General features: G+C 43.5%; 1 protein-coding gene across 1 annotated transcript; it reads right to left on the bottom strand.

Annotated features, from left to right (window-relative positions):
- Positions 1 to 11,794: 11,794 nt before the first annotated feature.
- QSOX1 (quiescin sulfhydryl oxidase 1) lies at positions 11,795 to 69,846 on the bottom strand. The gene is made up of 13 exons (XM_044677058.1): positions 69,546 to 69,846; positions 54,413 to 54,513; positions 42,901 to 42,949; positions 40,639 to 40,744; positions 35,814 to 35,904; positions 33,452 to 33,597; positions 30,527 to 30,661; positions 26,532 to 26,661; positions 21,549 to 21,671; positions 20,906 to 21,053; positions 20,172 to 20,348; positions 15,972 to 16,780; positions 11,795 to 12,127 (listed from the first exon to the last, which is right to left on the bottom strand). The coding sequence occupies exons 1-13, from the start codon at positions 69,844 to 69,846 to the stop codon at positions 12,101 to 12,103; spliced, it is 2,343 nt and encodes a 780-aa protein (XP_044532993.1). The 3' UTR covers positions 11,795 to 12,100.
- Positions 69,847 to 72,089: the final 2,243 nt, after the last annotated feature.

The raw sequence follows: 72,089 nt of genomic DNA, 5'->3' as shown, positions 1-72,089 counted from the left end.
AGCTGTGAGAGTCATCCAAACTTACCTGCAGTTTTCATTTACAAAGCACAGGTACGTGTGTGATCTCTTTGGACCTTTGCGACAACTCTCAGAAGTAGGCAGTTTTGTTGTTGGTTTAGATTTGTGATTTTACATAGTTTGAGGAAAACATCTTCCATCAATGCAAATCAGTAACTTATCCTCAATTTACTAGTCTTAGAAAGTTGCTCAGAGCCCTCAGAAATTAAGTGACTTAACCTATGGTCACACAGCACCCACCACTAACTCCTGCAAGTGTTATAGCTCCCCGTCAGTAGTTATTAGAGGCAATTATTGAACTTATTTCTTTCTGATTCCAAATATGGACTTCTGTGCGCTGTCCAATGCTGCCTCTCAACAAATGTCATCCTCATTTTACTAATAGGAAACTGAGATGAACTCCAAGAGGTTAATAGACTTGGCCAAAGTCATGTGATTGATAAATGGATTAATCCAAAGCCAGGTATTCCAACCCTAAGCCCAGCACTCTCTCCAGCACACCAGGCTGCTTCCTGGGGTGTCAATGAGGGGGAAAGCGAGACTTTAGGGACAAGTTAAAAGTGGATATTAATTAGTGGCAAATAATACTGCTTTTCCCCTAATCCCAGAAAATTTCTGGCCTTGTCACAGGCCACCAGACTTTCCTTCCTCCCTCACCCTCTTTCTTTCTTTCTTTCTTTCTTTCTTTCTTTCTTTCTTTCTTTCTTTCTTTCTTTCTTTCTTTCTTTCTTTCTTTCTTTCTTTCTTTCTTTCTTTCTTTCTCTCTTTCCTTCTTTCTCTCTTTTATACTTTCTTCTTTCTTTCCTTCTCTCTTTTTATACTTTCTTTCTCTTTTTCTCTCTTCCTCTCTCTTCTTCCCTTCATTCCTCTTCCCTCCGTCTCTTTTTTTCTCTCTCTTTTTTATACTTTCTTTCTTTCCTTCTTTCTCTCTTTTTTGTACTTTCTCTCTTTTTCTCTCTCTTCCTCCCTCTTCTTCCCTTTCTTCCTCCCTTCCTCTCTCTCTCTCTCTCTTTCTTCTTTCTTCCTTCTCTTCTTTCTTCTTCCTTTCTTTCACCACCAGATTTTCCAATGGGAGTAAAGTGACTCAGACCAAGAACAGAAAGAGATGTATGTCAGTTTCTATGTGTCTTTTTCTCTGCCAAGTCTATCCCTTGCCTGCTAAGGAGGCTAATTCAAATGAATCTGCCTGACAGAGCTGATCTCAGGTTTTCTCTAGGTTTCCTCAGCTTGGCATTAAGGCCCTCTTCAATCTGACTGCAACCTACCTTTTCAGCCTTATTTCATATTACTGCTTTTCCTGCTCTCTTTCTTCCAGCCAAACTGGATTACAAGCTGTTTCCTCTGACTCAGCATGCTGTCTCTTGCCTTTGCATTCCTTCTAGCCATCCACCATCCCTGGAATTCACTTCCTGATCTTCCCTCAGGGCTTAGATCATGGTTAGTTTCTTCTGGAAAGTCTTCCCCATTCCTCTTAATTAAAAATGTTTTCTCCCGCCCCCACTCCTCCAATTTTCCTAGAATACTTTATTTGGATGTTGTCTTTGCCCTCATCACACCCTACCTTGTTGTCCATGTCCATATGGTCATCCCTCCCACATAATAGAATATATGCTTCTTGAGGGCAGGGTCTGTTTATCATTTTTTTCTCTTTTCAACCTTTGTCTCTTACTAGGGTCTTGCATACATAATAGTATCCTCATTCACTTTCTGTTGTGTCCAACTTTTCATGGCCCCATTTTGGTTTTCTTGATAAAGATACAGGAGTCATTGGGCATTTCCTTCTCCAGTTCATTTAACAGATGAGGAAACAGAGGCAAAAAAAGGGCTAAGTGATTTGGCCAGGATCACACAGCTAATGTGTTTGAAGTCAGATTTGAACTCATGAAGAAGAGTTTCCTCTTCTTCATGAGGAGGAAGACTCCTCATGAATCTTCATGAAGAGTTTCCTTCAATTCTGAGGGACTTAAGAGAAAGAATGTCATTCACATCCAGAGAAAGAACTGTGGGAGCAGAAACACAGAAGAAAAACAACTGCTTGATCACATGGGTCGATGGGGATATGATTGGGGACATATACCAAGTGATCACCCTAGTGCAAATATTAATAATATGGAAATAGATCTTGATCAATGACACATTTAAAACCCAGAAGAATTGCTTGTTGGCTATGGGAGGGGGGTGGGAGGAGGGGAGGGAAAGAACATGAATCATATAACCATGGGGAAATATTCTAAATTAATTAATTAAATAAAATTTTTCAGATTAAAAAAAAAGAAGAGTCTCCTTGATTCTAAACCAAGTACACTAGCCACTGCACCACCTAGCTGCCCTTCCTAACTATTCATTAGAATCCATCATGGTAAATGCCCTCTACCTCTACCTCTGACCCCTATTCATTTATTTTTTGGTTGCTCGGTTGTCTTTTGTCCCCAGGACCTAGAAGCAGTGTAGGTTAGTGGCTGGAGAACTTTTCCTAAAATCAGGAAGATCTAGACTAGTGACCTTGAGCAAATCACCTAACCTCCAGGTTACAAAATGCAGGGAAGATATGGGTCTTGATTGAGGGAGCCTTATCATTAGCTTCTCCTACCAGTAAAATCTCCACTTCCAACCTCACCCACCTACATATGATAGAGCTAGAAGGGAAAAGTCATCTAGTTCAATTCCCTTTTTTAAGAGAAGAGGAAGCCGACAGAGTTTAATGGACTTAACCAAGGTCATAGAGAAAGGAAGTAGCAGAACTGGGACTTGAACTCCTATCCCATGACTTCGAGTTCAATGAATTCCCCACTACATGGTCCTGCCTCACTTTGAACATAGTTCCTGAATAATCACTGTTTGTTGGATCCAGTTAGATTGTTTGTTTCATTTTTGCCGAGATGCCAGAACGATTCCTCTCTCATATCCCAACCCTGGCTATGGTCCCAATCTAATCTTTACCACTGCCTTGCTGATGAGGCTGGGTGGGATGGAGAAGGAGACCTGGGTCTTTTTTCCTTTTCCCTTGGAAACAGCGGCCATGGTGCCCTATGCCACCTTGGCACGGCCTGCCATGCGTCTCCAGATTTCCTGAAGGCAGAGCTCAGGGCCCTAAATGGAAATGTGTTCCTCAGAGCCAAAAGACTTAAGGCTTTGGGGAACTGGGGAAAGGAGGAGATGAGGAGGAATTGGCTTCTCTTCCCTCCATTTCCAAGGATCGGTTGGGGGGGGGGGAGAGAGGAGGAAGGGAGGAAGGGAGGAAGCCTAGGTTAGAAGGGACAGGACTGAAGAGGAGAGAAGGGCAGGTGGAGCTGGGCTCTAGTGGGTGTGGACGATGACAGGAATGTCCCCCAGGGAGAAGGGAGGTTGGAGAGGGAGCAGGTGTCTGAGATGGAGGATATTTTATCTCAGACATAAAACAATCTCAGACATAAAGGAAGAAAGCCAGTGTGCCTTGCACCTGGTGGAAGCCACAGGGGTAGGTTGGGGGAGGGCAGACCAGAGCCAGGGAGTCATCTCCTCAGGCAAGGAGGGGATGGGACGTGTGAAAATTAGATTTTTCAGGCTTGACAAGATCCCTGTCTAAGTCTAAGTGACTGACGCCTGCCGTTACTAAGGCGTCCATCCATCCATCCGTCCATCCAGGGCTCATTCTGGTCCAGCCCCAAATGACCTAGGAAGAAGATCTGGAATGTCCCCTGGGAGGAGAGGCCACCATGCTCTATGGAAGGCCTCCGTCCTGGTAGAAGGAGAAAGAGAGCAGTCTCGAAGGTGTCACTTAGAGTAGCATTTATTTTTAGGATGCTTGTGTAAGATTAAAAATTAACATCCAAATACTCCAAGTATCATATTAAATAAATTTATTAATAATAACTTGAATCAAAAAGGAAAGTAAAAAACTAGAGCAAAGAGGGAGCCAATCCAGCCAGGGTCCAGAGAGGAGAGAGAGGCGGAGTTACACACAACTATATACAATACGCAAGGATGCTACTTGGATGAAGGAGAAAGGATTCTGGGAGATGAAGTCCAAGGGTTCAAGATTTTTTAATTACACACTTGAAAGTTTCCAAAGTGCTTTAATTTGTTGTTTCATTTGATCCTAACAGCCACCCTGGGAAGGAGGTATTGTGATCATCATCATTCTCCTCGCAAAATGGGGGGTTACAAAGATGACATAAACTGCAGCAGGTTAGGTGACTTGCTCAGGGTCACTCAACCAATTAAGGGCCTGACACGGAATTATGAATTTAGGTCTTCTTGACTCCATATGCAGCCCTCCATCTACTCTACCACCTAGCTGTCTCTACAGGTCATGATGTTCACAATGTTTGGGTACAGGGCTCAAGCTTCTTACTTGGCCTTGGGGAATGAGAACCCCCAAATGGATACAAGACACTAGAAAGTGGTTCAGGGAGTCAGTGAGGTAGCAAAGGGGTGAGGCCTTGCCTTCAGATGCTTTAAAAAAAAAAGAAGCAAGACTCATAGATAATAATAGCTAACATTTATATAAGGTTTACAGTGTGCCAGGTACCATTGTGCTAAGATCATAATTTATAATTATTATCTCATTTTATCCTCACAAGAACCCTGAGAGGTAGGTGCTGTTATGATCCCCATTTTACAGATGAGGAAACTGAGGCAGGCAGAAGTAAGGAGATGTGCCCAGGATCTCACAGCTAGTAAATTCTGAATTCAGGTCTGTCCAGACTCCTGGCCAGTGGTTTATCCCCTAGACCAGTGATGGGCAAACTTTTTAAAGAGGAGGTCAAAGGAAAGGAAATGTTCATCTGTCAGTCTCTTTCTAAGGTAACTCTTTCAAAGTTTCATTGTATTGTATCCTACTCACTGTATTCATCAGATTAGGAATAATGTCACAGGGCTCAATAGAACATTTCAGGGGGCCACATCTGGCCTGCGGGCTGTCTTTTGCCCATCGCTGCCCTAGACCACCTCATTGCTCTTATCAATACATACGATCAGCCTCCAAGTTTCATCTGGTTCATGAAGATTTCACACAACCCAGAAGACTGCAAATGCCCTTTTCTTCCTATAGAAGGGATTTTGTTTTGCTCCCCACCACAGCCTTATGAAGGAAGCAGTGCAAATATGACTCCCATATTACAGATTAAGATACTAACGTTCAGATCTTCTTTGAAATCATCTTTGAAAGAACTGGACATTGAAAGGTTGTCCATCAATTGAGGAATGGCTGAAGAAACTGTGGTATATGATGGTGATGGAATACTATTGTGCTATAAAGAATGATGAACTGGATGAATTCAGAGAGAGCCAGGAAGACCTCCATGAACTGATGCAGAGCAAAATAAGCAGAACATTGTACACAGTAACTAGAATATTGTGGAATGATCAAATGTGATAGACTTTGCTACCAACAGCAATACGATGATCCAGGACAATTCTGAGGGACTTGGGACAAAAAATGCTATTCACTTCCAGAGAAAGAACTGTTGGTGTTGGAATGCAGATGAAAGCATGTGATTTTTCACTTGCTTATTTGGGTTTATGTGTTGTGGTTTGGGTTTTATAAGATTACTCACACAAATGAACAATATGGAAAAAAATTAAATGAATAAAATTAAATTGAAATCATCCTTGATCTCATCCACATAAAAGGGATGGGCACTATTTTAGGGATAGCTCTTATTCCAGAATGACAAGAGAAGAAAAGAAACAAGTGAAGGGGAAGCTCAGATTCTCCCTTCTCCGTTTCATAATTTAAGAATGAAACATCCTCTATAGCTCCCTTAGAGGCTCTTCTACCCACCCTACCCCCCAGCAGGTAGAGTCAGGACCAGAGATAGGCCAATTAGATAACTGTCTAGGGAACAACGTGTTGGAAGGAGAGATGAAAAGAACACTTTTCAATATGACTTTTTTATGAATGTGCATAAGTTTAATACTAGAAAATTCTGCTGGTAGGTATGTAAATAGGTTTTTACTTCATAATGTCAAGTCAAATATGTTACTGTGAAAGCAACCATACCTTTGAAGGCAACTGTAGACAGCAACTGGAGAGTAAGGAGGGACTAATAAAATTTATCAACCTTTCCTAGAATAGTTTGATGATTTCTCCTGGCTGGGCTATTGGAGTTGCACTGCAGTCCAGTGGTTTGCACTTCAGACTCCAATCTCATTGGAGTATATTCTGCTGAGTATATTCACCTGGCTAAAACTTTAACTTCCCTAAGTTCAAAATCTTGGAAACCCAAAGGGCCCAGATGAAGGGACTTTTAATAAGCACTGCCCTAGGTTTGTAGTACACAGGGAAAGGTAGATAAGGTGGAATCTTAAAAGACAGGATTAATTTGCATTTTTTTAAATGGTTCAAGCATAGATTTGCCTGGGAAATGGGGACTGGACTATCTTGGAAACACAAAATCAGAATCGTAGAAATCTTCACTATGACATATCTGTGAAGTTTGTTGTCTGGTCATTTTTCAGTTGTGTCCAACTCTTCATGACTGCATTTGGGGTTTTCTTGGCAAAGATACCAAAGTGGTCTGCCATTTTTCCCCCGGAATCATTTTTACAGATGAGAAACTGAGGCAAACAAGGAAGTAGCCATCTAATCTTTCCTTAAAGATGTCCAAGGAAGGGGAAACCCATCAGCTCGACAGGTAACTCATCCCTTTTTTGGACAAACCACTGGGATATATTTCCTGATCTCAAACCTAAATTTGCCTCTTTGCCATTTCCATTCATCACTCCTCATTCTGCCATCTGGATAGATAGGTTATAAGCATTTATTAAGCACTCACTATGTGCTGGGCACCATGTTAAGCACTGAGGATAAGCCCTGGGTCTAATCCCTCCTCCACATGACAGTTCTCCAGATACAAAGATAGCTCTTCATCTCTTGGGTCCTCTTTTCTCTAGGCTAAATATATCTAGTTCCTTCCATTGACCCTTAGATGTCATGGGCTCTAGATCCTTCACCATCCTAGTTATCCTCCTCTGGACACAATCCAGTTCGCCTTCTTAAACTGTGGTGCCCAGAACTGAACAGATGAGGTCGGACAGAGTATTGCAGGATTATCTCCACCCTATCCTGGATGCCCAAGCCAAGATTGGATTAACTGGTTTTTTTTGGCTGCTACATCACACTGCTGACTCATCGGGCTTGTAGTCTACCAGAGCCCCCAGATATATATATACTTTTAGTTGTTCTAAGGCAGAAGAGTGATAAGGGCTAGGCAATGGGGGTTAAGACACTTGCCAAGAGTCACACCACTAGGAAGTGTCTGAGGCCAAATTTGAACCCAGGACCTCCTGTCTCTAGGACTCTCAGATCATTTTCACAAGATCTAGCTTACTTCCTAGCGCCCTCCAAAGTCTAAGAATTCTTTGCTTTACTCATCTCTCCGGGCATCCTTTTAGTCACAAAGTCACCTTTTCCTCCCATCTTTCTCTACCTTCCATTGTCATTCTTAGGGACATGCCCTGATGAGAATATAAGGTCCTTTTAAACAAGAAGCATTGCCTTTGTTTGCCTTCCTCCACCCAATGCCTAGCACAGTGCCTGGTGCTTATTGAATGCTGAATGATAGACTGGTCTTCTTGCTGTTCCTCACACATGCTATCCTCTACCCCTTGGCACAACCTGTCCCCCACATCTAGAATGCATTTCCTCTTCCTCTCTGCCTCTTCAAATCCCTGATTTCCTTCAGAGCTAAGTGCAAGCACTGCCTTCTACTTGATGCCTCCCAGCTGCGCTGCCTTCCCCTCAAATTAACTTCACATTCATTTTGCACACTTATATAGGGTGCAATTTTAAGCCATAACTTTAGTCCATGCACTCTCCCCTGGTGAAATTTAAGTCTGTCAGAATGAAGGAAGGAGGGGCAGTGAGGTAGCACTGTAGACAGAACACCAGGCATAAGAATCAAACACTTCCTGGATGTGTGACACTGGAGGAGTCATTTAACCCTGACTACCTAGCCCTGGCTGTTCTTCTGTCTTAGAACTGATACTAAGAAGGTAAAGGTTTAAAAAAGAAAAAAAAGAAGAATGAATGAATGAATGAATGATTCACTGAAATGTGGACACCCAAGCAGTGGATAGAATACTGGGTGTGGAGTCAGGAAGATCCGAGTTCTAATCCAGCCTCAGATACAATAGCTACATGACTGAGCAAGTCACTTAAGCTCAGTTTCCTCACCTGTAAAATGGAGATGATGATAGTACCTCCCATCCAAGGCAGTTGTGAGGATCAAATGATATAATGGTAATGCCCATAGCACAGTGCCTGGCACATAGCAAGTCAGCTCTTGTTGTTAGGAAAAGGTTTTATGAGAGAGCTCTTGCTGGAGAGTGGAGTCACCTTTTCCGACCCTCTGGCTCAAACCCAGACTCACCAAATGGCGTGTAGATCTTGCAGATGAAAAGCCTCCCTCTTCTGGCCTTGCCCTCCCCCTCTGCCCCACTTCCCCTGACCCAGAAGCTTCTTAATGGCTGGGGAGGCTCCCCTCTCCCTCCTCAGAGCCTCTTGTCCGCATTCTAACCAGTCAGGCAAGCTCCGAAGCCAAGGGAAGGTTCCTCTCCCCAGCTCCACCCCAGAGGCACCCAAACCCAACTCCTCCCAGAGGCCGGCGCTCCCGCGGCTCCCGCAGCCGAAGGACAATGAGACAAAGCCTGGAGGCGCCGGCAGACGCGTGCCTGCCCGACCACCTGGGAACTGCTTCCAGCCCACCCCCGCAGCATTTTCCCTGCCAACCCCGGCAGCCCCCGGCTCCCCGGCCTAGCAGACTGTGTGGGGGAAGGGAACAGCTGGTGGGGGCGAAGCCTAGTGTTTATTGATATTGTTCAAAAGAGCCCTGGGGAAATCAAGGTGAAAGGCAGCGGCCCCGCTAACAAGAAGAACCCACCCCCTGTTTAGCAATCCGAGGGCCGAGAGAGCAGAGAGAGATGCTGGGGGAGACACACTGGGGGCGGGGGCGGGGGGGTCACACGCACGGCCGCAGCCAGCGCGCTGCCTCACACTCCGCTCTGGCCAGCCACCCATTCATTGAACCTTAAAGCCCCTCTTCTCTGCGGGCGCTCCGGAGAATAACGGCAATGTGCGCGCGCTCAAGGTTTGCGAAGTGCTTTACACACACTGGCTCAGTCTCTAACTGATACCTGTGGAAAGCGGCCGGGCGAACCCAGCGTCCCCAGGGACAGCTCCTGCCCCCTCCGAGAGGGGAGGGCGACGGGGCAGACCCCGGCGGGAACACGGGCAAGCCCGCCCCGCAGCCCTGCGGCCGCCTGGGCAAGCCCCCGCCCCTTCTCTGAGGCACGCGGAAAATGCAGTCCGTGGGTTGTGCCGTCTAGTAAACTACAGCTGTCCGCTACGTGTGTGCTTAGAATGTAATGTTTTCTGTGGGCGTATGTGCAGAAATAATGGGATAGAGTGTAACGTTTTCTGTATGTGCGAATTAATATGTGTGGCTATAACCTAACGGTGTGTATATATGTGCGTCAATACATGTGTGTGTTTTAGATAGGCATGTGTAGAAACATGTGCATTGTAGTTATTATGTAGCATGCACATGCGTGTGCATCTGCACATGTGTGGCTATAACGTTAGCTGTATGTGTGTATAAATGTGTTGCCTATGTGGTGGATGGCTATGTGAACACATATGTATTGTTTTATACATGGTTTTGCATTAATATACACATGTAATTATACTGTAGTGTGTCGTGTCTTGTGTGAATATATTACATGTGTGTATGCTACATGTATTGTATGAATACATTGTATGGTCATAATGTAATGTTGTATATGTATAGGTGTAATTATAATGTAATGTAAGTATATTGTGTGTTTACATATGTATGTGTATAAATATATTTGTGTGGTTATAAACTAATGCCATATATGTGTGCATATACATGCGATTATAATATATTTTGAGCATAAATATATGTGCATGTTTTAGATATGCATGTGTAATTGTAATGTATTGTGTGTATAACATGTTACATGTGTTGCGTGAATATGCACCTGTATATATTATGTGTGGTTATAATGTAATGTTTTATGGGTGTATGTGTATAATTATACACATGTAGTTGTAATGCAATGTTTTGTGTGTGCATATGTATGTTATATGTATATATAATGTGTAATATGATGTAATGTTTTGTGTATGCATGTATAAATGTATGATCATACTGTAATGTTTCATGTATATAAATATGTGTGCATAATGTGATGTTTTACATATATGTATATATATAATGTAATGTTGTATATGTGTGAGTGTGTGTATGCATGTATAAGATGACAAATCTTAGGTTAAAAACCCGACTGGGAAGGGGTTGAGTTCCAGAAGAGAACCAAAATGCTCTAGAACAGTAATGGCGAACCTATGGCACAGGTGCTGTTAAAAGGATTTTCTTAATCTCTCCCTCTGTCTCTTCAAGAGAATTAACCATATTAACCCTTACAGTGCCAAATATGGTACACAGAGCACTTTTTGTGGACACATGGCCATCCTCCCCACCCCCACCCCCACCCCCAGAGTCTGTTACTAGAAAGGCAGAGGGACTCAGGCGGGGCTGCTCCCTCCCCCTCTCCACCATGCCTGATGACATTTTTTCACATCACTCACCGGTCTGCCCAGCAGCCCAGTGGGAGCACACAGCAGCTAAAGCGAGCCACTCACAGGCAGCAGAGCTGGAGGGGAGCAGAGGGCTCAGGGCACTCCCTGCCCCTCTGTATTCATGCTGAGGATATTCCTCACTTCACCAGCCCCTCCACACAGCAGCCCAATGGGAGTACTTCCTCCCTCCCCTGTGTGGGGTAAGGGGAGGCAGGGTCAGAACATGCCTGGCACTAGATTGGGGGGGAGGGGCATGGTGCTTGGTCTGGGGGTGAGGCCCAGCACTCCATCTCTAAAAGATTTGCCATCACTGCTCTAGAACAAATGTGAACTGGGAGAGAACCCTTTGGGGCTAGCCAAGAAACATATCCTCTCCAAAAGTTAGCTGATGGAAATCTGGGGCAATCAATAGGCTATACCTCATGGGGGAAGTCCAACCCAGATGCCTTTGGGGGTATAATATGCATCCTCTCTCCTTTTCTCCCAGTTTTCACCACCTTGGGAAGATTTTCCCCATTAAGAATGGGGTACAGATGATACCAATTGTCATTACCAAGTCCCTTATAGTGAATACAACTTTCTGGATTTGCCATTGTCATAGTCAGCTCTGGGGAGAATTGTCCCAGGATTTGGGGGAGCCTCATGCTGGGCAGTGACTCTGGGATATGAGGAGCCAAATGGAGAGGTAGGTTCACTAGCTAGTGTTGAAAAGCTCTGAGGGGAAACCATATATACCACTACAGTACAAATAAAACAGATAAAATTAAACCATGGAAATAACATGACCAGTCTTGGTCCAGAGAAGGAAAGATCTTCTTTTGTATGAGACACGGGGTGTCTGGAGGTATAGAATGTTGTAATGTCCATTGTTTTATCTGCTGGTTTTGCATATTTTATTTTGTTTGTTTTTATTTTTTACAAGGTAAAACTCACTATTAGAGGTATATCTGGAAACAGTATGGTCTCACCCTTTATGTCTAAATCTTGTACCCATTTTGGTCTTATGTTGGTATGTGATATGAGATGTTTTATACCTAGTTTTGACCATACTGTTTTCCAGTTTTCCAAGTAGTTCTTTTTTAACCCTTATTTTCTATCTTAGTAACAACTCTAAGTCAGAGGGGCCACGGCTAGGCAAATAGGGTTAAGTGACTTGCCCAGGGTCACACAACTAGGAAGTTTTCAGCAGTGTTCATCAAATAGTGAATTTTTGTCCTTGGGTTTGTCAAACACTAAATTACTATGATCATTTACTACTATGTATTGTACTATATTGAGGGTACCCAATGGGCCACAAGTCCATTGGGAGTTAGGAGGATGTCCATCCCAAGCAACTGAAGACTTCTCCCCTGTGGAGAGGGCAGATGAGAACAATTTCTTCCATGGTCATGAAGGTGGCTGAAGCAGACTTTGTGGAGTGCTTAGATCTTGGTCAGGTATTGAAGACACCAAGGTCATCCACTGCGTCTTGGGCCATCGTCAGTCGTTTTCTGACTTTTATCTTGCCACCAGACTTCGATGACTCTGGAAGAGAAAATGAGGCTGACGACTTCGTGCGACTATCTTTCTTAAATCCAATTCATGCACAAGTTAAGACATCACTCTGTGATGTCATTGGTCCTCTTCAAAAAAAAAAAAAAAAAAAAAAGGATATACAACTGTGTCTGGAAATTACCGTGATATAAAGATAAAAGACATCAATGTGGTGTGTGTGTGTGTGTGTGTGTGTGTGTGTGTGTGTGTGTGTGCGTAAAAGAGACATAGAGAGAGGCAGAAACAGAGAAAAGAGAGGAGAATAAGAGACAGAATAGGGAAGTAGAGACAGAGAAGTGTTAGTAGGGGGCAAAACTGAGGACGTCACCCTGGAGAAAGAGGGAAGAGGCTGGGATAAGGAATGAAAACCAAAAAAATGAGTGATGCTAACAGAGCTTTTCCACACAGACACAGTCAGTCCTCTTCACCTCTCAGGACTCCCCAGCTTCCTTTAGCCTCAACACTACTGATTACTGAAGCCACTAGTGTGCCTCTCCTAATTACGTTAGGTTTTGTTATTTGTGTGGCCATCAGCCTCCTTAGAATATCAAGCCAGGGAGTGTTTTTCTTTGGTATTTTTTAGACTATAACCCCTTGGAAGGTTTTCCCTTTGTCTCTTTCCTCAGTGCTCAGAACAAGGGCAGCCCTTAATGAAGGCTTCTTGATAGAGGAACTTATATATATATATATGGTGTTTCTCCGGAGGGAAGTTCCTTGAAGGCAGGAGGGATTATTTCCTTCTCATCTTTGGAGCCTCCAATGCCCAGCACAGAGTTTACCACATAAAGGGGACTTCATTCAAAGGCAATATGGATTTCAAGCTGGGAGTTTTAGTTCTTGGACTCCAGCCCTGTTTTCCCCTTTCCTAGGGTCAGATATGTGGGAAAAGACTCTCATTTCCCTGAGCTTCACAACTTCATCTAGAATAATCCTAATTGCTCTACTGGATGGTTTGTGAGGAAAGGCACCATAGAAAGAAAGGTGAGCCACTATGGCAGCCTTCGAACCCTATCCCTCCTTCCCTAGGAGGTAGGAGCTGAGAGTCCTTGCCCATCTCCACCCTCACCCCTTGGTCCCCGGATCTCTCAGGACAATGGTACTCAGTCTTCCCCTGGACCTGGCTGTCACCCCCCCACCCCCACCCCGAGGGCCATCTGAGCCAAGTGAAGATGTCAAGAAAAAAGGGTCCAAATCCGATTGACAGCCTCTACCTCCCCCCTTAATAAAGTTTATTATCTGTCAGCCTCTGATCCCTGTAAATCCTCTCCAGGCAGGAGGAGGGCTGGATTAGAGGAAGGCTGCTTAGTCCCAAAGAATCTGTTCCAGGCCGATTCATCCCGGGCTACAGCAGATGGCTCAGGACCCATCTCCAAAACACCGCCTTTCCCTAATGATCTGCAAGGAGGCTGAAAAAGCTGGGGGGTGGGGAAGAGAGGGGAGATGAGAAAAGGAAGACAAGGGGGTGGGGTTAAAAAAAAAGGCTGAAGGGGCAGCCCTTGCTCAAGTAGAAATGAAATAAGAGGCAAGAGATGCAAGGGCAATAGAGAAAAATGGGTTGAAAGGCAAGAAAGTATGAAATCCAGAGGCCATTTGTTAACAGGAATGAAATGGACTGGAAACCACAACCTTGGCTTCCTATGACGCTTTTGGATTTGGAATCAGAGGAACTGAGTTCAAGTCCTGGACTGGCCACTGAACAAGCCAGTAGACTCAGTCCGTCCCAGTTTCCTAATCTGTGAAATGAAGGAATTTGGACAATATGACTTTTAAGGTCACTTCCAGCTCTTAATCTATGATTTTATGACCCTTTAGGGGTGAATAAGATAGTCGTTTTGGCAGCCAGCATGGGTTAGAGGGTGTTAGCACCCAGGGGTGACCCAACTCTCTCCCACAGTGGCCAGGCAATTTTCTTTCCTAAATGGACCTGTAGATTCTGCAGGATGGCATCCGGCTATTGCAGAGGACCCAAGTTTTACTGAGGTTGGTCATTTCTAATTCGGAAGTCCAGATGAGTTTTATACTCTCTCTTTTTCTCATTAGCAAGGGCAAATAATGCACAGACACTTACCTTAGCAAAAAAAAATTTATTCTGCAAATCACTAGCCAAGATAGGCATTTCATTGACTCAGGCTGCATCTTCCTTCCTGCCCTCATCCTTCCCCTTGACCAATATAGAACCTGGTGTCTGCAGGGAGAGGAAACCCTGAAAGCCAATCCCAATACCACTATAGTCAACCAATGCCCCATGCTATTATCAGAGGAAAAACAGAAAAGTGAGAACAGAAGGGTACAGATCAAAATATGAGGCTCTAACTCAGCAGAAGGAAGAACGAGCCAAATGACCCTCTCCCCAAGTCTTTTCCCTTCCTGCTAAAGTACTCATCTCTTGTTTAAAGCTTCCCTCTCCCATGATCACAGTTATGTGCCAAGCCACCCAGAACTCACCACAAATAGATTCAAATACACTTTCCAATAACCTGCAGCCCCTGCCATGCTCCCTTCCTCCATAAGCAAATAATTCTTCCCACAACCCTCAAGCAACTTTGGACTTCCCACCCTTACCACCAGTTGAGCAAACAGGTGAATTCTCAGGGGTACCCAAGTTGATGGTGCTTTGGAGAAGAAAGTTAGAAGCAACTGTAGCTCTAGCAGGCTCTCACAAGAAATGCCAATCCACTAAGGCAAAGATTCTACTCCATTCTAACCTCCTGACCCCTCCCCAACACACACACATCCAAATCCGCACCCAAAAAAGCTGAATAACCCCAGAAACTGCCAGATTCCAACCTCTGACCAAACCCTGTGGTAGTGAAGCAAGGTACTAGACCTCTTAACTAAGAGCCAGGACTTGGGAATTATGTCTATTTTCTTCTTCCTTCTTTTATTAATGCAAGAGTGATCAGGATTCTAAGTTTTGTTTTGTTTTGTTTTTTAAGACAAAATCTTTACCTTCCATCTTAGAATCAATACTATATATTGGTTCTAAGGCAGAAGAGCAGTAAGGGCTAGGCGATGGGGCTTAAGTGATTTGCCCAGGGTCACACAACTAGGACGTGTCTGAGGTCAGATTTGAAACCAGGACCTCCCATCTCTAGGCCTGGTTCTCAATCCACTGAACCAACCAGGATTCTAAGTTTTTGATGGGGCACTTGGGGCTAAAGAGGAGGGGCAAAGGCTCAGAGCCACACTGCAGAGACTCCTTATTTTCTAGCCCTTTCCTATCAGTGGAGCAGGAGAACCCAACCTGCCTCAGAGTAGAGGATTTGGGAATATTTAGTGCCCAGGACTTAGATCTGAGTGAGCCTAACAATTAATTGGTGGCAGGAAGTCAGGAGCTGATGGGATTCCCTTCAATGCTCATCTATGGCCCATGGTCCAGCTCTGATAGGGATAAGGAGTCCTCAACCTTTTTCTCCATCTCACTTGCCAACATTAGAGCCAGATTCAAGTTGGCCCAGCATCACCTTCAAGTGGCATTTCTTTCCAGCAGACCTCCTTCTCTTTGACCCATAGAGGGTCAAATGGTGCTGTCTTTCTCATTCCCCACCCTCCACTCCCCAACCATCTGAAAGCTCTTAAACCATGGAAGGAGGTAGAGAAGAGATGCCCCCCCATCCTATTCCCACTCCCCCAAGGTGACCTCAGCAGCTCATGCTGAGCAGTGGCTGATTCGACCTTTTCGAGACCTCATTCTCTCCTGGAAATAGGTACACATGCCCACCAGGCACATGATAGACAGGGAATAGAGCCCAATGCAAAGGCTGACATCCAGGTAAGAAAAGTTCCCCCCAAGCATCCACCACCATTGACCATCTGGCTGGGCCCTATCCCCCACCTTCTTCTGGTTGAAACTGGCCAGGTACTGGAAGCTGCCACCAGGGTGCTTCTGTAGGACTCCTTCTGCACCTTCTTCCAGCTGCAGGGACAGTGTGTCCCGCTTGCTCAGTTTCCGAGAAACCTTTGGTCTGGGAAATAGCTCATGGACTCCATCTTCTAGAATCAGGGATTCAGTTCCATCATCCAGGTCCAGGAACTTGGCTCCATCATCCAAGAGTAGAGACTTGTCTTTGTGATCTGAAATTGGGGACTCGGTTTCAACATTCAGGATTTCAACTTCATCATCCTCATGGGCATCCAGGTCTGGTACTGCCTGTTTTTCCTGGAGTTCCTTAGTCTTCATCTTCCCAACACTTAACTCCAAGCTACGGTAGTATTCTGGCCACTCTGTTGGTAAGAATTCATTCCCCGTTATCAAGCCATCGCTCTCTTTTAAGGTAACTTCACTCCCCCTAATCTGGATTGCCAAATTACCTGGAGTCTCCTCATTTGGATGTCCTTCCTCTTTTCTCAAATCTTCTTCAAAACCATCCCTTGGTTTCTCTTCAAATAGCTCTGTGGGGTTTGGTTCCTCGACAGGAGGAAAGGAAGTAGAATTGTCCAATTCTCGGTACCATCTTCCCAAGGCTTCCACAGACAGGCTGTGGTTATAGACAATATTTCGGGCAGAAAAGTGGGACTTTAAAAATGCAAGGATGGCACCTAGATTCCACACAGGGTCCCCTTCAACTTCATTGTGGCATGAGTTACATAGATCCCTTGGTGGCCACTGGATCTTGGGAAATCGAGGGTCCTCACTGGCTGTACCTGGAGAGGGAAGGACACAGGAGGATGAGTTGTGTGTAACCCTCTGAGCTCTGGGAAGAAGAACAAATCAATTCTAGAAGATCTCTAGTCATGGGAGTCCAAACACCTGAATGTCCTAATTCTGACAGCCTGGCAACCTTTCTGAAACCTCAGTTTCCACACATATTGTGTGCTTTTCTCGCAAGGCCGTTGTGAGGGCACTGTCTTGCAAATTATTTAACTATAAACTTTATCATCATTTTGGATCCATTCTAGTTTCAACACTTCCTTTTAGTGAGATGAAAAAACATAAAGCATTCCCATGTACCCTGTCGCTGCCTCCTAAGGTCCCCCAGAACTTACCACCCCCCATTACTTCCAGAACCCCAACATAATCATCTGACTTCCCAATGAAACTGAAGCTCCCACAGATTTGCCCTTACAGCTTCTGGACCTTTCTAACTACCTTGTTCCTGTTTTTTTTTTAATGTGTTATCTCCCTCAATTAGAGTGGGAACCCCCAAGAACAGGCACTGTCTCCTTTTTTCCACTTGTATTCCCCATCCCTTAGCACAGTGCTTGCCACATAAATCTCCATCTAAGTCTTCATCAGGATTTTCTAATTGTCCATCCATTCCTATTTGTTTTTCTGCTAACACTGTCCTCATATTCTTAGAGAAATTTCAAGTATATACTATGGCTTTAAAGTACAGAGGGATCATGATATCCTGGAAAAAAGGATCATGATGTCCAGAATCCTGAGTTTTGGTCTTGTCTCTGTCACTGACTAGCTGACTTTGACCAAGTCACTGTGTTTCTCCAGGCCTCAGTTTCCTCAACTATAAAGGGAAGAGGGACTAGATTAGATGATATTTTATGATTCCTTCCTGCTAAAAAATTCTACTGGGTTATACATGTAACACTGACCAAAACCTATTTCCATATTATTAATATTTGCACTAGGGTGAATGATTAGAGTCTACATCCCCGATCATATCCCCATCGACCCATCCTTCTGTCTTGGAACCAAGACACAATACTAATTCTACGATGGAAGATAAGGGTTTAAAATGAGTAATAAAAATAATAAATGTTTGTGTGAATAAGGAATAAAGGAACCAACCAGCAAACAAACTTCAAAGCTGTGGAAAGAAGGGATGAAGAAGGCTTGGGCAGATTTCTCTTCTCTAGGGAATGGGCAAGGTGATGGAATAAGTGCCAGGCACTGGGCTAAGTGCTTTCCCAAATACCGTCCCATTTGATCCTCTAACAATGCTGGGAGGCAGGTTCTATGGTAGAGGAGATGGGAGCACAGAGGTCAAGGGACTTGCCCAGGGTCCCATAGCTAGTCTGAGGCTATTTTGGAATGAATGGTCTCTTGATTCTAAGCCCAGAGCTCCAGGGACAGAATTCAGCAGTGGCCCATTAGTCTTTGCCAGCCCACTGAAGGGACACTGCTCTGCCCCTCTAGTGGCAATCATAAGCATCTCATGTCTGCCGCTGCTCATCCCTTTCATGGAGGAAGCACAGTGATTTCAGGGGCAGAGGCAGTCTGTGGAGTTCACAGTGGGTGGAGATGGTTAAATGGAGCATTTGGTGGCAAGTGAAGAGGGAGGAGGAAGGCGGAGCACCCGGAGAAGCCCGGCATGTGTCAGCTTTTCAAGCCCCACCAGATTTAGCCTGAAGCTTTGACTCCTACACCACCTGCTGCCCAGCTCCAGGGGCCTCCAGCCTCCCAGATCCCTGAGCACAACAGCCCATGCCTGTATCTCTCCACCCTCACCCCCACCCTTGCCCAGAGCTCTCTACTGCCCATCACTTGCCCCAGAAGGAAAGCCAAGACCCTCCATCTGGCACATGACAGGAGTTCTTACCCAGGGTTCACTAACCCTTGGATTTTAGAGGTCTCTGAACTCGGTTGGAAAAAATCATTACAATTTTATCTTGCCTCATGCCTCATTGAAATTTAACATTTTCTTAAATTAGGAATTAAAAAAGAATTATCTAGAGAGAGGGCTCACAGGCTCCACCGGGTTACCCAACAGGTCTATGACATAAAAAAGGTAAAAATAATTTTGTAAAACCCTTCATCTATTGCCTCTGCTCTCCAAAGCTCACCCACCTGATACGGGAAAGGTGACAAGGCAAAGAGATGGCAAATGACTGGCCCAATGTAAATCCCTGGTGGCACAACAAAGAACCCTCCCCTTTTCCTCCATACTAACACTATCTCTAAAAACGTTCAGTGTAAATGCTAAACGGGGGGGTAGAAAAACACCTGACTTAGGGACTGCTTTCAATAGTGTCCCATTCTTTTTTCCCCTCAACCTGGGAGGAAGAGGTCAAAAGCCTTCAGATCTTCTTTTTTTAAAAGTTATGCTAAGCCACAGCTCACACACATATTATATTACCTTTTTATGTATCTGAATTCATTTCCATATGACTTTAAGGTTCACAGGGTGCTTTGTATAAATGGTTTCATCTTTAGGATAATCCTGTGAGGCAGCTATTCTGCCCACCTTACAGATAGGAAGACTGAGGCTCTTAGTTCAAATGACTTTTCAGAAGGATTCAAGCTTATATTTTTCCTGACACAGTGTCCAACGTTCTTTCCACTATACTAAATTTTCTCTTGCCCTAAGGTCTATAAACCTGTTCTGAATATATTTTTACATCTATATTACAATATAATTGGTTTCCTTTGTAATCTTATGCCCTTTATTTTGTGCATTTAAAAACATGATTCTTGTGAAAAGGAATTGTGGTTCCTCTTGATGTTTAGGATGCCTATATTATGAGGTTTTTTTCAGAATTGTGACCTTGTGTAATAGCATGATAGGAGATATTGTTGGATTTCTGTTTATACATTTAAATTCCTATATGTAATGTTTGTTTTAATGATTACAACCTGAATTTCTAAGAAGCATGTTGACTTTTACAATAAAGATACAATATGGAATAGTTCAAAATTGGAGGGAAAAAAAGGCTTAAAAAATGACTATGAATCACACACAAAAAAAACCAAACCATGATTCTGAGAAGCCACAGAGGGCCATGACCCCCAAAAGGTCGAGAGCCCCTGCTCTAAAGCAAGGCAGTATTCCTTCCCCCAAAAGTGTTGCATATGCTGCTAGCCTTGGTTGCTGTGTTGGTGAATTATGATTAGCTGGTTTACTTTGTTATAAGGGTTGGTTCCATTTGTGGGATTATCGGATATCGGACTTTCATATTTAAAAAAGGTATCAATAAAACTAAAAAAGAATAAAGCAATGGGCTATCAAAGGTAGGAGTACACATACACAGCATCTGGCCTCGTGTTGGACAAGCCTGTCCTCTATCCAGGGAGCTGCTGCTTCTACACTTTTTCTATTCTCTCATGGGGATCTAATCTTTCTTCAAACCTGACCCTTACCTGCTAGTCGAGCATTGACTCGGTTGTGACGATTCCAGAACCAGAGAATGGCATCATCCATGCTCTTCACTTTGTCCATGGAGGCAGCCGCCATTTGCTCAAAGTGGTTAGCACAATCGCGACAGCCAAAGAAGTATTTCACGTAGCCTCGGATGGCTTGGAGGATTTCCTGAGGGTCTTTTGGGAGAAACAACATGTCCTTACTCAATAGAATACCCTTCACTTTTTCCTTTATTTCCTCCCTCCCACCCACCCCCATACACCCAACTTCCCTTCCCTCCACAGAATCCCGCATCCTACTCCATTTCTCCACTTGTCCCTCTGAGTCAAGAATCCTGGTACCCTAACAGTGGCTCCCCTTCCCCTTCCCCCTCACACTGCTACCTACCACTGACCTAGGCTAACTACCTCCCATGTTATCAAGGAACCCATGGAAACTCCATCCCTTCAGGTCTTAGAAAGTATAACAAATGCTGTCTCATTGGCATTGTTTAGACTTGAGCTGCCTCCTCATGGAGCCTCAGGTCTTTGTGATTCTTCCTCTTTTAAGGTATGCCCGTGCCATTTATTCCTAATTCTCTAGAAGCACCAGAGGATACTTGTATGTAGGAGGGGTCTTCCCTGATGCAGGGGAACTCCAAGGAACCACTCCGATGCCCACCCTCTCTCCCCAGCTCCGGTTCTTCTTGTTCCTTCTCTCTTAGAGAGAGAAGAAGGCACAGCTAAGCATTTACCTCCTTTCTGCTGAAGGTACTCATTGCGCTGAGCTGCCTGAACCGTCAGTGAGTGGAAAAGGATCCAGAGAGAACAAGGAAATCCACGGAAATGAGGCTCACTTCCCTGACAGCCCACCCAGGTCAATTTCTTGGGCAAAACAGCACCCTGAGGCATGGGAGCATTAGAAGCAATTGGTCAAGAAACAAAAGCCATTACAAGGAAGGATTCAGTCAGGAAAGGTAAGCCTTAACACATAGTCAGAGAGAAAAGCTTCCCCTCCTTGCCAGACCCCAGAAACTGGGCATTTCCCTACCCGACCTCAACATCTCAGTCACCAAATGGAATTATTGGGACTGGATTAAAGGTCCAGCAGGATCCTTTATTTCACCCACCTGCAAATGGTAGCAGGAAAACAAGGGACAGGAGTATCGAGAAATCTAGTGCCATGGAAGAGGGAAGGGGAAGTTTAGATGAGATTCAGAGCTACATGATGATGATGGGAGAAGGAAAACCCATTTCCAAGCTCCCTCAGTCCCATTTGAGTGCATACACCAGACCAGGGATGGGGAGATAAATCATTTCCTTTCCTACTAAATGGAGAGGACAGGAGGGAAAAAAAAAAAGATACAACCCGATGGCCAGGGAAATTCATTCCTTCACCTCTCTCCTGTTGTTCAGGGCTGCTTCCAAGGAGCTGTAGGGTATACTCTTCCTCTGTTGCCATTGTAACCACACATCCATGGAATGAAGGAAATTCCGGACCAGGGGCTGGCCAGGATAGTACTGCAGCAAATAAGCAGAGATGGGGGGAGGAAGGGGAGAGGGAACATGAAAACCAGAACCTTAGATTCCTGAGGCCCAAGAAAAGAGGCAGAGTCAGTGCTGAGAGCAGGGAGCAGCAGGACCCAGGCAGGATATGTTTCCTCCAAAGCTGCAGTGATTCAAAACTAAGTATTATGCATAAAGGAACAAAACTCAGATTGACCATCTTGAGAAAAGTTGTTTTGTTGGGACATGGACTAAGAAAGGGGGAAGGGGAAGAATGAAACTAAGCAATGAGGAACTCTGGGAGCCAGACACTCTGGCCTCACCTTTAGGGGCCAGTAGGCTGCCCCAAGGCTTCAGTAGATCTATTCCTTCTCCTCCCCAGCCCCCAGGTTTGCTGCAAGGCAAGTCTGAAAGTTTCTGATTCCTAGACAGGGCATTCACAGGTTGACTGTCCATCTGTGGAAAAGGACTTTCTGCATAGTTATCTGACTTGTTGACTGCCTGGTTAGGAGGAAGGGCCCTTTCATTTGTATTCCAGTGACTGCCATCCGGAGGGCCTGTAGCCAATCTCCAAATCTTGATCTGAACTCCAAAGAGTCTCTGAGGAACATGAAAAGCTACTATGACAATAAGTCAACTCAAATCTGATTAGTATCAGCACTCTGAAACCACAAGCCCTCTGGGGAGAGGGAGAGAGAAAGAGGGAGAGGAAGAGGGGGAGAGAGGGAGAAGGAAAGAAAGAGGGGGGAGGGAGAGAAAGAGGAAGAGGGGAGTGAGGGAGAAGGAAAGAAAGAGGGGGAGGGGGAGAGAGGGAGAGAGAAGGGGTAGGGAGAGAGAGAGGGAGGGAGGGAGGGGAAAAGGGAGGGTACATGACTGAGCCAAAACTCAGTCACAAAAAGAGAGAATGGGAGAGACACTATGGGAATAAAGAAGCTGAGGAAAAGAGGCAGGCAGGCAAGATGGATCAAAGTACTTATGGTGACATAGGGAGAGTTGGGGAAAGAAAACACAAGAGAGAGGTAGCTAGGTGGCACAGTGGATAGAGCACCAGGTCTGCAATCAGGAAGACCTGGGTTCAAATCTGACCTGGGTTCAGGCATTTCTTAGCTGAATGACCCTGGGGTCACTTAACACTGATTGCGTAGCTCTTCTGCCACTCTTCTTAGAATTGATACTTAGAAAGTAAATGTTTAATAAAAAATAAAAAAAAAAACACAAGAGAGAAAAACATAAAGACCGGATCTCTAGATGGGAATGAAAAAGCTGTTAAACAAATGCTTGTAGCAGTAGATGCAGCTTCCCTGAGTGTCTGGAAGATCTGGATTCAAAATCTGTTTTGAAATAAAGTTGGCTATATGACCCCAGGCAAGGTACTTAACCTCTTCAGGGTCCAGAGAACTCCAGAGAAGCAGGTACTGGTTTGCTCTGGTAAAGGGGGAGTCTATACAGATTTGCACTGGTACAGGAGTCCTCATACTGATGAAATCAAAGGTCCAGTCTAAAATAAACATCTTTCAAAAACAGATCCTGTAAATATAGCAGGCAAACCTTAAGTTGGAGAGCAACTCCAAGAGTTGGGGGTCTGGGGATGCTAGAAACTGCTTTCCTCTGACAATCATTCCCTGATAACCAACACTGGGGCTCCCAGGGGGCTCACAAATCTAAATTAATGGATAGACCATTGCTCAGAGGTCAATGATTCTTTCCGACCTTCCCTCTATCTTAACATCGACTTGGAACTCCAGCCCTTTCTCAAGGAACAAATCTCCTAGAGGAAGAGTGAAATCCTGATGACAGCCTGCGACCTGGTGGTCAGGACTGGAATGGCAGCTTGTAAGGACCCTCCAAGCATCCAAAAGGGGAAGGAAGGAATCTGCTGGATGGATACACAGAGCTGTTAGGAAGCCACGTTCAGTATCAGAAGTCAAGCAGAAAAGGGGACCAGCAGAAACCTTCTTCTCCAGCATAATGGGACTATTATTAGTCAGAGACTGAGAGGAAAGGAGTCAATCTTATTGGAACACTAAGTCGGGCAGGTTAGTCTAGCCTTTGTTTTTCTTTTTCAGTGAAGGGGGGTGGGAGGAAAAAAAAAAAACAACCTAAATGCCTGATAGGAGGAAAAAAAAAAGAATTTTAAAACATTTTTTTGAACCAGCCCAAGTGCATCCACAGATGGCTGAAAGGCATTCAGTGCTTCTAAGCACTGGGAAGGGGATGTTATATTCCCTCCTCTGCCCAGTGGGAAGGACATGAGCTCATGACTGTTGAAGAACACCTACTGAGGTGCCCTCAGCTGCCACCCTGCAGGAGCCAAAGGGGCAGGGAAGAAACCAAGGGCCACAGAAAGAAGAAGGAAGGGAAAGATGGGTGCCTCGTGGGGTCTCTGCTGGAGACCGTTAAGAATCCTGATGGGTTCCTATTGAGAAGGGACCATCTACACAAAAGGCACTAAACAACTAACACAAACTTTACCTCTCTCCCTCTGCTGAACAATCGCTTCCTCCCTGCCTACTCCCACTTCTGATCAGTCATCACTAGGAATTCTTTAAGCAACAGCTATGTGCCAGGCGCTGTGCTAAGCACTGGTCCTTACTTCTTGGCTGCCCCTCATGCCTGGAATGCTCTGTCTCCTAACCTCTTGCTCTTTAGGATCCCTGGCTTCCTCTGAGCTTAGCTCAAATGACACACACTTTGGGCAGGAGGCAGGTCTAGCCCTGCCCCACCCACCAGTAAGTAGATATAGGTCTACTCAGTATGTATCTTGTGTATATACACTTCCTACTGCCCAAGGCATGTGTCACTTGAAATTAAACAGCATGTACCCACACATACATGCATGTGTGTATATTTGTATATGGTCCATGTATGTACATATGTATGTTCTGGGGTACTTCTTGTCTCTTGTTTGTTTTGTCTTTGTATCCCCCAGGGTTTAACAAGTACTTGGAGGAAAGGATGTGCTTGAGAAATGCCTATTGATTGATTAAAGCCCAACCGGAAAGTTGTTGTGTCCTCATGGATCTCTCCTATACCCCTGGTTGGGGGCTTAAGTAGAACATTCATAGAATCCCTTAGGTCTCTTCATTGCTCCCTCCTCTTTTCCTCACACACACCAGAAACCTCTGTTCACCTTATGCTCGAACATGACCTGGGAAGCAAGAGAGCATGGGATTAACTCAGACTACAGCAGAAGGGATTTGGGCAAGCTGTAAGGAAGGCTTTCCTGAGGATTCTGAGAACCAGAAGAGACGCCAGCAGGCAGGGAGATGGGGAGCTCTTGAAATTCCACTCATTACACGTTCTCAGCTAGAGATATTCTAAATATTCAGAAGGCTGGAGGATAATATCTCAGGTAATCTCTCCAACTCTGACCCAACAGTACAAAGCTTCTGGACTTTTGGGGCTCCATGTCTGAGCTAGGCTGAGAACCTGTGTTCTAGGTTTATTACAACCTCACCAAGATGCCAAAGGCTGTCCTCGCTCTAATCACATTCCAGGACTGAGTTCTCTTCAGATCTCTTCAGGTATCTCCCTAGGGCAAGGTCCTGGGATCCTAGAAGAAGTGAGTGTACCTGGTCTTTAGATCCTGACCACTCCCTTACCTAGGGAGCTGGGAGAAAACCTGAAGAGTGAACAAGCCTAAAGGGGACTGGGAGCCTGGGAAGAAGCAGATTCATTTATCTTTTTGTGATTGGTCAGAAGTCTAGAGGGCGGGGGTGACCCTTAGGAAATAAAGGAAAGGCTGGACTGGCCAGTAAGCCTTAGGAAGGAGGGGTGGTTCAGACAGCTAGATTATGCTCCATCAGTTGGCACACGTTGGAATGCTCAGAGCAGCTGATTCAGCGTTCAGCCATCCCTTTTAGCCAAAGCCCAGATCTGACTCAGCAGCACTTAGTAGCAGGTGCCTGGGGTTTTAAGTAGTGGGGTTTTTGGCTTCTGTTCTTAAAACAAGGAGAAGAGGGGTGGAGGGATTGGGAGGGCGGGAGAAGCAGAGCCAACACTCAGCCTTGAGAGTCAGGGAAGGACACCACCAAGATTCTAGGACTATAGAAATGCCAACAAAAGAGAAGTATATTGATTTTTTTTTAAAAAAAGAGTTTTGAGAGGAAATGAATTCTGAGAAGAAGAATACTGTCAGAATCAGCGGAGCAAGGTTCAGATTCTGTTGGCAAGTCACCGACTCTGTCTCTGTTTTCTAACCTGTCAAATGGGGATAAAATACCTGAACTCTTTTCTCACAAGGTTACTGTGAAAGAAATGCTTTGCCAGTCTTAAAGCATTACAGAAATGTGAGTCATTATTGGGTCACAGACTTTGAATTTCCCTACTACTACCAGAAGGATGCAATGGAGTGTAGACACCAGATCAGCCTTATATATATATATTTTTTTTAACCTTCGGCTTCTATCTTAGAATCGATCCAAAGATTGATACCAAGTACCAGGATAAGGGAAGAAAGAAAGATTCTCTGACAAACCAGAGATCTCTTGCTCCCCCTGGTCATTCAGTATCACCTCATATACCCCAATGTTTCCTCCCTGAACAGAGAGATGCCTGGGTGGTGAGCAGGGTGGGAATTTTCAAGTTGAGTCTCTAGGGTTCTAAAGTAATTAGTTGGCCAACTGACAATTCTGAATAGAATGCCCAAGGATGCCAGGTCACTAGGCATAGTTTCTAGGGACAGCAAGTCACCAGGAAAATGCCCAGCTCCCCCTAACCTCTTGGGGGGAGCCCTTAGAACCACCTGGGAATGTGAGGGCCTTAGGATGACTTTCTGAGTGAAGAGTAAGAGGCAGGGAGTAGAAGAAGCAGGCCCTGATTAATGAGTTATGGAAAACTTTAACAAGGATGATGGAGGCCATGGGCCTGACTTACCTTGGCCAGAACTGACATAAAGTTTTTCAGAGCTGTCAGACGCTGTCCCTCCAGGACTTTGAACTTCCCCACCTCTACCCGCAGGATGTAGTGGAGCGAGGACTCCAGATCAGACATATATATCTTGGAACTGGGGACAAGGATGGGAAGCAGAGAAAGATGGCATTGACAAATGGGGGCAACCTGGGATCAGTAGGGGAAGGGACTGAATTAGAAGAAAGGGAAAGTCATTGTTTTCTGATTATTCCACTGTGGCCAATTAAAATAACCCATTGTCAGAGAAATTTTTAATATATATATATATACACATATATATATTACACCCAATATAGATATATAAACCTTTACTTTCATAACAACTCTAAGACAGAAGGACAAGTGGGATTAAATGACTTGCCCAGGGTCACACAGCTAGGACATGTCTGAGGCCAAATCTGAACTCAGGACCTCCCATCTGTAGGCCTGGCTCTCTATTTACTGAGTCACCTAGCTGCTCCAAGAAATCATTTTAATCATAGCTTTAGACCTTGGGCAAGTCACTCAGCCTCTCCCTGGGGACTCAGTTCCTTATTTCTGAAATTAGGAGGCTGAACTAGATGGTCTCTAAGGTTCCTTTTAGCACCAAATCTGTGATCCTATAGAGTCCTTCATATAATAATAATAATAACAGCTAACATTTGAACACCACTTTAAGTTACTCAAAGCACGGTATAATGCTCTGTTTCATCTGATACACGGATATCATTTGATCCTTGCAACCAGTCTATAAGATAGGTATTATTGTCCCCCTTTTACAGATGAGGAAACTGAGGCTGAGAGAGTTTAAGTAACATGCCCAGCCAGGATCACACAGATCAAGTAAGTTTCTAAGGTGGCATTAAATTGACACTTAGTCCAGCCTCTATCTACTAAGCCTTATCCAAAGTCATTTGATTGTTGGGCCGAATCTCCTTGAGCCAAAGGCAAAGAAGGACCCATATTTCTCTCCTAGGGAAGTTGGAATATAAACCCACTCATAATACTAGCTAGAATTTTTATAGTACTTTAAGATTTACAAAGAGCTTTAGAAATACTTTTCTAATTTAATCCTCTTAATAACCCTGGGAGGCAGGTGCTATTATTATCCTTGTTTTATATAGGAGGTTGAGTGTGAGACAGAGGTTGAATAATGTGCCCAATGTCACATAAGAAGGCTGGATTTGAACTCAGGTCTTCTCAATTCTTTATCTGGTGCTCTATCTATCTGCTGGATCATGAAACAAACCAGGTTCTGGGACCTTCGGGGACTTCGGGGCTGGCTTTCTTAGGAGGTTCATTCACAGCTGCCAGAAAGCCCAGGCTACCATGGAAGCTGGCTCCATTCCTGCCTCTGAGCCTTTCCTAGCTGAGGTAGCCATCCACCTCTGGGAGAGAACCAATGGCTTTGTTGAGTTTCTCCCCATGCCAAAGCCTGCTCTGCCCTTCTGGGATCTGGGAAGGGGATCTGTAAGGGGAGAGGATCTCATGGTTCTGGTGCCTGGACATCCTGGGGGCTGCATTCATCTAGGAATTTATTTAAATACTTGTTGAGTGCCTAAGTGCTCACCTAAGTGAATGTCTACTCTGCTTAAGCTGTCAAAATAGAAGGTCTGGGATCAGACCCAGGCTGAATGAAGGGGAATTTCAAGCCAATTTCTACTATGTCTAAACCCAAAAGCTCATGGAGGCTTCCTCAAAGTCAACCCTTTCTTTCCAGGCACTTCTGAATGTCATTAACTCTCCCTGTCCTCCTTGGGATATGAGTTCTAATCCTAATTCTTTCACTATCTACCTGCATGACCCTGGACAAAATCCCAAGATCTTAACTGCTCAAAGTTAAGTTAACCCCAAGGTCTTCCATTTCCTCAATGCCAGGAGATGGGGTAAAAAGTAAGCAACACTGGATAAGGAGTCAAAAGACCTGTATTCGAATGTTGACTGCTATGTGTAACCTTGGAGAAGTCATTTAGTCCCTCTTGGCCTCAGCTTCCTCAGTTCTGAAATAAGGGTGTTGGAAGCCATTTCTCAGGTCCTTTCTAGCTTGAAATTTATTATCCCATAAAATGGAAATAAATGATACTTTCCTTTCTACCTCTCAGGTTTCTGGGCACCACCCAATGAGATAATGGAGATGAAAGCACTCCGAAAATTATAAAGCCTGACATAGTTATTAGTTATTATTTTTTCTCTCCAAAGTTTCTTCCCAAAGGCATTTGTCTGTTTAGTTTAACTGTTAATACTTACACAATGCCACTTTCTATGTTTTGCCTCAGGCAACAGACACCACAAGGCCATCTTTCAAGCTCTTTTCTTCTCATTGTTAATGATCCCTCCATCCTCCCTTTCCACTTTCAAAGTAGACTTTGAATCACTAGAACTATGAATCCCTTCCAAAATCATGGGACAATCAGTGAGTAAAAATTAAAAAATAAAGTCTCATATACACCAAACTATTTTAAACAGCATTTTTTTAACCCTTACCTTCTGTCTTAGTATCAGTTCTAACACAGAAGAGTGGCAAAGGCTAGGCAACTAGGATTAAATGACTTGTCCAGGATCACAAAACTAGGAAGTGTCTGAGGCCAGATTTGAACCCAGGTCCTCCCAAATCCAGGCCTGGCACTCTATCCACTGAGCCATCTAGCTATTCTCTCAACATTTTTTTAAAACCCTTATATTACATCTTAGAATTGATTCTAAGGCAGAAGAGCAGTAAGGGCTAGGCAACTGGAGTTAAGTGACTTGCCCAGTGTCACACAGCTAGGAAGTGTCTGAGGTGAGATTTGAACCCAGGACCTCCCATCTCTGGGCCTGACTCAATCCACTGAGCTACCCAACTGTCCCCCTCTCAGCATTTTTGAACTAGAAACAAAGCATATGCCCATTGATTGGAGAATGGTTAAACAAACTGTGGCACATGAATGTGATGGAATATTGTTATGACATAGGACAGAGAAGCATGGAGAGACTTATATGAACTGATGCAAAGTGAAGACGTTCCAAAATATATATCTACACAAGGAATGTTCAGTCACTTTCAGTTGTGACCAATTCTTTGTGTACTCATTTGGGATTTTCTTGTCAAAGATCCTGGAGTGGTTTGCCATTTTCTTTTCCAGCTCATTTTACAGATGAGGAAACTGAGGCAAACAGGGGTTAAGTGACTTGCCATATAGAGTCATATAGCTAGTAAGTGCCTGAGATCAGACTGGAACTCAAGCCTTCCTGACTCCAGGTCCAGGGTTCTATGCACTATGGACAGCCTCCTAGCTGCCTCATAAGCTCTCAGCTGTTCTTAAAGGAAGCTAGAGACTCAATAAGGCAGAGGTAAGGAGGGAGCACATTCCCAATACATAGAAAGGCATGGAGTGCAACAGAGGTGAGAGATTGGTGGTGGGAGTAGTGATGAAATATTGTAGATGGGGAAGAACAAAGCAGATCATTTGGACTGGGACAGAGAGTGTATGAAGAGAGCTTGAAATAAGATGGGAAAGGTTAGTGGGAATCAAACTGTGGAGGGCATCAAACTTCAGGGTGAACTTTTTTATTCTATTCTAAAGAACAATAGGAAGACATGCATTTGCCTTTGATCCTCCCGTGGTCATGCTAATCTTCTCCTTAGCATTTGAGTTCTCAGGCTGGATGGCTCATCTGTCAGGGATACTGGCAGAAGTTCAGAGTTAAGAGGGGCAACTGGTCCAATTTGTACCTGACGATAGAAATCTCTCCCAAGACATCCCACACACTGGGAGGGTCTCTGGACCAGATGACTCCTAAAAACCGTTCCATCACAAAGGTTCTTCTCACATCCCTTATTAATACTCCCCATACACCCAGAAGAGGAAAGATCAACCTCCAACAGGAGACCAGAATCAAGATCAGGATCAAAGATGGAAAGAGGGATCTCTGGCCAAATGGAAGAGTAGGAAAGGAAGTCACTGATCACTTCAGAGCAGGAGAGCCAGCAGCATCCTTACCTGTCTGCAAATTTCCTAATGGGAGGCGTTCCCTGATCTCTGGTGGTTGGCTTGACTGTTGGGCTAAAAGTCCTTTTGACCACGCCAGGTAACCTCTGGAGGTAAGTGGAATAAAGAGATCTGGATTCTATAAGCCTGGGAAGGGAGAGAGAGAAGAATATATGAGTAAAAGAGGCAATAAGTAGGGCTGGGAGGAGATAACCAAAACTAATCTGCTAAAATCCTGATCTCACAGAAATGTCCACACCTCAGACAGAAGCGGCAAGAAGGAGCCTCTGGTCCAAGATTCATTGCAAAGATTGGGGAATGGCAGAATCTAACATATGGAGATTTTTCTTTAAGGAACTAATATTAGTAAGGTTTTCAAGTATCCATCTGCTAAAGTTCTGGGAGAGTTCAAGAGCTCCAGAGAGTATTTTTATGTTCCATATTACTTTGTGGAAAAGCTTCTGTATTCCATTTCAAAAAGCAGTTAGGTACTTGGAGAAGCTACGAACTGTTTTAAGTCTTGCAAAAGAGAGATGCTAGTCTGGTTAGAAGGTACTATTCTAGAGAATCTACTCATGCAGGGCCTTCTTTGGGGATGGAAAGACCTCCATTGGGAAATGGATCTAACCCTTAAGGGGACCTAAGGGCATTGAGTCTTATTGATTTATTTATTTAAACTCTTACCTTCTGTCATAGAACTGATACTAAGTACCACTTCTAAGGCAGGAGAGTTTAAGGAACAGGCAATTGGAGTAAGTGACTTGCCCAGGGTCACACAGCTGGGAAGTGTCAGAGGCCAGATTTGAACCCCAAATCCTCCCAACTCCAGGCCTAGCACTCAATCCACTGTGCTACCTAGCTGCCCTAGTCACTGAGTCTTGATGGAAGGAAAAAGATAGAGGTAGGGTAGGGGAAAATTTCATCAAAATCATCTCCTTCCATGTCCCATTATGCCTGGCTGCAGTTATTGGGTCTTGTTTCACCCTTCCTAATAGTCCAGAAGGTTCAAAATGGAAGCTACACATTCCAAAAATTGACTGAGCTACTAAAATGGTGACAGTAATCCAGGGATCATCTGGGATATGACTCTGGAGCTAAAAGGAACCTCAAAGACCATCCAGTTTAATTCTCTTGAGGAAACTGAAGGAAATTTGACTTGCCCAAAGTCCCCTACACAGTAAGCCTCAGAGATAGGATTTGGTCCCAGGCATTCTGACTCCAGTGCTAATACTGTTTCATCTGTGAAATGGGTCTATTTATAGTTTATCTATATAGCGTGTATATATCACAGATAATTCTTATAAATAAATTGCTTCTTAAAGCACTATATAAATGCAAACTATTATTCTTATTACTGAGCTGGGCATTTTTAACTTGAAAAAAAAGTTTTATTGATGCCTTTTGTCTTTCCATCAGTCATTTCTGGAATTATCCCCATCTCCATCTCCTTTGAAAGGTAAACCTTCCTTTTAACAGTGAAGCAAAAACACCCGATCCTTTGACTACATTGAATATTACACACAACAGTCTGCTCTATCCATTGCAGGCTGTCCCTCTTCCCGTCTGCTCTGTTCTCCAGGACCATATTTGTTTTTCAATGTGTGTGTGAGCGGGTGTTTTTGGACAAAATAGACACGTTCACAAATCACACACACACACACACAAACACACACACACACACACACACACATACACACACACGTATGTTCCTTCTCTGGGACAATTGTCTCAGAGTAATTTCTGCCTGTGCCCCAGTAAGAAAGATCCCCCGTTTCTAGAGTGCTTTGGCAGCTTGTGGAAGGCTCATTCTGCCCATCTTCTACCCACAGACTAACACCACCTTCCTCCTGGTCTCTCCTCCTCTGATACTACAGTGTCAAATGACTGGTGTGGCTACTAGTCACAGCAGACAGATCCTAAGGCAAAGACTAGGGCTTAAGGGACACCAATGGTGTCGGTTCTCTGGCAACTTACCCACTTCAGGAGGAAGAAGAAACCAGGAGGAAGGCTTTTAAAAGGAGAGATTCCCCAACCCGAGAGAGAGAAATTGAGAGTGAAGCCCAGTGGCAGGGGAGCTGGCATCAAGAAGCCATCACTTTCCGCCCTGCTTTCACGACCCGATGTTTCTCGATGAGCAGATGGCTGGGAGATGGCATCGTCACAAGCAATTTTCCCCTCCACCAACTCTATAGCAAGGAAACAATAACGCTGCTCTCTGCCAGTGCTGGCATCGTCTGAGCCAGCCCAGAAGGCTAAACCCCCTTCCTTCCCCTCTCTGCCATTCACACCGTCCTTCCTCACTGCAAACACCACCAGCGAGGTCTACAGAGGCAGATCAGACTCAGGAGAAACAGAGTGTCGGGGAAAGAGCTCTATTACCTCTCTGTAAAGGAACAGGATGGCACCACTCACTCCACCCCCCACCCCACGAGATCCCTTCCAGAGGCAACCTGAGGCCCAGGTTTTGTGTCTCTGCCCTTCCATGCTCTTCCCTACACTGCTAGCCTGACATCCATCATCCATTGAGGGGAGGAAGGCACCATCTGGCCCCTATTTAACGTGCTATTCAGCAGTGGGCTCTGCCAGAGGGGCCCGGTGCTGGGCTCATTGTTCTCTGCCAGCTTTTCGGAACTGGCTATTGTCTGATTTCTAATGAACTTTTCTGCAATTAGGAAACCAAAGGGAGGGAGGGTCAGGCACATTTGGTTCCTTGCCAAGTTAGCAAGTTTGCCAATGTGTCTGCCCACTAGCACCATGGATGGGGACAAGCTTCAGAGTTGTGATGGGCTAGATCACCTCTGCAAAGCACAACAGAAAGGGACTAGACTTCTGGTCCTTGGCACAGCTGGTCATTGGTGCCTTCTTTGTGCAGGAAAAGGGGGTGGAGATTGAATTGGTAAGGGGGAAGGGGTGGGGGTCGGCTGATGAAGCACTCACACGGGGACCCTGGATCTGGAGCCATTTCTGGTCAGCAGGTAGCAAGAAGGGAAGACGGTGACATCAAATTTCTTTACTATTTCCTCCTGTTCATCCAAGACCCTGCGCACTTTGATGCCGTGGTACTGAGACAGGTCCAGTTCCACCTGCAAAGATCAATGGATCTGTTGAAGGGATAGGCATTAGACAAAATGAGCTGGGGGACAGTAAATCTCTAGCTCCAAAGCTCCCGGGATGACAGCTCGAAGGGACCTCAGCAACCATCTAGTCTATCTCTCATTTTATAAAAGAGAGAATTGAGGCCCAGTTTTGATCACTTGATTATGATGATTTGAACTCGAGACCTCTGACTCCAAACCAGTTCGCAGGACTAGATGGTTCCAGCTATAATTAACCTAAAGCTTCTAAGACCTTTCACTTCATGACCACTGCCATGAGTAACACCAACCAGGAAACCCACAGACCAATTATCCTATACTCCTCCCCACTTGAAAACTGGGGAAAAAAACAACCCTTTAAAAGCAGTGCCCTTTGACACACCCTGCCACCATTTCCTGTGGTTACCTTCTGGCCTACTGTCGTGTCAAGGGGCCGAGGGATGGTCCAGGGGCTGGGGCCATTGGCCTTTCACCTGGCAGTGAGCATAGGTGCCCAGAGCCCATATCGCCTTTTCCCCATCCCTGCTGTTCCTACACCTTTAGGGTCATCTTCCTCAGCTCAGTCTACCCAGCAGCCAGTGACTGCACAGAATTTTTCAACTTAACTACAAATTTTCAATGAAGGGAATCACTCAGTGTCAACAATTAGAGGCTCATAGCTTTGGAGGTAGAAGGCATCTCTGAGGTCATCTTCCTCATTTTACACATAGGGCAACTGAGGTCCAGTGAAATAAAGGTCACACAGGTAATAAGAGCCAGGAGTAGAACTGGGGCTTCAGAGTCTAAATCCACCACTCTTTGCATTATGCAGCAACAGAATTCTCTTTTCCCTTTTCCCCTATTTCTTTTGGGTTCTCTGGGGGTGGATCTGGAAACCTCACCCAAGGCACCAGCCCATTCAGCCTCTGAATATTAAATTAGTTCATGAATAACAAGGGCTATAAAGACTATACAAGAATCAATGAGAGAGGGGAGGTAAGTGGCACTCTGGATAGAATGCAGAGTCTGAAGTCAGGAAGACCCAAGTTCAAATCTAGCGTCAGACATTTATTAGTTATGGAAGCCTGGGCTAGTCACTTAACCCTGTTTGCCTCGGTTTTCTCATCTGTAAAATTAGCTGAAGAACAAAATGGCAAACCACTCCAGTATCTTTGTCAAGAAAAGTCCAAAAAGGGGTCAGGAAGAGTAAGACATGACTGAAAAACAGCTAAACAATGAGAGAGGAGAGAAGAGAAGGGAAAAGAAGAGGAGAGGACAGGACAGGAGATGAGAGGACAAGAGAGGAGAGGAGAGGACAAGAGAGGACAGGAGAGGAGAGGACAGGACAGGAGAGGAGAGGACAAGAGAGGAGAGGAGAGGACAAGAGAGGAGAGGAGAGGACAGGACAGGACAGGACAGGACAGGAGAGACAGGAGAGGACAGGACAGGAGAGGACAGGACAGGAGAGGACAGGACAGGAGAAGAAGGACAGGACAGGACAGGACAGGAGAGACAGGAGAGGACAGGACAGGAGAGGACAGGAGAAGACAGGAGAGGACAGGACAGGAGAGACAGGAGAGGAGAGGACAGGAGAGGACAGGAGAGACAGGAGAGGAGAGGACAGGAGAGGACAGGAGAGAAGTGATATGTTGAAAAACACCCGCTGGGTACCATGTTCTCAGGCAATGCTCTAAGGCTCTGAGTTTCAGAACAAGTGCCAGACTGCATTGGTAGAAGGAATTTCTTACCAGGAGTTTCTTAATACTAATAAATATATAAATAAATATATAAAATAAATTAAAATAAATAATACTAATAAAACCACAGGTCTGGTCTCCTTTCTCCCCACTGCCCCCTGCAAAATCTGAAGCCCTGGATTCCAGTCCCAGCTATGCTGCTTGTTTTTTATGTGACCTTAGGTAAGTCGGGTCACCGGGCCTCAGTTTCCTCATCTATAAAATGAGGGCATTGGGAAAGCTGCTTTTTAAAATCCATTCCTTTTCTATGATTCTGTAGCATAGAGGAGGGTTACAAGGTAACTGATGCCAACAGTTCATGCAGTACCTGTCTCTTCCAGCAGGTGTCCCCACAGTGAAAGGAGCTGATTCTACTCCAACTCCCTTCACCACTCACAAAAAAAAAAAAAAAGGAAAAAAACCCAAATGGCAACAAGTGCCATCTTTCCATTCCAGCCTTGTTCCCCAGGGGGTGACAGGTGGCCTTACCTCCCTGCCCACATAGGAGTCTTTCTTCTCAAAGATCAGAGCCAGGTAGTCATCGGGGTTTCTCGAGAAGAAATAAATAATCTCCTCCGACCTAAAAGAGATAACATGGGCTGTAGCCACTGGAAAGAGGTGCCAATGCTCATGCCAAGAACAGCTGACTCCCCATGTGTGTATGAGACAACCACGATGACACAAGACTCCGAGAATGGCCATAAAAACCTCCCTGATGATCCTCCCCAAGGGCCCTGCCAGAGGCATCCTTTGCCAGCCCATCCCAGGCTTCTCAAGCATGGGGAAGAGGAGACAAGCATTCATAGAGAAGTGCCTACTGTGTGCCAGGCACTGTCCTAGGCTCTTTCTGCTAAGATCTTCTTACTAAGATTTACTGAGATTACCTCTTTTTTCTTTTTTTTTTTTAAATTCTTACTTTCTGTCTTAGTAAGAACTCAAGAATTTAGTAAGACAGAAGGGCAAAAAGGGGTTTGAACCCAGGTCCTCTTGACTCCAGGCTGGGTGCTCTATCCACCATATACGTATTCTTATACTAATATTAATTTCATTTGAGCGTCTTCACAACCCTGTGAAGTAGGTGCTATTTTATAGCTGAGGAAACTGAGGCAAATGTGCCCATGATCACACAGCCAGGAAGTGACTGAGGTCAGATCTGAATTCAAGTTTTCCTGATTTCAGGTGCAGTTCTCTATCCACTAGGTCACCAGTCACTGGTAGATATCAGAAGGGGAAAAAGGAAAATGGGCATTTTGGTCCTTAGTGGGAAGGGGCTGAGCCCTTACTCTCAAAGCCTTTGGGATTGGCTCTGATCACACAACAATGCCTCTCCACCTCCTTTTGGAGAGTCAAGGATTCAGCTCTCTTGGAGCCTTCAGAGGACAGATGATGAAACTTGTTATCTAACTCCTGACAGAGAGGTGGTGGACTCAGGGTGCAGAATCAAGCATACGTTATTAGGCATGGCCAATGCAGGCATTTGCTTTGCTTAACTATGCATGTTCATTACAAGGGTTTTCTTTTTCTTTTTCTTTTCCGATGGGGACATGGGAGAGAGTAAAAGCAAATATTTATAAATCAGGAGAAGGTTCAAATCAAAAGAAACTGGATATGAGAGGAAGAAGTAAAACCAATTAGAAGAGTTAATTCATTCGGTCAGAATTTGGGATTCAGTTTTTTAAAAAAGGGAAGGATATCTACCATCCAGCATGTCTGGTTTTAGGTCCATCCCATGAATGGGGTGTGCTGTGTACTCAGTTAGCAAAAGACATCAAAAGATCTTGAGATGTGGGCCTCATATAATTAAAAAGAGGCATCATGGAAGGGCAGAGACGGAAGGGACTTCATCTGGTCCAACTGCATTTTGCAGATGAGGACACACATGCCTTGGACAAAAGTCGAAATGGAAAATCATACCAAAAGACTGATCACCAGGGGAAGGAAAGATATGATTGTAGAAAAAAGCTACAAATGTTCATAAAAACTTTTAAGCAAAAAAGATTTGATTTAGAAGAACTGATTTTAGAAGATGCCTAATTTTAACCATGAAAAAAAATTTTTTTCTAAAAAATAAAAGAAAAAAATTTTTAAAAATTAAAAAAAGAAGATGCCTAATTTATAAGATAATTTATAATTAGCATTGATGATGGCCACATGAGCTTAGAGGAATCTTGGTGAACACATGGATGGTGGAAGAGGAAAAGGAAAATATTGGAAGGAGTTAGAGTCACTCTTTTCAGCAAGGTGCTGGAGGATGGGGTCACCTCGTAAAGCTAATACCTGAGAACTTCAATTCAAGTTAGTTTCAGTAATATAAGCACCAGGCAATATGTGATACATTAGGGTAACTAGGTGGCATAGTGGATAGAGGGGTAGAGCCTAAAGCCTGGAAGGCTCATCTTCTTGAGTTCAAATCTGGCCTTAGACATTTACTAGCCATGTGACCCTGGGCAAATTGCTTAACTTTGTTTGCCTCAGTTTCCTCATCTGTAAAATGAGCTGGAGAAGGAAATGGAAAATCACCCCAGTATCTCTGCCAAGAAAACCCCCAAGGGGTCAAGAAGAGTCTAAACAACAGCAAACATCCAAGAGGTTGTTGTAGATATAGTGAAAAATGAAACCGCCTCTCTCCTCTCATATTCTATGTAGGGGAATGCCACAGCCAGCGCAATTTCATTTCAACCCCACACAAACCAGTATAACAGTAGGTCCTACTGTTCCTTATCCATTCATACCCAGAAGTCTCCTTCAATAGGCAGTAAACTTTCTCCCCTGTTGATATCCCAACCTCCCACCCCCCAAATAATTTAAACAGATCACCTAGCAAGTAGGTCTGGACTTTTTTGGACAGGCTAGACTTTTTTTGTCATAGACTTTCTCCCAGAAGCCTCAGAAGAGCCCTCAGAACTGAAAATATATGTGTGTGTAGGGACAGCTAAATAGCACAGTGGAGAAAGCACCAGGTCTAGAGTCAGGAGGTCCCAAGTTCAAATCTGGCCTCAGATACTTCCTGGCTGTGTGCCCCTGGGCAAGTCACTTAACCCCAAATTGCCTAGTCCTTATGGCAATTATTTGATTCTAAGACAGAAATTAACAGTTTAAAAATGTGTGTGTGTGTATGTTGGAGTGTAGTAGGGGGAATATATGTATGTCTATACAACATGAACAAAAATGAATTCCCTGAATTTGTGGAAGTGAGAAACGTGGATCCTCAGCTCTGCTCTCTCCCTTCCAGTCTCAGTTCCAGGGTTCCCTCTACAAGAGGCCTTTCCTGATCCCCCTCTGGAAGTTAATTCTTCCCTCTTGGCCCCATACTACTTTAGACTGATTTTCTATAAATTTTGTTATTCCTTGCAGTAAAACATAAGCTTCTTGAGAGTTTAGAGATGTTCTGTTTTTGTCATTGTACTCCTGGTGCCTGGCATTTAGCAGGTACCTAATAAATCCTGGTTGAGTTTAATCGAAGTAGCTATGGGGAGAGCATAGGTAGTTTCCTGGAGAAACGACAATAGCCCTGTTATCAGAATCCCGAGGACATGTTGCATTCTTTTGGTTTGTTTTTTTTTTACTTTCTATCTCACAATCAATACTAAGTATCAATCCCAAAGCAGAAGAGTGGTCAGGGCTAGGCAATGGGGGTTAAGTGACTTGCCCAGGGTCACACAGCTCAAAAGGGCCAGTTTTAAACCCAAGAACCTCTTGTCTCCAGGCCTGAAACTCTTATCTACTGTGCTACCTAGCTGCCCCTAATTATTGAGTTCTAATCTTGTTCACTCATGCCCTAGAATGAGACCTCTGGGGTCTCTTGTCTGTAAAAATAATCCAAAGTTCTCCTGGAAGAGAACTATAGGGAACTAGTAATTAATGAATGTAAAGTGCTTTTAAGTCATAAATTAATATGCATTTGAGGTAATAGGTAGTTCACTTAATCCTGCCAGCTCAGAATGGATCTGCAGCGTCTCCATCAATCTCTGATAATTAAGACTTGGCTCTACTTTCCTGGGACCACAGAGATAGCATAGAAACCTGTCTCAATCCCCCTTGGACCAAGCCCTGATGCTGCCAATCCTTTGGGAAAGCCTGGGCAAGAGAGATATACCACCTATTTTCCTGTAAGACAATCCCCCAATAAAACCAGGCTGACTATCAGAGAGAGGATTCATCAGGGACTCTAAAGGACAATGGATACCATGTGATAAACTCTGCCCCTCCCAAAACAGTTAACAGTCAGTCTACAAACATTTATTAAGGGGCAGTTAGGCGGCTCAGTGGATAGAGAGCCAGGTCTAGAGAAAAGAGGTTCCGGCCTCAAATCTGGCCTCAGACACATCCTAGCTGTGTGACCCTGGGCAAGTCACTTAACCCCAATTACCTAGCCTTACCTAGCCTTTACTGCTCTTCTGCCTTGGAACTAAGACTTAGCATTGAGGTAAGGACTTAAAAAAAAACACACATTTATTAAATGCTTACTACGTGTCAGGCACTTTGCTGAGTTTGGGAAGCAAAAGGCTTCCTTCCCAAGGAACAGGGCAGTGGTATTCTCTCTTTCTTTGTCCTTCAAGGGTATTGCCCTAGCAGATTCCCTCTTCCCATATCTGACCAAATAAATTTCCTGGATCCCAAATCATTTTAACTGTTTCTCTCCCATCCCCTAGCAGAGTGCTCAGCACACAGCATGCCTTTGATAAATAGGATCTCAGCATTTAAGACTTGAAGGAACCTTAGAAGTCATCTGTCATTTTACAGATGTTTGTTGAATGAATACATAGATGGATGGATGGCTGAATGAATCATGTGAAAACTTGGTGAATATACAGTAAGACCTACTAAAGACTTGCCAAGAAAAGAGTGAAGAATTACTGAGATCTGCAGGCATCCCAACCTCCTTCTCCTCTACCCCATCTCTATCATAGGGAAGTCTGTCTGTGGCTCTCAGCCCCTCAGACTTCTCATCTGGAACAGCATTTGGCCAAGAGGCTAACAGAGGCCACTAATTCTATTTGGGGGGTGGGGGTGGGGGTGAGAAGGGGAGAGAGGGACAAGTAAAAAACAAAACAAAACAAAACAAAAACGAACCCTGGGAAATTCCTCCATAATAGTCAGGGCTCTGGTGAATGTTTATTTTTATAGAACAAGAGGCAGAAAAAGATTTGTGAGATTTGGGTAAATATATGCCCACCCTGTAGAGGAGGACCAGCCCGGGGGAGACCACAAGAGTCACAGAGCAGTACCACTTGCCTTGCCTTGAGCCATCCCCATTCTCCCACCCATTCTGGCTTTGTGAATAGGATAACATCAGCAAGTAGAACCCAAATACCTGATTGGTGCCAATGGGGGACAAGATGGGGGCCACCGTCCACCACGATGTGACTCCAGGCCATCAATGAGCATCTGTTGAAGATCTTCAACGCTTTTCCCAAATACTGCAGAAGAATTGGACAGTTGGAGAAATTAACTCCAGAATACCAATCTTCAGTAGAAGAGATCAGGGAAATGCCTCATGACCTCATCCCACCCAATCTTTCCAGCCTTAAAGCACATTTACTTCCCTGCTTGTATGCTGTGGTCTAGCCAAAAATGGCCTTCTTCCTCTTCTTCACAAACAACACTCCATCACCCACCTCTATCCCTTTGCAGTGGCTGTGATATTCAGGTGTAGAATGTACTCCCTCCTCACCACTGCCTCTTGGAATCCCTTTTTTGTTTGTTAACTCTTGTTGAATAATACCTTCTACATCAGGGATTCTAAGTCTGAGGTCTGTAAACTAGATTTTAAACATATTTTGATAACTACATTTCATTTCAGTTGGTTTCCTTTGTAATTTTATTTCATACATTTAAAAATATTCTGAGGAGTGGCTAGGTGGCTTGGTGAATAGAGAGCCAAGCCTAGAGTTGGAAGGACCTAGGTTCATATCTGGCCTCAGATTCCTAGCTGTGTGGCCCTGGGCAAGTCACTTAACTCCAAATGCCTAGCCCTTACTGCTCTTCTGCCTTAGGACCAATATTTAGTCTTGATTCTAAGGCAGAAGGTAAAGGTTTTCTATAGGCTTCACCAGACTATCAAAAGGATCCAAAATAATAAAAAAAAGGTTAAAAACCCCTGCTTGACATGAAGTCTTTCCTGATTCTCCCAGTTACAAGTACCAACCCTTCCCCAAATTTCCCTTAGGTCTACATTTTTTGTATAACATATTTCTGCATATGTTCTCTTACCCAACAGAACACAAGTTTCCCAAGGACAGGAGCTCTTTCACTTCTACCTTTTTATCCTTAGCACTTAAAATACTGTCTGATGCCTAGCAGATGATTGATGAAGACTTGTTGATTGAAGGGAACTTGTACTAAGCAGACTCCTTGCTAGACTTAGAAACCTCCAAAGAATTCTTTGGCTGACTGGGCTAGCAGTGACCTTCACTATTGCCCCAATGAGGGGAGAAGATACATGCCCATGGCTTTCCCAGCATCAGAAGTGTTGGGTTACTTCTTCATAAAAGGTCATAGAGCCATCGGGCCCTTGACTTGGGTCACAATGACCTAAACTCTTATGACTTGGGCCATAGAGGTCTAAACCAAATAAGGAGATCCCTAAATCTTGGAGGAACTTCAATCCATTCCTCAGAAAGCAAGAAGAGTGGGGAATGCCTACTTCCCACTCAGCATCAAAGAAATTATGCCTTTCTTTAGGAAGAAAAACCCTCCTTACTTAAAGGATACTCTGGGATTGCTTATCATTTGAGTACCAGGAACTTATTCTAGCAAGAGAGTCCCTTCTTATATCTGAGGATGGAACAAAAAAATCCAGAGTCTTTTCAGGGACAGATCTCCCTGCCAGTGACCGCCATGCTATCTGGGAAGGACACCTCCTCTAGGCTAATGAGAATTTGATCTTTGATGCCCCCTCTCTTACCCTATTTGAAACTTTATTGTTTGAATTCTTCAAAGGACAACTCTAGGGACATTTAGGTGGCTCAGTGGATTAAGAGCCAGACCTGGAGACAGAAGGGCCAGGGTTCTGTAACGGGGTGGTTTAGGGAATAGGATAAAATGGATTAGATTGGGCCAGTAACAGTTCAAGTCTGACTGACGTCAGCAAGTCACAATCCCCATTGCCTAGTCCTTACCATTCTTCTGCCTTGGAACCAATACATAGTATTGATTCCAAGATGGAAGATTAGGGTTTAAAAAAAAAAAAAAGAACAATTCTCCACATGCCTGGGGGCTATACTGTCATCACCACAAAGAAAGACAGTGATATGAGTAGGAGAAAGGGTAGGAGAGCAGAAAAGAGCATTGGAAATTCCTGACCAGGTTGGACAGATTTAAGAAGATGCCAAAGGGGTGGGGAGGTATAACTAGGCAACTCAATGGATTGAGAGCCAAGCCTAGAGGCAGGAGGTCCTGGGTTCAAGTGTGACCTCAGATACTTCCTAGCTATAGCATCCTGGACAAGTCACTTAATTCCCATTGCCTAGTCCTTACCATTCTTCTGCCTTTAAACCAATATACAGTATTGATTCCAACATAGAAATTACCAGTTTAAAAAAAAAAAAGAAAAGAAAAAGCTACAGATACATACCTGACATCTCTTTTCCAGTAGAAGAGTTATTTGAGTAGGCTTTAAAAAACTGAAAGCAAAAACACAAAACACTCATGATTTAGTACCACATTAGACTCTGGCATCTTCCATTACCCCAACACTCTCCAATAAGAAAATCACTATTTTACATTTACACATGAGTTTGTGGTTTATAAAGTGTCTTCACAAACACTATATCATTAAAACCCTGTGAGGTACAAAGATTATTATACCCATCTTCCAGCAGAGGAAACTAAGAGAGGTCAAACTATTTGCCTAAGATCACACAGAAAAGTAAATGAGGCAAAACCTGAACCCAGTTTCTCAGGAAAGGATCCAAGGATACATTTATTCCACCCTCCTCGTCACACAGATGAGGAAGCCAGGTGAGATAAGTGCTTTGCTCAAGGTAATCTAGGTGGTAAGGGACAGGGGTGAGACTTGAACCATATTCCTTTCACCTTGAATCCAGGACTGTTTTCAGGATTGTTATCACTCCAAATCTAGTGTTTTGTGACGTACTTGGGTTGACAAACATGGGTATTAGCTTTCATTCCTTATCAGAGTTCCCTACAAAGTGGACTAAGTAAAATTCCATGATGCTGAACTTAAGTTCCACTTCTTCCTTAAACACACACACACACACACACACACACACACACACACACACACACCATCACTACCACTACCACTATATATGGGTCACCCTACAGATCACGGAACAAAATGGGAACCTTCCCTTGGAGTAGTCTAACCACCCCAGTTTCGTTCCTTGCCCTCAGAAAACCAGATTAGAAAACTCAAATTTCTCTCTATCCAGCTGCCATGGACTCAGGTAAAGAGTAGTGCCAAGAGCCAACGCATAAAGTGGACAGTTGGTCAACAATATGAGTGAGAAGGCAACAGAAGAGTGGAGAAGACTCCAACTCAGTGCCAGGAAACAAAGATGTATCAATATAACACATGTCTTCCAACTTTGTGCTTGTCCAATAGCGACTTATTCATCCCTATGTTCTCTTGGTATGAGAGGAAAACATTAATAATACCTTGCCAGAGGGTCAAGTAGTTTCTCTGGCTTCTGTCAATCTCTCTCTGCCCTAAAGAGAAGATATGATAGTATGTGGAGAGTTATGGAGACCATGGCAGAGGGTATGAAAGCCAAGAAGGAGTGAGCTGGGTTAGGGGAGCAATCAGGAAGGGACCTCTTCCCAAGGGATGGTCTGGGAAACTGTCTTCTATACCCTTGCTGTAGCTTGTTTTTTGCTTTAGTGTTCTTTAGTGATATTGCCTGTGGTATGAGGCACAGAGCACAAGCTATACCCACCTTCCCACTTTCCTGGCTGCCAGCCCTGCCTTCTAGACAGCATCTTTGCAATCCAGGCAAAGATCTCCATGTTATGGGACCTAACATTTCCCCTGATGCCCTGGTGGATTTTTGGTCAGACAATTAATAGAATCTCCTATTAAGAAGCAAATGATACTTACTACCTTCCACCAGGAATAAAGTTTGAATAGAGCTAGAGAACCACAACTCTGAAAAGTAGCCAGGGGAATCTAACCACCAAGCCCTCATCCTCTTGTACTCAAGATCTTTTCACTACTTTTCTGAAATCAGCAGTGTCAAACCTGAGCTCCCTTATCCTCACACTTGAAAATCTCTGTTCTCAACCTTCCTCTATTCCTTTACTCTTATCTTTCAGGAAGAAAGGCATTTAATTTTTTTAAAAAATCAATCCTTCTGCCTATATGCTTGATGTAATCTCCTTCTGTCTCCTTTAGTCTTAAAAAAAAACAATGATATCTTTTGCTTTTACATCATTCATTTCTAAATATATCCCTATGCCATTCCCTCCCTAGAGAACCTTCCCTTGTTACAAGAAGAGAGGGGGGAAAAGAGAAAGAAAAAAATCTGGTTAGCCAAATTGAACAGCAAATTAACTGAATCTGATAGTATATGCATTGTTCCATTCCCATAGTCTCTCACATTTACAAAGAAGGGAAGGAGGTGTATTTTATATTGTCTTTAGGGACTGGCTTGGTCATTATAATTACATAGTAGTTCATTTCTTTTTCTTGTTTGTTTGTTTTTTTCCCATTTACACTCCAGTAGTCATTGTATACACTGTTTTCCTGGTTTTGATTACTTTACTTTGTATCAATTCATAAAAGTCTTTCCCTGCTGCTCTAGATTCCTTGACTTATACTAGTATTAGGAGTTTCCTCATCTGAGAATTCCCTATACTAACGATATCATAAGTCCAGTTCTTATCCTCATTCCCCCTATGCAAAAGACTCTCCAGATTTAGGAAGACCTAATGAATCGCCCAAGTTCCATTCCTGAATGGTCAACTGCCTATTAGACATTTTCAATTGGATGTCCTATAACTATATTCGATCAATCCAAAATGGTACTCATCATATTTGCCCCCCAACCTTCTCTTCTTCCTAACTTTTTTTTCCTCAAAGATCTCCACCATCCTTCCAGCCACCCATGTACTCGACCCTGGAATTATCCTGAATGCCTAGATTCCTCCCTCCACCCACAATGCCTCATCCCATCATTTCTAACTTAACATCTCCCAAATCCATCCCTTTCTCTCCAATCATATAGCTACCACCCTAGTTCTAGTCCTTTCACTATCCCAGTCATCCTCTTCCCAAAATCCATAATTTTTTAATCTTACTTTAGGCTCTCATCACTCTGGACTAGCAGTAGCAGTGGGCTACTATGACCTCCCATGAACTACTACAGTACCACCTTAACTGTTCTTCCAACTCCAATTTTGTACTGCCTTCACCATCCTATTCACTGTTATCAGATTAATCTCCCTAATATCCAGATCTGATCAGGTCAATCTCCTAACCAAAAGACTGAAATGTCTCCCTCTATATATTATACTTACCAAATAAAGAAACTCATTTGCTTGGTGTTCAAATATCTTTATGCTCTGTTCTCAGCCAACCTTTCCAGGTCTATCCCTACTAGTCCCCACATGGACTATATTTTAACTAAGCTAGATTTTTCACCATTCTTGGAGCACATCCTTTACTTCCTCACTCCTACTGCCTTTGCTCAAGATGTTCACTCTAAATCCTAAATCCTTCAAGACCTAGTTTAAATGTTACCTCCTAGGGATCCCTCTGAATGCACATAATCTCTCCCTTCTGAGTTCCCAAAACATTTTTTGATACACACACATATATACATATATTTATGTGTATACATGAGACATATTTAAAAGCCCAAATCATAACCCATTTTATTACTATGTATTATAATTATATATATTATGTATTTGTATTATTTATTCTTTCTCTAATTAGATTATAATCTCCTTGAAGCCAAAGGGTTTTGTCTTACTTACCTCTGTATTCCCCCATTCTGTGCTTTACACTTAAGAAGGTACACAACAAGAAACTAAGGAGGTGACCATCTACTGAGGAATAGCTAAACAAATCATGGTATACAAATATCATGAAATAAGAAACGATGAAATGAGATGAGAGAAAAATAGGAAGACCTGTATGAACTGATGCAGAGGTAAAGGGTAATGAGAATAAGCCAGGAAAACAATTTCTACAATAATATAAAGAAAAACATCTTGAAAGATGTGAGGACTCCAGGGAATTGAAGATAAAGCATGATCCCTACCTCCTGACAAAAAGGTAATGGAATCCAGATGCAAAATGAGACATATAATTTTGGACATAGTCAAGTCAGGAATTTGCTTGACTTGAGGCTCATACAGTTAGAATTGTCTTCTTTTTTGTTAAACTGAGGGAGAGGTAGGGGAGGAAATAATTTGTTAATGAAAAAACTAAATTTAAAAAGGTAGGTAATATTTATTGAATTGAAAAGAAGAGTCCTTCTGCCCCTCCTTGTCACTATTTCCATAACTGGCCAACAAAGCAGCCATTTCCTTTAATCATCACTAAGAGCCAAAGTGAAAATATTTTTAGAGTCAAGCCAAGCTGCATTTTTGTTTCCAGGTTAAAGCACTTATTGTCGTTCAGGGGAGGTGTGCACCGCCTGAGGGAAACTACCTTGCCATCTTGCAAACGGATAATTAAGACTTTAGGAATAAGTATTGTTCTTCTCAGAAAAGGGCTGCTTTCTTTTCCAATTTCATCACCTCTTGCAAACGAAATATTTTTCTTTTTCTAACCCCCAACCTATCCCCTGGTACTTCCCCCAAGTCGAGCCAACACAATGAACTCTGCCCATGGTAGGCACTTAATAAATGTTTTTTTTTTCTTTTAATTCAGAAAGCACTGAATACTGGCAAGTTCTCCACTATTAATCTGAACAAAAGCTCCTTTTGCAGATTTTTTTTAAAAAGGCTCCATAGATAGGGGTTAGAGCCCTGGGCTTATAAACTAGGGGTCAATTTGAAATCTCACTGGGACCTCCTCATCTTTCTTAATTGAGAAGGAAAACAGTTACTGTAGGGAAAGCACTAAAGTGGAAGTCACCAGACCTAAATCTGAATCCTGACTTTGCTGTTTCTCACCTGTTTGACCTTAGACACTTCTCAGGGTCTCAGTTTCCTCATCTGTAAAATGAAGAAGTTGGACTAAAAAGCCTTAAGTGTCCCATTACATGAACACATGTGAATAAATTAGCTTGGTGCATGTAAGCTCCTTTGAAGTCAAGGATGGTTTTTCATTTTGGAAACGTGCCAAAGTCTCGTCCCCCAACGAGGCTCCTTAAGGGCAAGAGTTCTCTCTCATTGTCTGCATTCCCCTTAGCACCCAGAACAGTACATTGTTCCTATTCAGTTAATATCTGTTTCTGAAATGCTTGTCACCAAAGAGGACCATTTTGGGTCTGGAAGCCTGAAAGGGAAGGTGACAGAAAGAGTGAAGGAGGTGTTCTTCACAGAAGTGAAGGTAAAGGATCGCTGGTCAACCTGACTCTAGGACTCTCATTTTTCTGTCTGCTTTCTTTTCTGGGCAATCCTTTTAGACTCTGGAGACCAAAAGGTCCTCTGCGCTTTTCTTCTTTTGAGGTCTGGGAACTTCCAACAACTGGCCACAACCCGGCTTGACTGGCTGTCAAAGAGCCTGAGTTCCCGGCTCTCCCAAATAAGTCCCATCTGACAAGTTCCCGTCCACATCATTTGGCAAACTGGCCCCTCCCTTCTTTGCTCCCTTTGTTTACCTCCACTTGGGTATCAGCCCTGGGCCTGATGTAAGGCTGACACAGACCTGGAGCCCGCCCTAACAGCCAGGTGTTTGCTAAACAGGCTGGGCCAGGTGGCAGCAGGAGCCCAAAAGGGATAGTGACACAGATGGCAGGAGTGCCCAGGGCTTTGCGTGTCCGTGCCTCAGTCACCGTGACACCACCTTCCTCTCGTCTTACCTAGACATGCCCTTTGGGACACTCAGACTTCCTCATTTTTTGAATGAGCTTGCTAGGAAAGTCCTGTTATGGTAACTCAGCCCAGCCCCATCTCAGATCAGAGCAAGACACGCTCATTGCTACTGTTGATTTTTCATCATCGAGGATAATCCTCGGGAGCCCCAAAGAGCCATCCTTTCCACCTTCCCAATATATCCTCCAATCTCCCCTTGTGTTCCGGGCTTAGAGAAGTCCTACGTGTCACTCAGCACACAGAAACCTGGTTCTCCATGGCCCGTCCCACAACTTTCTACTGGAGCCCAGAAACTAAACAAAGGGTGGATGTCACCGAAAGAAACCACCCACCCACTCTCTGGCTTCCTCCATCACACACCTGTGGCTTTCCCATTTCATTTCAGGTCTGGAAAGTCAGCCAGAGAATCGGAGTTCAAACCCAGGAGAAGGCATCCAGACACAGGATGGAAGATTTAGATAGAAGGATTCTTAGAAATTACTCTCTCGTTTCACAGATGAAAAACCTGCCCAAAGCCACATAGGTGGTAAATATCCGAGGCAGGATTTGAACCCAGGTATCTGTCATTGCCTCCTGCTCCTTGGTTTCTGATTCTAAAGCTTACAGAATAGCAACCAACTGCTCTAGAGAACTAGGGACAGCCAGGTATCATCACAGAGGATAGAGCCTCAGACCTGGAGTTGGGAAGTCCTGGGTTCCAATCTGGCCTCAGGCACTTAGCTATGTGATCCTGGGCAAATCACTTAACCTTCATTGCCTGACCCTTGCCAGTCTTCTGTCTTAGAATTGTTACTAAAGCAGAAGGAAAGAGTTTTCTAAAGAAAAAAGAAGAAAAAAAAAGGATAGAACTAAGTTTGAGGACTTTCTCGTCCAGTAGAGGTGTGGTCTTTTCTAGAGGCAGGGGAATAGATTAGATGATCAACTAGGGTTCCTCCTAATCCCAGGGATTGTGTGAACTGGACCCGCTTTTCTCGTAAATCAGGTGATTAAAGAAGTGACTTAATCCATTTTGACTCCTGAGGAATCAGCTGATGTGTTCAAGGCTGCAGCCCTCAACTGGTAAATTGGCTTTCCAAAAATGCCCAATTTGCTCCCAGAAATGGACTTTGGACCCTGAGGAGGTGATGCCCAGTGAGCCTCTAGATCTCAAAAAAATGGTGTTTTTTTTCTCCAAATACTCTTTTCATCCCACGCTGGCTAGGATGGAAAGCACCTGGTGATAGATGAGTGAGCACTGTACTTGGAGTCCTTCCTACCTTAGGAACAAACATTGGGCCATCAAATCAAATAGCCAAAACTCCAGTCTGTTCTCTGTGAGTGTGGGCACACAGAGCTTTACAGAGAACAGAGATTTAATAAAAGATTGTTGAATTTAATTGGAATGGCTTGAGCCGTCATATCGAGTATTTTGCAAACATAGGGAAAAGAAAAAGAATGCCTCGATTAAAAAACACCTTTTTAAGGAGCATTGAGGCAGCATGCTAGATAGAGTACCAAGCTTGGAGTCGGGAGGACCTGGGTTCAACTCTGGCCTGGAACACTTCCTAGTGGTGTGACCCTGGGCAAGTCCCTTAACCTCAATTGCCTAGCCTTTGCCACTCTTTTGTCTTAGAGTCGATACTAAGAGAGAGCTCAAAAAAAAAAAAAATACCTCCTACAAATACAGGTCAGCATCTTCCCTACAACTTGTAGAGAAGTATTAGAGAATAGGGCACAGAGAAGTTGTGACCTGACCAAGGGAAACCTGACCAAGGGAAACAGAGCCAGGTTATATCAGAGGTGGGACATGGATGCTACCCTCGTCTTTCCAGCTCTGAGACCATCTCTCTCACTACTGTGCCATGTTTTCTTTGAAAAAATATATATAGCGGGTAGCTAGGTGGCTCAGAAGATTGAGAACTGGGTCTAAAGACAGGAGATTTGGGTTCAAATCTGGCCTCAGACACTTCCTAGCTGTGTGACCTGGAAGAGTCACATAACCCCCAATTGCCTAGACTTTACCTCTATTCTGTTTTGAAACTGATACTTAGGTATTGATTCTAAGATGGAAGATAAGGCATATATGTGTGTGTATACATATATATATATTCTTACATAAGAAAGAAAATATTTATATTTTAAAAATTGAGTCAGGAAGATTCATCTTCCTCAGTTCAAATCTGGCTCTAGACACTTACCAGCTACGTGACCCTGGGCAAGTCACTTAACCCTGCCTCAGTTTTCTCATCTGTAAAATGGGCTGGAAAAGGCAATGGCAAACCACTCCAGTATCTTTGCCACGAAAACCCCAACTGGGGTCATGAAGAGTTGGACATGACTGAAAACAACTGAACAACAACATAAAAAATAAAATGAAAAGGTGGCCTCTGACTTCAAATCAGATAAAACTGTTTTGAAAAATCTTCCTCCTTGAGGCAGCAAAGCCTATTGGTTGAATGAGGGACACAGAAATAGCAGTCCAGGACACGGATTCTTAACCCTGGGACAGATCTCAGAGTGTCTGTGAACTTGCATGGGAAAAATATACATCTGTATCTACCAATATAATTGGTTTCCATTGTAATCCTTATTTTGTTTTGTTCATTTAAAAACATTATTAAGAGAAAGGGTTCATAGGTTTCGCCAGAATGCCAAAGGGACTGACAACAATAAAAAATGTTAATTAGGATAATTTTATAAATGAGATGAATTAGAGATCCAGCCAGCTTGATTTCAAAAACTCAGGGGGAAATGATAGCTTTCTTCATGTATTTGAAGGCTGGCACATGGAAGAATTCCTTATTCTGCTTGGCTCCAGAGAGTCAAACTAAAAGCAAAGGATGCCACTGGCAGAGATGATGATTTGGGCTCAATGTAAGGAAAAAATTTCCCCTAAACTGTAAAGGATTACGTGTGTACAGGCTATTATATACAAATATTATTATTTATATAGCCTAAGGGAGCAATAACAACATTGAAGAGGGAGTCTGGTTTTTCAGCACAAATGAAAAATGAGCCCCAAATATTCTTTCTCAAAATGACTCTGGCAGGTTTCAGCTTCTTCCGGTTCCCTAGGCTCATTGGTTACAGTTAAATCTCATGGCTTGTTGTCTTGGGAGATGGGGGTCTGTAGCCCTATGGTGGCCTAAGGCACCAGAGAAGACAGAGTCCTGAGATGAGGGGCTCTAAAAAAATTCAGACACTAAACAATGACTTTAAATGTGGTAGGTGGTTCAGTGGATAGAGTACCAGGTCCAGAGCTAGAAGGACCTGGGTTCAAATATGGCCTCAGATACTTCCTAGCTCTGGGACCCTGGGCAAGTCCCTTAACCCCAGTTGCCTAGCCCTTATCACTCTTCTGCCTTGGAACCAATACTTTTTTCCTATTCTAAGTCAGAAGGTAAGGGTTTGAATTTCCTTTTTAAACATGGTACGTGCCCTTTGACTCTCAAAGCAAGAATTAAAGCCCTCAAAAGACAAAAGGAAAGTCACATGGAGAAGAGCTCAAACAAAAACAAGAACAGAATTTTCCGATCGTTGCTTCCTGAATGAAAAAAAAATATGGTTTTTTTGGGTGAAATCAAAAGGGGAGGGGAGGAGACAAGCAGAGTGGTTCTGGGCTGCATGGGCTCTGAGAATCACTGGGCTTAAAGGCATCCTGTTATTGGAAACCATGCCTTGCCTTTCAATTCCAAATGCATTTCCTGATTAACCTTAGTGGCCAAAGAGGAAACCTCTCTTGCAATAAGTCCTTCTTGGGTCCAAAAGAAACAAGGAAAGCCTATTTATATAAGCAGGGATGGTTGGGGGGGATGTGTAGAAAGTCATTAATTTTTTTTCTCAAATTGAAAGAAAACAATTTAGAGAATAACCAGATAGAAGCTCTGGATGATGGACCACCAGACCTTTAAAGGAATATCACTGTTCTGTGCCTATGAGGAGAATTCCACAGGAGTATCTTAGCTCGCTGGGAAGGTTTTAATTAAATTGTAGATGCCCCAAGGCGGGGGCAGATTGGCTAACAGGATCACTAGAGGGTTCCTGCCAGGGCTGGGCAACCCTCAAGCATAATGGGCCCCTTGCCCAGGATCCTCCCCTCTGCTTTCTCTGGAAGAGAGCTCTTCTTAAACCCTGCAGGTCATGCATTAAGCATGTCCATGAAAGGGGAGGGAGACACACCTGAGGCAAAGTTGAGGATGATGATTTATGAGGTACTTTGAGCAATGCTTAAGCACTTTTCTGGGGGCTGGGTAGGGTAGATAATAGAGGTCTACCTTGCTGTGTTTCCAATTTGATTGATTATGCATACAAAGCTCTTGGCAAACACTACAGAGTTCCAGCAATGTTAGCTATTATCACAATTGTCATCTTAATACTATTATTCTCTTACGGTTAATGTTTTGAGATATTTTGCAAAGGCAGATAAATGACTGTTTTTTGGAACTAAATAAAAGTATTGGGATGGAAGGTCATCTTGCGTAAGTTCAGAGAAGGCAACTTTGGGACAACTCCAGGAGCCTACAGGAGATCCAAGATGAAATGTCATCCTGTTCTCATATGGTTTTGATATCTTCTGATACATCTCCATACTTGGAGAATTTTTCATCTCGTGTAATTTAGAGATTATGGTTACTCAGTACAATGACAGCTACTAAAAATGTTCTTCTCAAATTTTCATAGATAAGTGTTATGCCTGAATGACTGTGGACAGGTTTGGTTTATGTCTGGTTTCTGGATAATTGATGCATTGAATTCCCAAGGAGATTTTGTGGTCTGTATTTATACTACAAGACCTTATCATCTATTAACTTATGAAACGCAATCAACTTCGAATGTATAATTCTGACCACTACGTAATGTCTTGCTATATTTAGTAGACGCTAAGTGTTTGCAACCTATGATATAGCATCGACTTGCTATCATTTCCTTAAATAATCTGCATTATTCCATAAACCTGGGCTGCTCTAGACTAACCTATTTGTAATTTCTGGCGGCAATGACCAGAAACATCCCCATTTCTGTAAACAAAGTCTCACGATTTAGCCATTTGTTCAATGTTGTCTTCTTGACCTATGCTCAAGTTCATGTAGATATTGGCCCCTGGAAGCCTTTTTGAGTCTATTCTCAGATCTTAGATTGGTTTTCTCCAGGCAATATGTTTTGCAAGGCATATTGCCTGGAGGAGATCAAGATGTTTTTAAGTATAGTTTTCATCCAACGGTTCAATTTTATCTTTTAGTTCCAGAACAAAGTCTTCTTTGGTATAAGTTTAGAATTTTATAATCAACATATTATTTGGCTTTGATGTCTTAAGAGGAAATTTCCAAATGTTGTAGAAGCTACCTAATGGGGGGAGGGGGTGTTTGGTTTTTGGCGAAACCGTGTAACTTGATGACATCCTTTTACATGGATGTTTCAAATATTATTATTATTGAAGCTCTTCTGTAGTTTACTGAAAGCATCTTTGGGACAACTTTAGTAGAAGATAGAATGATCATATATCTCATCTCATCCCATTTCACCTTACTGTATTGTTATTATATTATTTGTAGAATATTCACAGGCTCCCTGAGTCTAATGAGACTGATTTCGTGTCCACATAGTTTGACTTCTAAGTCAGATCCAGACCCATCTACTAGGAAAGGAACACTTGTCCTAGAGAGCCACCTCAGGTCTTTAAGCTAAAGGATCCAGGGAAAAGAGCCCTAGCAAGTCACGAGGTCTGACTGGATAAAAGCCTTCCAGATTTGTGACAAAACACTGATCTGGCCAAAAGTTCATCTAGAACTCAGAATAAACAAGCTCAGGTTTCCCTTTGATGCTCAAGGTCGAATCCCTCTTAGATAAGAGATTTTCCTCTTATCAAAATTATTTGCTTTTCCATTTCCAGCAAGCAAAGTCCAAAGGTAACCTTTCTGTTTTCTAGATAAACATCCTACAGGAAAAGAAGCACAGCTCAGAAGGTTTGGGTCTTTGGTCATTGGAGTTCTATTGAATTGAACCAAATACAAGAACATCCAAAGACTCAGAACAGGGTCTGAGGGAGGGATAAGATTGTTAAAAAGTGGTATTTCCATGTCCTACACACAACCAGGCTTCCCTTCTGATATCTCTCCCTCCCTGGGGCGTATCTCGTCCCTCACATTTCAAGATTTTACCTTTACGGTGGGATAGGCAGTGATCCCAAAGTCTCGGCAGATTTCTGAATTCGCTTCATCTGCACAGTCCAAGGCTGCTACATTCAGTACAGGTGTCCAGTCTGAAATGAAAGGAATGGGGTAAGCAGGAGGACCAACAGTGATCAGTCAACTTCACCCATCATATCCTGCCTTCCTGCCACCTCCCCTGGCCCAGAACTGATGAGTAAATTCACTTCTTTAGGACTGAGGTGCAAATAACCTCTGAAGAAGGATCAGTCACTTCACAACTGACTGGTGATAGCGGAGGGATCCCCAAGACTGCTTGGCATGGGGGGAGAAGGGTCCTTGGGCACAAGGGGCAGTAGGACCATATGAATCCTACTGCCTTGTAGTTAAATTATAACTTTATAATAATTAATTCTAATTACTCCACAGTTCTCTGTGGATTTGCAGTAAGAAGGGGGTACTTTAGGTTCATTTCACTTGCATAAAAGTAAGTGAGGTGGAGGGGAGGGGGATATCTGAGGAAGGAAGGGAGAGTAGACAATGTGACTTATCCTGACCCTACAGGGACCGTATAGTTTTCCTTACAGGGACAATCCAAGCACTGGGAAACCATTCTAGATGCATTCATAGAAATCAAGTGAACCAGAGCAAAGGATTGCCATGACAGTCCCCTCTCTGAGAAGTCTAGGGTTCCGATATGAACCAGATTTAGGTTGGTGGAAACAGAAGAAAGGGATACGAATCCCAGGGTTGTGAAGCTCCAGGGTTAGAGACTCTGGAAGTAGACTTGGCAGTTCCAAGTTGGCTGACTGCCTGACTCATCATCCTTAGTTTTCCTTGGGAGGAGCTGCCTGATATCTCCTGTTTCATCAATTCCACCCACCCCCAAGTCCCGGGTGGCCACGGACACTGTCAACAAAGGAATTGCTTGGCAAACAAAAGCAGCTTAGGAAATACTTCATGGCTGATTGGTCAACTGATGAGCTGTAGAGAGAACACATAGTGTGGTAGGCAGACCATGGATCTCTAAGTAAGGACTCCTCGGTCCTGAGCTCATGTCTGGCATTATTCCCTGAGCACCTATGAACCTAGAATTGTGTTAGGTATGGAGGAGAAGGCATAGTCTCTGCCTTCAAGAACTGTATAATCTATTCAAATCTGGACTCAGACACTTCCTAGCTGTGTGACCCTGGGCAAGTCACTTAACCCCCATTGCCTAGCCCTTTCTGCTCTTCTGCCTTGGAACCAATACACAGTATTGACTCCAAGACAGAAGGTAAGGGCTTAAAAAAAAAAAAAGAAAGAAAGAAAAAGAAATGTATAACTTAGCCGGAGAGTCAATAGGCACATATACACACACTCATGTTATGAGATGTAAATTAATGGTATTATGAGATAGATTGAATATTATGGACATTAAAGATTGGAGGAGTTCAGAAGAGAGAGCAGTGAGTTCTGTAGAGGTGAGCAAAGGCTCACCAGTATGGAAGTAGGACATAAGCTAGATATTCAGAGGGGACTCAGAAAGGAATCTCAAGCAAGCGGAGGCAGCATGAACAAAGGAAATGTGGTGGGAATGAACATAACTTGTGTGGGGAAAACCCAGCCTTCCTAGGACCAAAGAATTTGTTATAGGAAATATTGGGACACTGGATCAATAGGGCGGGAGCCAGATTTTGGAGACCCTTCAATGTCAATTTAAAAAAGAGAAACTGGATCCCGTTGGGTAATATGAAATCATGGTAAGTTCTAAAGTAGGGAAAGTGGCAGGCAAGCAGGAGGACTGCTTAAAAAAAAGGCTCAGCTCCCCAGGGACTGGTTCAGAGACCCAAAGCATCAGAAGACTCCAGTAAGGGCTAGAGTAGCAACTCTGGCAGAGGAAGCCATCCATCTAGTGTCCATGAATGCCTGGGGTGGGCAAACAGATGCACCCTGGATCTCTTCTCATACAAAGTAGGGATGAGCACCGAGATTTCAAAAAATGGAGGTTTAAGGAAATCTTTTCACGTTGCCAAAGAGCAGCGGTCTTTTGGGGAAAGGGGAGCAGAGGGCCCTAGATGCACTGATCCAACATGCTCTGGGGTCTCCCCTCCTTCCCTCCAATATAAGTATATTATAGCATTGTGTGAATTAGAAATCTGAAATCACAGCTTCTTCAGGGTCCCTCAGCCCAGCCCAGTTCCATTTCTTCATGACTTGGTATAAAGCATTTTAAGGCTTACAAAGCCTTAAATTCTCTGAGGGAAGCAGCTTATTATATTTATTATTCTCATTTTACAGATAAGGAACCAGAAGATCAGACTTGAGATTTGCCCAAGTAGTAGAGCTGGGATTCAAATCTACCTTCAACTAAGTGATAGAGTAGATAGCATGTTGGAGTCAGAATGACACATTCAAATTCTGTCTTAGATACTTATTTGCTGGGCAAGTCGCTTAATCCTGTTTGCCTCAGTTTCCTCAATGGTAAAGTGGGGATAATAATAGCAATTACCTTCTGGCTTATTGCAAAGATGAAATGTAATTTGCCTGGCACATAGTAGGCACTTAATAAATGTTTATTTCCTTCCTTCCTCTGGCTCCATGACTAGTGAATACTCTCACCATGATATCATGATATCTCTCTTTTTGCTCCTGATCTCATCTAAACAGTCCCATGAAATCTTTATGGTTAGATGACAATTGTATCCTCTAAAGAAAGTTTTAGCTCAAAAGAGAAAAGTCCTCATTCTCAGGGGCCACTAATGGTATGTGACTCCATTCACAAGAGAAATAAGTGAGTATAAAGGAGATACTCCCCACAGGATCTCAGGAGAAACAAAGTAAAGCAACTCACTCTGCCACAGAGCTTTAAGGTTTATAAAGCAATCCATCACAAGTACCCTGTGGAGCAGGTAGAGTGAGAGTTATTATTCCCATTTTTCAGATGAGAAAGCCAAGGCTCAGAGAAATTAAGCAACTAGCCAACCATCACACAGCTGGGAAGCATTTCAAGCCAGGATCATAAGCTAGTGCTCTTTACAATCCACTGTATTGGTCAGAAGGCTTATTAATAACTGTTTAATGGCCAACATTGCCCTGCTGCAAGAGGACTGAGAATAAATCCAAGTAGGTAAGGATAACCTAGGCTAAACTAATTTACGACTCTTTTACTTTCCAATATCCTCCTCCCCAAGAAGACAGATCTTTGCTTTAGAGCAGTGGTTCCCAAACTTTTTTGGCCTACCGCCCCCTTTCCAGAAAAAATATTACTTAGCGCCCCTGGAAATTATGAAACTATTTATTGAACTCAAAATAGAATGTAATACAAAAAAAGTGTGGCCATCACCGCTGCCTAGATTGCTGCAGCACCCACCAGGGGGCGGTGGCGCCCACTTTGGGAATCACTGCTTTAGAGTTACCTTCTAAATCTGGCCAAAATAACAACAATAATAATAGTAGTATTCTAGATGACATTTATATATAGTATTTTAATAATAATATCATCGTAATAATGACAATAAAATAATAGCTAGCATTTATATGGGGCAGCTAGGGAGCCCAGTGGATAAGAGTGCTGGGCTTGGAATCAGTAATATTCATCTTCATGAGTTCAAATCTAGCCTCCGATGCTTCCTAGCTATGTGACCCTGGACAACTCACTTAACCATGATTGCCTCAGTTTTCCCCTCTGTAAAAGGAGCAAGAGAAGGAAATGGCAAACCATGTCAGCATCTTTGCCAAGAAAACCCCAAATGAGGTCAGAAAGAGTCAGACTTGATTGAAAAATGTCTGAACAAGAAAAAATATAGTGCTTTGGGGATTTGTAAAGCCCTTTCCGTATGTCAGCAAGAGAAAGAAAGAAGAGATGTAGCAATTATAAGGAAATCCTAGCTTGCCTTTATCCCTAAATTCTACCCAACCACTATCTCAGTTTCCTCATCTGTACAATGAAGATAAAAATAGCACCTACGTCCCAGGGTTGTCGTGAAGTTCAAATGGGATCATAATAATGAAGCATTTAGCGTGGTTCCTGGCACACAGTAAGTGCTATATAAATGTTAGCTATTATTACCTATTATTATCTGCCTCCTTAGGCAGGGACTAAACTGGCCACATCTGTGGTCACACAGTGGCAGCTTACATTCATCCAAATACCTCCCCTCGCTGGTTTGCAGCAATAATATTTATGGAGCAGCTGTTCACACAGGGCATAGGGTTAGGTCAGGAAGTGAGGCTGGGAACATTTTTGCTCACCAGGAGGCAAACCCATGCTCCTTCCTCTCTTGAGCAATAGCCCATGGATGCCCTGGTCCCTGTGCTGGCAGCTTAAATTGATACCCTGGGCCTTGCTGCAGGGGGAAAGCAGTTGGTTGGGGAGAAGGATACAGCTAATCAGGCAACAGACAAACTAGAAGCTGCTGGTGCCACTTCCAGAGATAGTAACTACAGCCACACAGGGCTGTTGACCATTTTTTGCCATGAACAGAGGACTCTAAAAGGTCTATGGCTCAATGAGTGCCTCCCCAGCCCCCAATTTTTCATAAGTAAAATCAGGTTAAAATGAATATCAAGGACAGATGTGCAGGAAAAAAGTCATAAAAGGGAAACTGGAAGGGCTTCTTTGGAAATAGAGAGGGCTAATCCCATTTAATTCACCCTGGTGGTGAGGGTAACAAGGCAGCTGTGACTCAGTGGTTAAGAGCACTAGGCATGGATCTGGGGTAAGAGCCAGGTCTAGAGCCTCAGACACTTCCCAGCTGTATGACTCTGGACAAGCCACTTAACTCCAATCACCTAGCCCTTACCATTCTTCTGCCTTGAAACCAATACACAGTATTGATTCTGATTTGGAATGTAAGCATTTAAAAAAAAAAAAAAAAAAAAGCGCTGTACCTGGAGTCAGGAAGACCTGAGTTCAAATCTAGCCTCAGATAAGTCTTAGTTGTATGACTCTGGGTAAGTCACTTAACCTCTGATTGCCTGATAAAAGGATCTACTGGATCCACTATAGAAGGAAATGAAATTCTATTCCAGTAGCCTTGCCAAGGGAATCCCATGGGGTCCCAAAGAGTTAGACATGATGAAATAATAATAGGTAAGGGTAAGAGATGTTAAGGAGAACATAAAAGCCATGTATATAAGAGAGGACCCAGTATGATTAAAAACATATGAGCCCTGGAATCAGGAAGACTCAAGTTCAAATCTAGCCTTGGGCAATTTGCTAACTGTGTGACCTTTGGCAAGTCACTTAACCTTGGTTTGCCTCCATTTCCTCATCTATAAAATGAGGAAAATAATAGCACCTATCTCCCAGGACTGGGAGGCTCAAATAAGATAATACTTATAAAGTGCTTTGCACAGTGCCTGGCACGTAATAAGAGTTAGCTATTAGCTATTATTGTTAAGTCACTTAAGTTCTCTGGTATTCACTTCATTCATATATTCAGTCACATCATAGATTTGGATGAGACTTTAGAAATCATTCAGTCCAACCCCTTCCTTTTACAGATGAGAAAACTAAGGATCACAAGGGTGAGCTACTCACTCACCAAACTCCCTCCCAAAATCCTCTGAGCCTTAAACAATAAGGTCCTTGAGGGTAGTTATTACTTTTTGTTTCTCTCTCAGTATCCTAGCACAGAGCAAGTATTTCATGTTTGTTCAACTGGATTGGTTCCTCTCCTTCCCAAAGCGCAGCAAAGAGGGGGCAGAAAATGGCAGCTCTAGCCCCAACACCCACTGCCACCTGCATGTCACCATCCCATGAGAAGGACTCAGTTCACTTCTGAGAGATAGATGTTTGGTCATCTTGTTCTAGGAAACATTCACTTGACTGGAGTTGGCTAGAAGTCCCAGGTACACTAAGAAACAATGGACAGAGCCTGGGAGATCAGGTTAGAACAAAGCTTCCTCTGAAATGAACTCCATTTAATAAAGGAGGGGGAAGTAAGAATGGGGGAAGGTGGCACGCATAGACAATAATTAAGGCTAGGTCATTTCCCCAAAAATAGGTTAGAAAAATTCATTCCAATGATGCAGTGGTTTCACTGTGTGACAATCCCTTGCTCCAAGATGTCCAGGTTACACTCCCCCATCTCCCCAACCTCTGCTAATTATTTCCTATTTTTCCTATATATAACTTGGGTATATGGAATTTTTTTTTTGGTATATTGTCTCTCCTATTAGATTGTCTACTCCCTGAGGGCAGGGACTGGCTTTTCCTTTTCTTTTTATTTCCAATAGCTTAAAGCAGTGATGGAAAACCTATGGCATGGGTGCAAAAGATGGCACACAGGGTGCTCTCTATGGGCACTTGGCTACCCTCCCTCTATACTCTACTCCCAGAGTTCTTTACTAGAAAGGCAGAGGGACTTGGGTGGAGCTGCTCCCTTCCCCCTCTCCATTACACCTAAGGACATTTTTTTCACATCATCCACCCTTCCATCCAGCAGCCCAATGGGAACACTTTCTCCCTCCCCTGTGTGGGGTAAAGGGGGTGACAGGTATGCCCAGCATGTGGGGGTGTGGGGGGAGGGCACAATGTGTGATCTCTGGTGGGGGGGCCCAGGCACTCAGTCTGGGATGGGGAAGGAGTGCGGCACTCCATCTCTAAAAAGTCTGCCATCACTGGCTTAGTGAAAGACACACAGTAAGCTCTTATTAAATATTCCTGGAAGGATTGATGGACTGACACATAGAGGGAAATAGGGAAATTCTGGCTGTTCTCTGAGATAGTCTGACCCTGCTGAAGGCTGGAAATAGATTAGACTCCTACTACTATCTTTAAGAACCATCACAGCATGGGATACTATTGTGCTCAAAGGAATAATGAACTGGAGGAATTCCATGTGAACTGGAATGACCTCCAGGAATTGATGCAGAGTGAAAGAAGCAGAGCCAGAAGAACATTATACACAGAGACTGATACACTGTGGTAAAATAGAATGTAATGGACTTCTGTACTAGCAGCAATGCAATGACCCAGGACAGTTCTGAGGAGCTTATGAGAAAGAACACTATCCACATTCAGAGGAAGAACTGTGGGAGTAGAAACACAGAAGAAAAACAACTGCTTGATCACATGGGTGGATGGAGATATGATTGGGAATGTAGACTCTAAGCAACCACCTTAATGCAAATATCAATAATATGGAAATAGGTCTTGATCAATGACACATGTAAAACCCAATGGAATTGCTTGTTGGCTATGGGAGGGAGTGGGAGGAGAGAAGGGAAAGAACATGAATCATGTAACCATGGAAAAATTCTCTTAATTAATAAATTAAATAAAAATTTTTGAAAAGAACCACCACAGCCTTCTCTTTTAAGGAAAGCTTTGGGGGGAGGGGGGGCTGGAGAAAGTGAGGAAGAATGGAAGCTGGCCAGAAACAGAGAAGGCTTCCAGCTATCTCTTTCTCCCTATAGCTAAAAACCACCAGGCTGTACTACTGGGTCTTTCCATGGCAAAGATTCAGCTTCCACACAATAGGGTTTCAGAGCAGGTCTGACACAGTCCTAATGGCCCAACACTAAGAATACCATAAAAGGAAGGGCAGAAGTCAGGGGATAGAAAGGAAAATTGGTGAAGCACAATCCCCTCCCCAACTCTAATAGGCTATAGAAAGTGACCCATATTTTTAAAGTACCTGCTATTACTTACAAGGTATCAGGAAACAGTGCCTGCCCCCGATTCCATTCTCCTGGGAAGATGGCACAAAGACAAAGAAATGCAAGATGCTCAACTGGGTTGTAAGTTCAGTGTTTTGCACACAAGCAGAAACTAGATTTCCCCCTCTCTGTCATGGAAACCATGCAGCTGGCTATCATCCCAGCCCCTGGCAACATCAGGAGGAGGTTAATTTTTGTCAGGTGCTAGGAGATCCTGAGATGAAAAATGTTACACTGAGGAATTAATGGCAATACCTTAATGGGCCCTAATGATATTTAAATGTCCTGCTGAAACACTAATCATTTTGGATTTTACTATTCATAGTCCCATTATTAGTAATAATAATAATAGGAAGGAGCTCTTCCTACCTGTAGCATCAAATACAGGTACATATGAGTGGAGTTAATCCCTGTCCAAACAGGAATGCCTCTTGGGGAAAGGTGCTTTCAAATTGCCCCATGACTCAAGTGCCATGTTTCTGAATGTCTAACGACATCAGCACGTCCTATGATGTGAGCCCAAATCTGGTCTCTCTAGGAAAACATTCTGTGGTGTTATGATTGCCTTGGGTAGGGCGATTCTGTGGTTCTGTCATTTCTCATAAAGCAACACACACACACACACACACACACACACACAAGCATTTTACAGATGAAGAAACTGAGGTAAGCAGGGCTAAGTGTCTGAGGTTTTATTTGAACTCATGGAAGCTGTCATAGCTTATAAAATTAAATGGCCAGCACCTACAGAGCCCCTGAAAACTAGTGAAGTACTTTATGTATGTTATTTCATTTGATCCTTCCAATAATCCGGTGAAGATGCTACTATTATTATCCCCATTTTATAAAAAATGAAACTGAGACTAAGGAAGGTTAGGTGACTTGCCCAAGGTCACACAAGGAATAAATGTTTGAGGAAGTTATTTGAACTCTGATCGTCTTGATTTCAAGAATAGCACCCTGCCCACTACCACTATGTAGCTTGTTGTGAAGCAGAGGGACAGAGGTAGCACTCAAGGGAACACTTCACCACCTAGTCACTCTGTCAACTTAAGCTCCTAAGCAGGGAAATCTCACCATCATTCATTTAGCATCTATTTTAATTCATTGGTTATAAATGTGTTCTTTACTTCTTTCTTTCTTTCTTTCTCTTTCTCTTCCTTCCTTCCTCTTTCTTTCCTCCTTTCTTCCTTCCTTCCTTTCTTTTTTTTCTTTCTTTCTTTTTCCTTATGACTTAGAATCAATACTAAGTATCAGTTCCAAGGCAGAAAAGTGGTAAGGGCAGGGCAACTGAGGTTAACTATCTTGCCCAGGGTCACACAGCTAGAAAGTATCTGAGGTCAGATTTGAACCCAGGACCTCCCATCTCCAGCCCTGGCTCTCTATCCACTGAGCCACCTAGCTGCTCCTATAGGTGTTATTTCTCCAAAAGAACATAAGCTTCTTGAGGGCAGCCACTGTTTTTTGCATGCTTAGAATGTACATCCTCTTTACTTCTACCTCTTGGAATACCAACTTCCCTTCAAGAGTCAGCCCAAGTGCCCCATTCAGAAGCACCAGACAACTCCTGGTTCCCCCAATTGCTAAAGATCTTCTGTCTTGCATATACCATTGTGTGTACATCCTGTCTTCCCTGTTAGAAAGCATGTTCTTTGACCCCAAGGGACGATTCATGTCTTCATATATCCAGTGCCTAGCACAGTGCATGGCATATAGTAGACCTTCTTTCTGTTTCTTACATACAACACTTCATCTCTCATCTCTACATCTTGGTACTGATTATCCTCCATGCCTGGAATATATCCCCCTCCTTACCTCAGCCTCAGACAGATCCTCTCTTCCTCAAGCACCATCTTATGCCTGAAGCCTTTCCTGATTCTCCTCTTTGCTAGTGCCTCCTTTTCAAAAAGACTTTGTATATACTTGCCTTTATTCACCTTGTCTTTATGCTGGACATATAGTGTTTATTTCTTTGTTCTACTTTGTTGTATCCAACTCTTCGTGACCCCATTTGGGGTTTTCTTAGCAAAGATACTAGAGTGGTTTGCCATTGCCTTCTCCAGTTCATTTTACAGATGAAGAAACTGAGGCAATCAGGGTTAAATTTCCCAGGGTCACACAGCTAAGAAGTACCTGAGGTCAGATTTGAACTCAGGAATCTGAGGATCCTTGACTCCAGTCAGCATGTGATCCATTGTGACACCTAGTTGCCTCCTAGACATAGAAGCTAAGTGACTTGCCTAAGTATCTGAGGTTGGATTTGAACTGGAGTCTTCTTGACTCTAGGTCCAGTGTTCTTAAGCACTGACCCTCACCACCAAGGTGAATTAGATGGCACTAGATCTCCCTATTTCCAAGCAAGCCCTATGGACTTCCCTTTTATGACTTTTCTCCTGCATGACTGCTGTTGATATCCGAGTTAACTTGATTTTACTTATGAAAAATTGGGGGTTGGGGAGGCATTCAATGAGCCATAGACCTTTTAGAGCCCTCTGTTCATGGCAAAAAATGGTCAACAGACTTATGTGGCTGTAGCTACTGTCTCTGGAAGTGAGATTAGCAGCTTGTAGTTGGTTACTCCCCTATTAGAAAGTAATGAATTATTTTACTGAACTAGAAAAGATAATAAGAAAATTCATTTAAGACAGGGGTCGGCAACATATGGCTCTCGAGCCATATCTGGCTCTTTTGAGGGCCAGATATGGCTCTTTCTGCAGGAGCCATAAAGTCAATTTTTTTTTCAGGCGCTGTTACAGGAGCGCACTGTGAGCACTGTACGGCTCTCACGAAATTACATTTTAAAAAATGTGGTGTTTATGGCTCTCACGGCCAAAAAGGTTGCTGACCCCTGATTTAAGAGAACAAAAGATCAAGAATATCAAGGGAATTAATGAAAAATGTAAAGGAAGAAGGCCTAGCAATATCAGACTTTAAATTGTATTAGAAAAGAGGTTAATTATCAAAACTATCTGGTACTAGTGTAATAGGTATAGGCTTTAAAAGTATAAAAGCAGGTTTTTGCAAGCATATTAGGGAAAGCCTTTGCTGGAAGTCATGGACATTCTGAATGGAATGCAGGGGGTAGAGAGGAGAGAGCTGAGCAACAGACATTGCTGTTTTGAGAGGGGTTTGGAGCAGAAGTGCCAATCAGCAGTCCCTATTTGACCTGGGATCTATAGTATTATACATTGCTTTATTCCCCAAGGAATACAATGTATTCTAACACTAGGTAAGAAATGGAAAAGTAGAGGAACAGAACAGACATTCAATAAACAGTAGTAAAAGATTATAGTAGAATTGTGTTCAACAAAAATAAAGATCCAGGCTTTTGGGATAAGAATTCATTATTTGATAAAAATTGTTGGGAAAACTGGAAAGTAGTCTGGCAGAAACTAGCTATTGACCAATATCTTATATCAGTGACTAAGATGAAAATCTAAATGGATACATGATCTAGACATAAAGGGAGATATCATAAGTAAATTAAAAGCTCTGGGAATATATTACCTACCAGATTTATGGATAGAAAAAGAATTTATAAAATGGATAATTTAAGTTAAATTAAATTTAAAAGGTTTTGTACAAATAAAAAATGAAGTCAGATGTAGAAAGAAAGCAAAAAACTGGGGGAGGGGAATTTTATAGATTGTTTCTTAGATGAATGTTTCATATCTATGATATATAATGAACTTTGTCAAATTTATAAGAATGAGCCATTCTCCAATTTATAAGAGGTCAACATATCTGAACAAATAGTTTTGGGATGAAGAAATGAAAGCTATATATAACCACATGAAAAACACTCTAAGTCATTATTGATTAGAGAAATAAAAGTCAAAACAACTCTAAGATATAATCTCATACCTAACAGACTGGCTAAAATGATAAAAGTTGAAAGGGATGTAGAAAAATGGAGATACTAATACACTATTGGTAGAACCGTGAACTGATCCACCCATTTTGAAGAGCAATCTGGAATTATGCCCAAAGAATTATAAAAATGTGTATACCTTTTGACCCCATAATGCCACTATTAGGTTTGTTTCCTAAGATAAGGGAAAAAAGAAAAATAGCTGAATATTCTAAAATTTTTATAGCAGCTCTCTTTGTGGTGGCAAAGAACTGGAAACTGAAGGGATGTCCATCAATTGGAGAATGGTTAAGAAACCTGCAAAAACTTGTATGAACTGATGCAGGATGAAGTGAGCAATACCAGGGAATGATTTCTACAATTGACAATATTGTAAAGACAAACAACTCTGAAGACTTAAGAGTTATGATCAGGGCAGTGGCCAATCACAATTCAATCACCAATCAATAGATGAAGCCTTCTGTCTACTTCCCAATGGAGAGATCATGGACTCAAGGTGGAGAAATAGACATATATTTTTGGTCATGGCCAATTCATTTCTTCACCATGCATTTTTTTATGAAGGATTTGGTTTTTTCTTTTTTTTTTTAAGCTGAGGAAAGGGGCATGTGAAAAGAAAAAACAAATGCTTGTTAATTGGGAAACAAAAAGGTGAAAGAAAGAGAAAAAATGGATCCATTACTTGAAACAATGATTCTAGTTGTGGTTCTGGGGTTCAAGTTGGAAGATATAGGCAGGGTAAAGGGAATAAGTTATTTCCATTTTGAGTAGCTTCCTATCACCAATTAATAGGTTCTGAATAAAAACTCTCCCTGACCCTGGCAAAAAGTAAGGCAGATGCAATCTTCAGCTATCTACAGATGACTGGTAGCAGAGGAGACTAGTATAAGCTTCTCATCTCACCTTACCATCCCCCTCATGCTCCCACCACTTGCCCTGTACTTTAATTGACAGAAAACACATGTCATATTCCTAGGAACTCAATTCCTTGATGACCAGGAACCAGGATCTGGCTCAGAAAGCCATCTCAAGTCTGGAAGATCCCACACAGTAGCAGGCTGGGTCAGTATCTGGGTGTGTATTTCAAGGGAAAACTTTTGGGGTGCAGAGGTCAGGTTGGTGAGTCATCTAGAAAGATGTCCTTCATTCCTGAACCTTCAGACTAAATGGAGGAAATGTCATAGACTGATTCTCCAGCCTGGTTCCAACCCATAGGATCAATGATTTAGAGCTGAAAGGGATCTTAAGGCCACAACTCTCATTTTATAATTAAGGAAACTGAGACCAGAAAGGCAGTGATTGGTTGTTACATAGGGATACATAATTGTGGAGCTAGGATCTGAACACAGGTCCTCTTGACTTCAAATCCTGTGCCCTTTCCATTGTACCATAAGGTTTTTCAGATCAGTTCACATCTAGCCATCACTGGGTCTCACCTAACTCCTATTATCCAAAAATCTTTGAGCATGAATAGAAAACAGAATTCCCCTTTCCTCTATGTTGTAGCACATAATGTCTTTCTTAAACTTAGCTCAGCCTCTGTCATTACAGTGCCATACTAGGCATTCTTCACTTCCTGCCATGACCCATAATGGGCTGACATCACTGACGTACTTTTAGTCAAGGGACTTGCTCAAAGGTAGATGGTTTTCTGAAATAGAGGGCACACTGAGGAGGGAATGCAATTAATACCCAAATGGGAAGTATAATATTGTTTGTAATATCCTAATTTTTAAAAAATTGGGTCCATTACTAAAGAGTTTAAGAAAATAAAAAAAGAAAAAGAGCTTAGGATTTACCATTTATGACCCATGTAGTAGTAGGAAAGTCACTTTACTTTTCTGGGTCATAATTCCCTCATCTGTAAAATGATAGGATAAGGATAAGAGACTTTGAAGGTACCTTCCAGTTTTAGGCCTACCTGATACAATAATTCCTGATCTCCATTTAGAATCATTCTGCCACCAAATAAGCTATAATCTATTCAATAGGAAGCTAGTTTCCATTTCCTCTTTCTCAAGAAGTTTGGGTCTCTTTGTGGCCTTTTGTGTCAGTTTTTCAAGTGGGGCTCTATAAAGACTCCACTTTTAATTACAAAAAAAAAAGTGATACCATTTGGAGACAATGAACAAGAAGCAAGGGCCTACCAATCTGGGGCATCAAGAGAAGTTTTTGATTCAAGATAAAAAAAAAAAAAAAAAAAACAGCAAATTGGATGATAAAAAAAGGATGGTCAGGGGCAGCTATGTGGCTCAGTGGATTGAGAGCCAGGCTTAGAGATGAGAGGTCCTAGGTTCAAATCTGGCCTTAGACTCTTCCTAGCTATGTGACCTTGGGCAAGTCACTTAACCCCCATTGCCTACCCTTTACCACTCTTCTGCCTTGGAGCCAACACACAGTATTGACTCCAAGATGGAAGGTGAGGGTTTTAAGGGGAAAAAAAAAAGATGGTCATAGGACTGGAAAATGGGAAAATATAATAATTATCTTGGGGAAAGTTCTAATTTTTTATTATGAGTTCTAATATTCTCAGAGCTGGGAAACCTTAGGGTTGAAGTAAGAGATTAGGGTAGGGGTAAGGAAATGTCCACAAGAAAGAGAAATAAAATATCAAAAGGAGAGGAAAGGAGACTAGGCATGAAAAGAGAAAAGGACCTCCAGAACCAGTGAGAATGGCAAGTCAAAAAAGTTTAAATTAGAGTAAGGCACCAGAATATAGCTAAACAACAAAGAGGATCAGATGGAGGAATACATTCACTATAATCACTGTGATCTAAGGGGGGGGGGCAGTTTTTTTTTTTTTTTTATCCCCATTGGCACAGGAACACGGAATTATAGGTGGATATAACTGAAGGGGAGGAAACTGATCCAAAGGAGGCATTAGCACGAAAATGTCAATGTCAACACAGGAGATCTGGGACAGATGGGTTCAGGTAGAGGAAAGAGTAAGAAACTCAGAAAGTCATGAGAAGTGGGAACAGCAGTAGCTTCTAAGGAGAGGCAGAGAGAGAGAGATGAGAGAGACAGATGGACGGACAGACAGACAGACAGACAGACTGGAGGGGGGGGAGACTAGGGGAAGGGGAAGGAGACAGAGAGACGGAGACAGAGAGAGAGAGAGACAAGGAGAGAGAGAGGAAGAGACAGACCGGCAGCGGGAAACAGAGACTGAGAGACAGAGGGAGACCTATGAGGGAGAGGCCCAGGATGGAAAAGGAAAAAAAAGGTCATGGTTAACAGAAAAGAGAAGCCATCAGGACTAGGGCCATGAGAGTAAGAGTAGAAAGATGCGGGGCAGGGAAAGAAGAGAAGAAAAAGGGACACAGGCCGAGGAGGCAGCGAAGCCTGAGGATAATAGGCTGGGGGCAGGGGCGGAAGAAGGTCCATTTGGGGGATTGAAAAGGATGCTTGGCCAGAGGGAAGGAGAGTGAGAGAGCAATGTCTCAGAGTGAAGGGAGAGGCAGGGGGAGGAGGACAGTATCGACACCGAAGGAGAGAAATGGAGAAGGAGAAAGAGGTAATAAAGGAGCCCTACTGCAAGCTGCGGAAATTAGTCCTGAAGGCCAGTGGGCCCGGGTAGCCCGGGAGAGCCGGGACATGGAGATGGGGTGCGGGGCAGTTGCTCACCTTTGACTTCATTGGCCAACGCTTTCCATTTGGGGGCGAAGGCGATACAGTGTCCGCACCAGGAGGCGAAGAATTCTACTACCCAGGAGCTGGGGGAGCCCAGGACAGTCGGACGCAAGGTGTTCTGCCCCAGGAGCATCAGGGAGTCACTGGGGGAGTAGAGCACCGAGCGCACTCGCGCCGCGTCCGCCCGGGTTACCAAGAGCGCAGCTAGGAGTAGCAGCACGAGCAGCCGACTGAGCGCCCCGGAGCCGAAGTCCGGGCCCACGGTGGCTGCGGAGCAGCGGCCGCGCTTCCCCATTCTCGGCAGGAGCCTGCTGCCAGCGGCTGCAGCCAAGTTTACGATTCCTCAGGGGCGCTGCTGAGGCGCAGCTGCCGGCAGCAGCAGGGTACTCCAGCACCCCGGCTGGCTGCGCCCGCCCCCTGGGGCGGAGCGAGGAGACTCCTCCCCCTCAAAGCCACGCCCACCAAGGCAGGAGCTGTCGGGGGAAGTTGGGGGGCCCTCTTTCTTCCTTTCCCTTCCCCCTCCCGCTTCCTTCCGAAGAGGCAGCTCAGAATTTGGGGAATAGGTTTACGTGTGTATATTATTACTGATATCTACTGGACTCAGACGCAGGGGTGCCCCAGCGCCGAGACATCTGCAAGGGTGGCCCTCCATGTCGGGTACAGCACTTTCCCACTTTACAACAACCGGTTTCGGGGTCCTTTGCACATCGTCCCCACCCCCATTCCTCTTCCCCAATGACCCTGCCAGGCCTGGCCTCAAAGATGAGCAGTGCAGGGCAGGGCAGGGCTGGGAAGGAGCCCTCTTCCTTGTGTAACCTGCTTTGGCCTTAAGATGGAGACGCCACCAGGGTTCCCAAGATTTCTATGTGAGGAACTTTTTTTTTTTTTCTTTGATAGATAAGGGAAAAGAAGCTCTCTCCCTTCCATGGACCAGAGGCACCAAGAAGTGTGAAACACTAGGGAGGATGTTATTCAGGGGAAATCCTCTGTGTTCAGCCCTCTTTACATTCTCCATTCACTTTCAACAATTTCCCTCCTTCTTCCCCTTCCACACGAAGACGGAGAGCAGTAGCTGGGGTTAGCATGAGTTTAGTCATAATACTGATTGATTGTGATATTGATACTGATATTGGATCTCTGTTCTGCTTTGGGCTTCTCATATTTATGTATAGGTTTCTGTCACAGGACCAGCCCTTGGCAAAATTGAAAAGTTAAAAAAAAGAAAAGCAGCTTCCCACATTGCTCCTCCCCTTCCCACCTCCCTTTTCTCAGCACGGTCGCTCTAAGTTGGCACCCAGATCTCTCATACCATCCCATGGTTTCTCAAGAGCCTCCTCCACTCTCCCATCAGTTTGCCACTTCAAACAAACCCTGCCCACCTCTTTGGCCCAGGGTTCTGGATCATAAGGGACCTTTGCTCTAACTATTGTTCTCTTTGCCTGGTCTGGATCCAAACTTTGATGACAGACTCTGAGAAGTCTTTCTGATTCCTCAATTCCAGCCTCACATAAAACTTAGTTGATGTTTCTTTGCTGTTTTATCTTTGTGGGAAACTGAGGAGCCTTAGAAGTCACCTCACAGAAGGAGACAGGCAGAAAATAAAATTTGTGAGATACCACAGGAAGTAACATTGCCCCTGTGTTCTCTGAGATAAAGGAAAGGGAAGTGGTAAGATCTGCATATGGACATACAGATTTGGGTTTCTTTTCCATTTACTTGACTTTGAGATTGGAGGTTTTCTGTTTCCCAGGTGGGGCATAAGAAGGCACTGCAAGCAGGCTTAGTTCTAGAGATTCAAAACTCCAGCTCACCATGCTGTTGGGGTACTTGATGCCAAGAATTGGAGCCAAGATTGCTTATGGACCTGCAAGCAACAGCTTACTTTAGGACTAGACTGCCCTGCTTCAACAGACATTAGCTTCAGTGGCCTGAGTCAGTTTGCTGGTGGACAAAAAAGAGAAGGAAAAGGTGAAATCACAAACAGGGACTTCCTGAACCTGAGGCATTTGATGGCAAATTAGATCCTGAAACAAAAACAAGGCCAGAACAGCTGGGACTAGCAGCTGCTGAAAGTCCTTTTTGATTAATGAAATGGAAGGGAAGACAAAACACAATTCCCTTGATTTTCTTTCCTTATCATTTCCCACCTCTGAGATGGAGTCTAGGGCACGCAACTTATTTCTATCATGTAAAAATAGAGATATTTGGGGATTCCTCCTACCCCAGGACTTCAAAGGTCTGGGACAGTAAACAAGAAGAAATTCAAGTGATGGTGGGAGGCAGTTAGTGTCATATAAGGATCTTTAAACTCATTTTCTTTCATTTTTTTCCCAATAAATTATGTGGCCATGAAATGTTGAATATTTGTGTCTTATGAATTGGGACAGAGATGGGTAATTGACTGAAAAAGAAGGTTCCAAGTGTTGGGTGCAAGTTCTAGAATGAAGAGTCTATGTTCCTGATATTTCGAGTAACATTCTTTGTCATCCCCTAGCCAAATTCCTACCCCAATCAGAAGCCTGGTTGTTCATTCATTTC

The sequence above is a fragment of the Gracilinanus agilis genome, chromosome 4 (assembly GCF_016433145.1).
Source record: "Gracilinanus agilis isolate LMUSP501 chromosome 4, AgileGrace, whole genome shotgun sequence".
Lineage (NCBI taxonomy): Eukaryota > Metazoa > Chordata > Mammalia > Didelphimorphia > Didelphidae > Gracilinanus > Gracilinanus agilis.
The sequence above is the reverse complement of the archived record's forward strand: the minus strand, read 5'-3'. Positions and strand labels throughout refer to the sequence as shown.

Bases quoted from the DNA above. Each gene is read 5' to 3' on its own strand.
- QSOX1 (XM_044677058.1), bottom strand. From the start codon at position 69,846: ATGGGGAAGCGCGGCCGCTGCTCCGCAGCCACCGTGGGCCCGGACTTC. The intron at 26,662-30,526 runs GTAAGGATGCTG...CCTTGTCCCCAG, and splicing joins ATTAGGAAATTTGCAGACAG to TTCCAAGATATATATGTCTG. The intron at 12,128-15,971 runs GTGGGGGATAGG...TTTCTCTTCCAG, and splicing joins CCAGTTTCAACCAGAAGAAG to AGTCATCGAAGTCTGGTGGC.